Source organism: Oncorhynchus nerka, linkage group LG27 (assembly GCF_034236695.1).
Source record: "Oncorhynchus nerka isolate Pitt River linkage group LG27, Oner_Uvic_2.0, whole genome shotgun sequence".
NCBI lineage: Eukaryota > Metazoa > Chordata > Actinopteri > Salmoniformes > Salmonidae > Oncorhynchus > Oncorhynchus nerka.
The window spans coordinates 22,052,091-22,124,179 of record NC_088422.1 but is presented as its reverse complement, the minus strand read 5'-3'; the positions used below and the strand labels follow the sequence as shown (position 1 = coordinate 22,124,179).

At 43.1% G+C, this 72,089-nt stretch overlaps 2 protein-coding genes, 1 long non-coding RNA gene, 1 other non-coding gene and 1 pseudogene across 6 annotated transcripts in view; 3 read left to right on the top strand and 2 right to left on the bottom strand.

The window, feature by feature from the left end:
• Nucleotides 1–2,967, bottom strand: part of LOC115111362 (Rieske domain-containing protein-like) — an 11,351-nt gene extending 8,384 nt beyond the window's left edge. The window contains exon 1 of the mRNA XM_029637339.2: nt 2,813–2,967. The gene's annotated coding sequence lies outside the window, so the exon portion shown is untranslated. The remainder of the gene's footprint in view (nt 1–2,812) is intronic.
• A 14,491-nt stretch (nt 2,968–17,458) lies between these two features.
• LOC115111360 (ubiquitin-conjugating enzyme E2 R2-like) lies at nt 17,459–39,451 on the bottom strand. 3 transcript variants are annotated; one of them, XM_029637337.2, is made up of 9 exons: nt 39,231–39,451; nt 31,999–32,116; nt 31,777–31,894; nt 31,496–31,565; nt 29,902–31,331; nt 21,190–21,276; nt 20,782–20,879; nt 20,420–20,554; nt 17,459–20,233 (listed from the first exon to the last, which is right to left on the bottom strand). In XM_029637337.2, exons 5-9 carry the CDS (start codon nt 29,977–29,979, stop codon nt 19,984–19,986), a joined length of 648 nt encoding a protein of 215 aa, XP_029493197.1. In that variant the 5' UTR covers nt 29,980–31,331; nt 31,496–31,565; nt 31,777–31,894; nt 31,999–32,116; nt 39,231–39,451; the 3' UTR covers nt 17,459–19,983. The 3 variants fall into 3 exon arrangements, with proteins under 3 accessions (XP_029493197.1, XP_029493195.1, XP_029493193.1); XM_029637335.2 differs by lacking the exons at nt 31,496–31,565; nt 31,777–31,894; nt 31,999–32,116; nt 39,231–39,451 and having other exon boundaries at nt 29,845–29,979; XM_029637333.2 differs by lacking the exons at nt 29,902–31,331; nt 31,496–31,565; nt 31,777–31,894; nt 31,999–32,116; nt 39,231–39,451 and adding an exon at nt 24,223–25,169.
• On the top strand, nt 28,863–35,452 carry LOC135565281 (uncharacterized). The gene is made up of 2 exons (XR_010461472.1): nt 28,863–29,050; nt 29,872–35,452. It is a non-coding gene; the product is annotated as an uncharacterized LOC135565281 (long non-coding RNA).
• Nucleotides 39,452–39,633: 182 nt separating the features above from the next.
• On the top strand, nt 39,634–71,745 carry LOC115111359 (ubiquitin-associated protein 2-like; annotated as a pseudogene).
• LOC115112600 (small nucleolar RNA SNORD121A) lies at nt 48,730–48,808 on the top strand. Its single transcript, XR_003860974.1, has one exon. It is a non-coding gene; the product is annotated as a small nucleolar RNA SNORD121A (small nucleolar RNA).
• Nucleotides 71,746–72,089: the final 344 nt, after the last annotated feature.

Here is a 72,089-nt window from a genome sequence, read left to right as displayed (position 1 = left end):
ATATATAGGCCTAAGTGGTATTTAGGCAACTTTGGGAAGGATTTGTTTTATATTGGGCGGCAGGGTAGCCTAGTGGTTAGAGCGTTGGACTAGTAACCCCAAGTTCAAACCCCCGAGCTGACAAGGTACAAATCTGTCGTTCTGCCCTGAACAGGCAGCCACTGAGTTGTGCACGTTCTCATAGAGACCCATTTTAGCATAGTCAACTGGCAATGAAGAACATTTACTACTTTAATATGGCGTCTATGCCCATGCTGTCATAGACACTTTAATGACACACATACAAAGATGAGTCCTATCTCTATTGCCACGTTCATGTGCTAGTCGGAACTAGGAAACTCTGACTTGCTAACTGGTTGTTGTTATACACATGCCAGGGTTTCCATTAGCCGGTAAAATAAAAGCCTATAAATAAAATCAGCAAAAAAATATATAAAAGGCTATAAATGAAAGTGGTGCCAATTGCCCTGGAGAAGAAGGAAAAAAATCCAATAGTGAAAAAATGCTTCTTAGCCTATTCATTGATAGAAATACATTTGACTACTAGTCATGCTTATCGGTCTATAGGTTAATTTGCATAATTTTGTGTAATTAAATTGGTGCGTGTGTACAGTATATTTGTTATGTATCTGGTCACAGGTGTACAGCATACAGAGACTGACTGGAAAATCTGTCAGACCGTGCAAGAACTGCTTGTGGTGCTTTCAAGACAACTGGGAATTCAGAAAAATGGAGGTCAAATCATGACGTCAGTGATCTTCAGGTTCGAAAGTCGGACCTCTAGAAAGAGGCCTGAGTTCCCAAGTTGGAATTCCTAGTTGGATGACAGTTCAAAGCGATTTTTATCAGTCGGAGCTCGTTTTTTCCCCAGGTTCCAGTTGTCTTGAACACACTGAAGTCGGAAGTCGTAGATTTCCCATTTGTTTTGAATGCGGCATCAAACGGCAACGGAAGGCAGGCTTCATCAACTCGCCCCACACCACTTAGCAATTAGCTGGAGGCAGTATGCGTTTTGAAAACATATAGCCTACTTAATTGTTTGAAACCTGAACGTTTTAATATATATGAGTCACGGCTTACCTTGCTTCAAAGTAGCCTATTCTCGATTTCTAACTGGATATTTTCATCTCTGTCACATGAAACCACTCACATGTGCAGTGCCGTTTATGGAACGAACATTCGCGTTAGCCTACTGCTTTGTCCGCATTGTTGCGCTTATAAATAATGTGAAGAAATAATAGTTTATCAACATTTAAACATTGACGTTCTGATATGTTGCATCAGACTCATTGCTTATTTTTTATGTAGCCTACTGGTTGTATGAATTTGGGATCTATCGTCCCACAACGGTCCCAGTCTTGTTTGGAATAGGCTATTTCTTTCTCGCCAAGCTGACCAACAGAAAAGTTAGCCTAAACGTTTATACTATAGTTGATTGACATAGGCTAGTGGTTTTGCTGTTTTTTACTATAACATGTTCAAAGTGCACATCAGAATTTGGTAAGATCGTTGGCAATATTGTAATGAAACAGCAGGGAGCAGGTCTCGAACCCTCGACTTTCTAGCCCGATGTCAGGCGCGCTATCGACTGTGCAGCAAAAGCATGCTCGAGTGGCAGAGTCGATTTCCGCGCTTATAAACCCAGGTTCGTTTACACTACTTCCTCTTTTCAAAGAGCTTGCGACTCTACGTCTTACAGGAACGCGCACACCGGCCAAGCACACGCACTGTCGTGGCTGCAAGGTCCGATCACTTCTGACACCAGTGTAATGAAACAGCAGGGATCTGGCCTCAAACCCTCGACCTTCGAGCCCGAGGTCCGGAGCTATCGACTGTCCCGCAAACGCATGCTCGAGCGGCAGAGTCGATTTCCGCGCTTTTTAAGCCAGGGTCGTTACAATACATGTGATTTGTCATTCTGAACACCTTAGGTCGACGCCCTAATCAGGTTAAGCACCCAATGTCTGGGATATTTCTCAAATGTCTGGTAAATTAAATGTTCCCGGTCAAATTGTCTGGCGCCACATTTCCTATTGGAAATTCTGACACGTGCCGCGTTCAACCTGTTAGCAAGTTGGACATTTCTGAGTTTCCTAGTTCCAGCTAGCACATAAACGCGGCATTATGGCCTGTTCACGCGCGTATCTGCCCTATCATTGGCTAGAATGGTCCCACCTGATCTCGTCTCCTATCTTTGAGCGCATGTATTTCCATTGTTAGAGCGGTTACTTGAATATCTTGTCAATATAATAGACAATCTTTGTTCTGACTGAGCGCCAATGTTTGGTGTTACATTTAATAGTATCCCAATGGAAACATGTTTTATTATGTTTCATACCGCGCTGTAATTGTATAACCTGAATCAGTCACGTGTTTTTCATATTTCCAAAATGCCATCAATCTAATGGCATTACCACAAATTCCATGTTCTAGATGAGAACTGTGTTTTTTTAAAGGCTCTCATTGTATTGATAATACAACAATTAAAATATTTAAATTACGCGATTGACCACGGTTATGTCCCCTTTCTACACAGTCTCTCTCCTGTCCTCCTTTCGTCAAATCTGACCACGACTCCGGTATGGACAAAAAATTGGTCTACTTTGAAAACCTGCTGATGACAGTGAGCAGGTTGTTGCTGAGTGATTGGATGGGGGGGCGGAGGTGTGTGTGTGTTGAGAGAGCGCTACAGCTATTTGCTGAGTCACGTAAGCGAGAGAGCAGCAATGCACGCACGTCGTGACAACTTTTTTACCAGTTGTAGGCTATTTAGGCTGCGTTTCAAATAAAACACACACTCTCGTCCACTTACCCTGCCTTATGTCATTGGGGAATCTCCGCCGGCATATCTGTCTACGGTCCAAACAAGGGAAGTTTACAACGTAAGCCCCTCCGCCCTCGTTTTAATGGAGTTTGCGAGTGTACAATTATGTTCACTTCGGGGCCTGAAACGCCCCATAGTTCAATTCGCGATGATTGTACATCCGCTAAGAAAAGTCAAATCGTAAAACCTCAACGTCAATATGGAGTCAACATACATTTTTTTATGTAAAAACGAATGTAAATAAGTTAGAAATTGTGCTACTAATGAACAAACACGTATCGTAAAAGTAATGACGTTTTATTTTGCCTAATTTTTGGAAATTGTAGAAAGAAACAATGTTTCCTCCAGAAGTTCCAGCTAGGCAGGCTAACGTTAGTTAGCTAATTCATTTGCTAGCTATCATACAGTAGGTGTATAATTATGTAATGACTGAAACAGCAGGGAGCAGGTCTCGAACCCTCGACTTTCGAAGCCCGAGGTCCGGCACGCTATCGACTGTGCCGCAAAGCATGCTCGTGTGGCAGGGTCGTTACACTTATATAGTTAATATAAGTAGACATGAAATCATAATTGACTAGCGCATATAAGGCAAGGGCGGTCCATTTAAAATTCATTCCTTCCTCGCCCCTTTTTAAAATGTTTTTTATTTGTATTTTTTTATTAACAACAAATCAATACAGGAAGTACATGAGGGAGCACAAGTATATATGGATAATATACAATGGACAATTGAGCTAGCGGGTACAATATCACATTACACAAGGACCTTAAGGGACATACATACACTTATAATTCTAACAGCTTTTTTGTTAGTAGAGTATTTCATTGTCTTAAAATACAGTTCCATTTATTTTTGTAAGGTAAGAAAATGTGTTTCTTTGTTTGTAAATTTACATTTGTGAATATGAAATTTGGCCAAAAGAATAATGAAATTAATTACATAAATGTTTCAGCTTATTTCTATCGTAGGTAAAGAATCCAAGCAGTACATCACTCCACAATAGTGTAAGATCTTCATAAATGTGTTCAATTATAAATCTACTAATGTCTTGCCACAGTTTTCTTACATGAATACAATGCCAAAAAAAGATGCAACACTGTTTCTGGGTGGTCATTACAAAAGGAGCAATTTGAGTTGATGTTTTCCTTAAACTTCTTCATATAGTGGTTGGCAGGAAAATATTTATGAATAATTTTAAAGGAAACTTCCTTAATTTTGTTAACAAGTAGGCATGTGTGTGGCAACATCCAAACTTTTTCCCAACATCCTCCCTCGCCCCTTGCCCTGCAAGTGTATACTCGTCAGACGTCATGATACATCAATATAAGTGTCACTTAATTTTGAGGGCTGAGGGGATTGGGTGTGTCTTTTAAGTGTTTGGAATGCATCCTTAGATTGTTCTTATAGACATGCCTATTTCCAACACTTTTTCCATAAAACATGAATACGCTAGAACTGATGCACATCAAGAAATAATGGAGATAAATAACTGGAAAACTAGTTTGGGTGCACAAGAGCGCATTATATCAATTTGCTAGGAGGTGTTTTGAACTGCATTCTAATGTTGACTTTGCTTAATTAAGAAAACGGTATCAAGCGAAGTGTTTTATGTATGCTCTGTTCTTGGGTCTCGGGCTGCCCGAGTGGACATTTGAAATGGAAGTTATGGAACTCCCTTGCGTGGTTCTTTTTATGGGAGAAAAGTCCTCAATGAAACTGACATTAAATGTGGAGAATGGTACATTTGCCTCTGTTGGCCATCAAGTAGCCTATTGATTTATATTCCATTGTAGGCTACCATTTGATACAATACATATTGTAATGACCTGGCTAGATCATAGTGTGTGTGACTGTTTGAGGTTGTGGACAGGTGTCTTTTATACTGATAACAAGTTCAAATGGGCAGAAATGGGGAGATTTTATTAACCATCGTCATGTCCTAGACGATGGAGGTCAAATGTACCCCTTTTCCCTGAAACACCCACAACACGATCCCCCGTATTGACCATATTCCCAAGCATCTCCATGCAGTCAGACTTTTGATAATAATAATATACCCCCTCTCTGAATGTCCGAGTGTGACCCACTCCCCATGGGTTACTGCAGCTAGTGTTGCCAGCACTGCCACTGCCTGGGTGGGGGCACCCCACTGGAATCCCCACCGGCTAGGTACAGTGCCTTGCGAAAGTATGCGCCCCCTTGAACTTTGCGACCTTTTGCCACATTTCAGGCTTCAAACATAAAGATATAAAACTGTATTTTTTTGTGAAGAATCAACAACAAGTGGGACACAATCATGAAGTGGAACGACATTTATTGGATATTTCAAACTTTTTTAACAAATCAAAAACTGAAAAATTGGGGTGCAAAATTATTCAGCCCCTTTACTTTCAGTGCAGCAAACTCTCTCCAGAAGTTCAGTGAGGATCTCTGAATGATCCAATGTTGACCTAAATGACTAATGATGATAAATACAATCCACCTGTGTGTAATCAAGTCTCCGTATAAATGCACCTGCACTGTGATAGTCTCAGAGGTCCGTTAAAAGCGCAGAGAGCATCATGAAGAACAAGGAACACACCAGGCAGGTCCGAGATACTGTTGTGAAGAAGTTTAAAGCCGGATTTGGATACAAAAAGATTTCCCAAGCATTAAACATCCCAAGGAGCACTGTGCAAGCGATAATATTGAAATGGAAGGAGTATCAGACCACTGCAAATCTACCAAGACCTGGCTGTCCCTCTAAACTTTCAGCTCATACAAGGAGAAGACTGATCAGAGATGCAGCCAAGAGGCCCATGATCACTCTGGATGAACTGCAGAGATCTACAGCTGAGGTGGGAGACTCTGTCCATAGGACAACAATCAGTCGTATATTGCACAAATCTGGCCTTTATGGAAGAGTGGCAAGAAGAAAGCCATTTCTTAAAGATATCCATAGAAAAAAGCTATGTTTCCTTTTCTGGTGCATAGTCCTTGTTGAGGAAGATTCCAATGCATTCAGAAAGTATTCACACCCCTTGACTTTTTCCACATGTTATTAGGTTACAACCTTATTCGAAAATTCATTTAAAAAAAATTCTCATCGATCTACACACAATACCCCATAATGACAAAGTGAAAACAGGTTTTTATAAAGTTTAACAAATGTATTCAAAGTTAGAAAGCAGAGGTCAAGGAAGGCTCAGGTGAACAAGGAGACTGTTGTAGCTGTCTTTTTTGATGTGGAGAAGCTCGTCAAACATCTCATTCCAAAATCATGGGCATTAATATGGAGTTGGTCCCCCCTTTGCTGCTATAACAGCCTCCACTCTTCTGGGAAGGCTTTCCCCTAGATGTTGGAACATTGCTGCAGGGACTTGCTTCCATTCAGCCATGAGAGCATTAGTGATGTCGGGCACTGATGTTTGGCAATTACGCCTGGCTCGCAGTCTGCATTCCAATTCATCCCAAAGGTGTTCGATGGGGTTGAGTTCAGGGCTCTGTGCAGGCCAGTCAAGTTCTTCCACACCAATCTCGACAAACAATTTCTGTATGGACCTCGCTTTGTGCATGTTGGCATTGTCATGCTGAAACAGGAAAGGGCCTTCCCCAAACTGTTGCCAAAAAGTTTGAAGAACACGATCGTTTAGAATGTAATTGTATGCTGTGCGTTAAGATTTCCTTTCACTGGAACTATGAGGCCTAGCCAGAACCATGAAAAACAGCCCCAGACCATTATTCCTCCTCCAGCAAACTTTACAGTTGGAACTATGCATTCAGGCAGGTAGCGTTCTCCTGGCATCCGCCAAAACCAATTTGTCCGCCGGACTGCCAGATGGTGAAGCGTGATTCATCACTCCAGAGAACGTGTTTCCACTGCTCCAGAGTCCAATAGTGGCAAGCTTTACACCACTCCAGCAGACGCTTGGCATTGCGCATGGTAATCTTTGGCTTGTGTATGGCTGCTCGGCCATGGAAACCTATTTCATGAAGCTTCCGACTAACAGTTCTTGTGCTGACGTTGCTTCCAGATGCAGTTTGGAACTCAGTAGTGAGTGTTGCAACCGAGGACAGACGATTTTTATACGCTTCAGCGGTCCTGTTCTGTGAGCTTGTGGCCTACCACTTCACGGCTGAGCAGTTCCTAGATGCTCATAGGCGTTTCCACTTCATAATAACAGCACTTACAGTTGACCGGGGCAGCTCTTACACTGCAGAAATTTGACGAACAAACTTGGAAATGTGGCATCCTATGACGGTGCGACGTTGAAAGTCACTGAGCTCTTCAGTAAGGCCATTCTACTGCCAATGTTTGTCTGTGGAGATTGCATGGCTGCGTGCTTGATTTTATACACCTGTCAGCAATAGGTGTGGCTGAAATAGCTGAAGCCACTAATTTGAAGTGGTGTCTACATACTTTTGTATATGTAGGGTATATTTATCGATTTTAAAGGCTTAATGTAAACTATGTTGTCTGGTTTCTTCATATATCCACAGGTTTGTCAATACAAAATAGAGCTACTCTCTCCCCATGCGTCCAATCGGTATGCACATGCTCCTCCTCAAGGGCTTCTAACAATCGTAAATTACAAAAAGAAAGCCAGTCACGTTTCAGACACCAAGGCAGCCCTACCGCACAAGCTAAACACCTTTTTCTCACGCTTCGAGCATAAGGACAACTCTGAGTTCCCATGGAGATCCCCTGAGGACAACGAGGGCTACATACTTAAGGTCTCCACAGAGATGTATGCAAGTCATTCAACGAGGGCTACATACTTGTTAACCCTCGCAAGGCTGGCGGCCCAAATGGCATCCCTAGCCGCGACCTCAGAGCATGTGCAGACCAGCTAGCTGTTGTGTTTTTGGACATTTTTCAATCTCACCACAATGCTCACGGCCCTGGGACTGAACTCCTCCCAATGCAACTGGGTTCTGGACTTCCTGACGGGCCGTCCCCAAGTGATGGAGATAACACCACATACTCCACACTGATCCTCAACATGGGGGGAGCCCACAGGGTTTTCAGTTCCCTTCTGTACTCCCTGTATACCCACGACTACATGGCCTCACACAGTTCCAACTCCATCATCACGTTCGCTGACGACAGTAGTAGGCCTTATTGCCAACAACGACGAGAAGGCCTACAGCGGGAAGGTAGACACACTGACGGCATGGTACCAGGTATATACAGTAACTTCTACCTCAACGTCAGCAAAAGAAAGGAACTGATTGTGGACTTCAGGAGGAACCAGGCTGGGCACGCCCCCATACTCATCAATGGGGCCACCATGGAGGCGGTCAAAAGCTTGAAGTTCCTCGGCATACACATCTCCAGGGAGTTTTTTTCTGCCATCAATCTACACGCATAATGAAACAGGTTTTTAGACATTTATTTAAAAAAAACTGAAATATCACATTTACATAAGTATTCACACCCTTTACTCTGTAATTTGCTGAAGCACCTTTGGCAGTGATTACAGCCAATAGTTATAGTTGAAGTCGGAAGTTTACATACACTTAGGTTGGAGTCATTAAAACTCATTTTTCAACCACTCCACAAATTTCTTGTTAACATACTATAGTTTTGGCAAGTCGGTTAGGACATTTACTTTGTGCATGACACAAGTAATTTTTCCAACAATTGTTTACAGACAGATTATTTCACTTTATAATTCACTGTATCACAATTCCAGTGGGTCAGAAGTTTACATACACTAAGTTGACTGTGCCTTTAAACAGCTTGGAAAATTCCAGAAAATGATGTCATGGCTTTAGAATCTTCTGATAGGCTAATTGACGTCATTTAAGTCAATTGGAGGTGTAACTGTGAATGTATTTCAAGGCCTACCTTCAAACTCAGTGCCTCTTTGCTTGACATCATGGGAAAATCAAAAGAAATCAGCCAAGACCACAGATTTGTTTTTGAGACCTCCACAAGTCATCCTTGGGAGCAATTTCCAAACGCCTGAAGGTACCACGTTCTTCCATACAAACAATAGTATGCAAGTATAAACACCATGGGACCATGCAGCCATCATACCGCTCAGGAGGAGAAGTGTTCTGTATCCTAGAGATGAACGTTCTTTGGTGTGAGAAGTGCAAAATCAATCCCAGAACAACAGCAAAGGACCTTGTGAAGATGCTGGAGGAAACGGGTACAAAAAAAGATATATTTCCACAGCAAAACAAGTCCTATATCGACATAACCTGAAAGGCCGCTCAGCAAGGAAGAAGCCACTGCTCCAGAACCGCCATACAAAAGCCAGACTACGGTTCGCAACTGCACATGGGGACAAAGATCATACTTTTTGGAGAAATGTCCTCTGGTCTGATGAAACAAAAATAGAACTGTTTGGCCATAATGACCATCGTTATGTTTGGAGGAAAAAGGGGGAGGCATACAAGCCGAAGAACACCATCCCAACCGTGAAGCACAAGGGTGGCAGCATCATGTTGTGAGAGTGCTTTGCTGCAGGAGGGACTGGTGCACTTCACAAAATAGATGGCATCATGAGGCAAGAAAATTATGTAGACATATTGAAGCATCATCTCCAGACATCAGTCAGGAAATTAAAGCTTGGTCGCAAATGGGTCTTCCAAATGGTCAATGACCCCAAGTACACTTCCAAAGTTGTGGCAAAATGGCTTAAGGACAACAAAGTCAAGATATTGGGGTGGCCATCACAAGCCCTGACCTCAATCAAATAGAAAGTTTGTGGGCAGAACTGAAAAAGCTTGTGTGAGCAAGGAGGCCTACAAACCTGACTCAGTTACACCAGCTTGGTCAGGAGGAATGGGACAAAATTCACCCAACTTATTGTGGGAAGCTTGTAGAAGGCTACCTGAAGCGTTTGACCCAAGTTAAACAATTTAAAGGCAATGCTACCAAATACTAATTGAGTGTATGTAAACTTCTGACCCACTGGGAATGTGATGAAAGAAATAAAAGCTTAAATAAATCATTCTCTCTACTATTATTCTGACATTTCACATTCTTAAAATAAAGTAGTGATCCTAACTGACCTAAGACAGGGAATTTTTACTTGGATAAATGTCAGGAATTGTGAAAAACTGAGTTTAATGTATTTGGCTAAGGTGTATGTAAACTTCTGACTTCAACTGTATATTTCAGCAATAAGGCCAGAGGGGTGTGGTATATGGCCAGTATACCACGGCTAAGGGCTCTTCTTATGCACGACGCAATGTGGAGTGCCTGTATACAGCCCTTAGCCATGGTATATTGGCCATATATCACAAACCCCCAAGATGCCTTATTGCTATTATAAACTGGTTACCAATGTAATTAGAACAGTAAAAAGTAATTTTTTGCCATTCCTGTGGTATACGGTCTGATATACCACGGCTGTCAGCCAATCAGCATTCAGGGCTCAACCCACCCATTTTATAATTAATTATATTATCTAATTCCCAATCCCTATAACTAATCGTAATCCAAACTATTTAAAATCGTTATATTTACATGAACATCCACCTTGTCAAAGTATCACTGATATGCCTGCCAGTCCTTTTTGAACGCACACTTTCAATCAGTGTGCTATTTGGTTATTGTTTTGTTTTCCCATCTAATACTGTATGCAAAAAAGGGTCATTCATTATAATGTGCTTTTTATTTTATAATTTACACTCCATTTACATTAAGATGGGTGTGCATTTCATTCAGCTGTTAGGATTTCCACATTTGAATCATGGTCATATGATTTTACTTTTATTTGTTTGATTGAAAGCTGACAATTTGTTAATTTAAGAGACTATACATGGACTGCAGTTTGTAGTTTGATTTAAATCTTGCTGGTTTCATTCAAATCTTTCCAACCATCCTAAGTTAGTTCCTGTATATAATAATGATAAAATGTATTTTGCTATAGGGACAGATAGAATTAAAACATTGACACAATGAGTTATAAAGAGATACATTGCACTGAAATGCTTTCGCTTGTTCTAATTTACAGCATCAGTCACTAGATGGCTGTGAATTATAAGAAAATAAACATTGTTATCTATAGTTTGACAACTGAAAGTTTTTAGCAGTGGCAGAGCTGATCCCATTCAAATAAGCAAAACAAAGAGACATCCTCGGCTGAAACATATGCAAATCACCTGATTATCATTAAATTGATGGCATTTCTGAAGTGTGTGTGTGCGCTATTAGGCAGTATATCTGTTTAGCGAGGTTACTCCACTCACATACAGGGAACGATTTGAGACACACTTCAGGGCGGTAGACACAATCCATGTGTAAGTTTTTTTCAAATAATTCAATTCAGATGTACAGTTATTTCTAATGTTGACATACTAAACTTTGCAGTTCTATTAGGATATTGCTCATATTTTAATATTGATTCAATATGTAAATAGTAACTGCTCAACTGTATCTAATGTATTGTTTTATGATAATTAATTGTATTGTTATGACATTACGTTCTTTATTGAATGCGGCATGCAGTTTCATATTTGGCTCAGAATTGAAATGAATTGTGAACGTGCATGCCATGAAAGATGGCAGAATTCAGATATGATGTCATTGTTTTAGCACTAGCCACTGAGTTGAACTACCTACCGTGTGTGATATGGTTCAATGTGCCAATAAATCATCACAATCTCCTTTTTTTATTTTATCAATTGCCTAAAAGATCCCAAAAGATAAAATTGGGATCATGTATTCTCTGCTAATAACCACGGAGAACAATGTACAATACCGCAGACTTAATAAAATAAGATTTATATTTTTTGCATACATTTTTTTGTACGATTTTTATTTATTTTTTTCTTCTCCAAACAATATAAACATACACAGACAAAATACATCCGACAGACACACACAAACATAAACGACATCATCCCTGCCCAGACCCACGTTCCCACCACCTCCATCTCTAGCTCCTGCAAGATTCTATTCCACATGACTTTATGTCGCCCCCACCCTTTCAGTATTCAAATAATATTGCATTTGATTCTTCCACCGTCCCAACGATGGAGGATCACTTGATTTCAAATTTTTTTTTTGAATAATGGCTACCTCTGTACTTTACGCAAGATTTTCTGCGGGAGCCATCATGTGACCACTTGCTCAATGTGGTCCCTTACGGCTATTCTTCAACATAAATGCGTAAAAATACGTCACAATGCTGTAGACACCTTGGGGAATACGTAGAAGGCGTAAGCTCATTCGTAGCCCATTCACAGCCATTGAAGGAGTCATTGGCATGCAGCGCTTTCAAAATAAGGGGCACTTCCTGATTGGATTTTTATCTGGGTTTCGCCTGTAACATCAGTTCTGTTGCACTCACAGACAATATCTTTGCAGTTTTGGAACCGTTAGAGTGTTTTCTATCCAAATCTGTCAATTATATGCATAGTCGAGCATCTTGTCGTGACAAAATATCCTTTTTAAAACAGAAACGTTTTTTATCCAAAAATGAAATTACCGCCCCAGAGTTTCGACATGACTCTGCCTTTGTGTTGTAAAATTTGTGAATTTTGTCTCTTGTATAATAAATTATGTACATTAGGTTATACTGGATTAACTGTACATTTTCGTTAACTGTAATGTCGTTAGTTATGTTCCAACACTCCCTCCAGCTTGTTCTAATATTAGTTATTTTTAGGTCTCGGTTCCAAAGTTTATATTTCTTTCTAAGATATTATGTTGGATAGGCCTTCTGCAAGGCTTTGTATATCTTACCAATGATATGAGTATCCTTTTCTGACTCAAATAGAATTCCCTCAACATTGCTCTGAGTTGAGACCGCCATCTTTATGCACCTCTGCTATTGCTTCAGTAGAGAACATAAACACACACCCCCATTCACCTCCTCTCTCGTCCACAGACATCCATGGAAGCACTCTTCAAGAAGGGGTATTCCTTCACTGTCCCTCCCAACACCTCTCTCCTCCCCAACACCACCAATACCTCTCTCCCCTTCCAGCCCATCTTCGAGTGTTTAGATTCAAGAACTGCAATGGTGCTCTTTTCCGTGATCTCCCTGATCAACTTCCTCCTCATGGTGCCCCTCAACACCTGGGTCATGTGGCTCGGAACCAGGCCGGGAGTTCCCATGACAACACCAACAACAACGAAATCAATCGAGATCTTCACCTGTAACCTGGCTGCAATGGAGATAGGCCACAGCTTCATAATCACTTGCTTCTCTATTAGCTACTACCTGAATGTGGATGCATTGATAATCATCTCCATAATGAGTGATAGCCTTGTCACGTGTGGTAGACCTCTGTTCCATTGCTGTACCTGCCTGGAGCGTTACCTGGCCGTGGTCCACCCTGTGGCCTACCTGAGGCTCAGAGTCCCCCGGTACAGGTGGGCCCTGACTGGGGTTATCTGGCTCGTTTCCCTGGGCTGGGTGGGGGTGATGGTATGGTGTTTTCCATTTTATCCCACCAAACTGCTTTTTGGCTTGTTCCTACCCCCTTTAATGTTCATGTGTTTCTGTAGCCTGGCCGTTCTGAGGGTTCTGATTCGTCCAGGGCCGGGGGAAGGGGGCGGGGACAAGAAGCAGAGGGAACAATTGAAGACGAGGGCTTTCAGAACCATCATGGTCATCTTGGCGACGCTGGTGGTCAGTTTCGGGTCGTCTCTTATTGTGTCGGTGGTGAAGGATGTGATCCCCTATGACAATGGGTGCATAGCTCTCGTAGTGACCTTCCTGTTTTTTTCCCCCAGTTCTGCTGTTCAACCTCTTCTTTTCTTACACAAGGTCGGGAAACTGCATTGCCTTTAAAACCCTATGTCTAGGGTAATGTTTCCCAACTCCAGTCGAGTACCCCCAACAGCAAACATTCTTGTTGTAGCATCTGAAAAACCCACTTGATTCAACTCATTGAGGGCTCGATGATTAGTTAAATCAGGTGTTTTTGTTCGGGGCTAAAACACAAATTAGTGCTGTTGGGTGGACTGGAGTTGGGAAACACTCACCTTGGGAATGATATTCTGTGCATCGGTGGCTTAGCAACCTGTTGGCCTGGCCCTGTAAAGGTTTTGTATAGCACATGCGCAGAGCATTACATGGATATTTAGAAAACAGGCGTCCTGGGGTCAGGGCAAACAGGATGCTAAAGCCTCAGGACTTGTTTGACATTGCAGCTGACACTGTAGGCAGCTGCCCACTGACTAATGTCATGGAAAGTGCTGGTGTTCTTTATGTTTTGCACACTCGGTGTATACCAACAACCACAAAATGTAAATCCACTAAGACGGACTCTAATTGACTTCCTAATGCAGGCATGCCTCAAGGGAGGGTGCAAATTGGGAAGAGACAATAGTTTGAATTCTGTTGGAGTTGATGTCTGTCACCAATTGGTAAGAAATTGGCACCTCAGATTCCATCTGGTCCTAGTCATGTCCAACATCACAATGTATTTTTTATGGTCTGTGTGCAGTAGCGCTTTCTGCCCACATGCTTGTTGGTCGTTTTTGGAGGAATGTGATTGTCCCATATTTATTTGTCCTCTTTGTCTTTGCTGAAGCCCATTTCAAACACTTTACTTTCATAAAATAATATACAAACACCATCATTTGTCACTTGAATGATCTTCCTCTGTAAGGAATGTTTATATCCGACATGATTTTACAATAACACATGTTTAATTTTGGACTGAGCTTTCTTTTTCTTAAATGTTTTATGTACAAAAACGCAACCGGTCATCAGGTTATTTGAATATGTTTCAGTCTCAGGTGTCTGTTTTGTTTTGCTTATTTGAATGGGATCAGCTCTGCCACTGCTAAAAACGTTCAGTTGTCAAACTATATTGTAGATAACAATAGTTTATTTTCTTATCATTCACAGCCATCTAGACTGATGCCGTAAATTAGAACAAGCTAAAGCATGACAGTGCAATGTACAGTGCATTCGGAAAGTATTCAGACCCCTTGACTTTTTCCACATTTTGTTACGTTACAGCGTTATTCTAAAATTGATTAAATTAATTTTTGTTCCTCATCAATCTATACACAATAATGACAATGCGAAAACAGGTTTTTAGAAATGTTTGCTAATTTATCAAAATAAAAACAAATACCTTATTTACATAAGTATTCAGACCCTTCGCTATGATACTCGAAATTGAGCTCAGGTGAATCCTGTTTCCATTGATCATCCTTGAGCTGTTTCTACAACTTGATTGGAGTCCACCTGTGGTAAATTCAATTGATTGGACATGATTTGGAAAGGCACACACCTGTCTATATAAGGTCCCACAGATTACAGTGCATGTCAGAGCAAAAACCAAGCCATGAGGTTGAAGGAATTGTCCGTAGAGCTCCGTGACAGGATTGTGTTGAGGCACAGATCTGGGGAAGGGTACCAAAACATTTCTGCAGCATTGAAGGACCCCAAGAACACAGTGGCCTCATCATTCTTAAATGGAAGAAGTTTGGAACCACCAAGGCTCTTCATAGAGCTGGCTACCCGGCCAAAATGAGCAATCGGGGGAGAAGGGCCTTGGTCAGGGAGGTGACCAAGAACCCGATGGTCACTCTGACAGAGCTTCAGAGTTCCTCTGTAGAGATGGGAGAGTCTTCCAGAAGGACAACCGTCACTGCAGAACTCCACCAATCAGGCCTTTATGGTAGAGTGGCCAGACGGAAGCCACTCAGCAAAAGGCACATGACAGCTCGCTTGGAGTTTGCCAATAGCCACCCAGACTCTCAGACCATGAGAAACAAGATTATCTGGTCTGATGAAACCAAGATTGAACTCTTTGGCCTGAATGCCAAGCGTGACATCTGGAGGAAACCTGGCACCATCCCTACGGTGAAGTATGGTGGTGGCAGCATCATGCTGTGGGGAGGTTTTTCAGGGACTGGGAGACTAGTCAGGATCGAGGGAAAGATGAACGGAGCAAAGTAGAGAGAGATCCTTGATGAAAACCTGCTCCAGAGCACTCAGGACCCCAGACTGGGGGCGAAGGTTCACCTTCCAACAGGACAATGACCCTAAGCACACAGCCAAGACAACGCAGGATTGGCTTCGGGACAAGTATTTGCATTGTCATTATGGGGAATTGTGTATAGATTGATGAGGGGAAAAAAAACAATTTAATCAATTTTAGAATAAGGCTGTAACGTAACAAAATGTGGAAAAAGTCAAGAGGTCTGAATACTTTCCGAATGCACTGTATCTCTTTATAACTCATTGCATCAATGTTTTAATTGTGTAACAAAATATATTTTATCAGTATTATATACAGGAACTAGTCTGAGGGGTGGAACTCAAACCACACAGTCCAGTCTATAGTTTCTTAAATGAACAAATGGTCAGCTTTCATTCAAAAAGTCTGTTTTATTTAAATCGTGGGACTTTGGTTTGAAACCTGTCACATCCCTAACCTGTCAATGAACCCTAACCCGCCCAAGTAACGAGATAACAAAACGTTCAAGTTTAAGTCCCACTGTTGAAATGAAACCGGCTGTGCTTGAATGGAAGCTTTAACCATCCACACAGAGAAAATGTTGAACCTGTACCATTACCATTTCCATCTTAAAACTATTTTCTTAGAATGTACTGTATGTACATACAGTACATTCGCTCAGAGCTTTGCGGAGTTACTTGGCGAGAAGTACCTCTATGCAAATGCTTGTGACAGCTCTCGGCTATGAAAACTGTAATCTGTAACAAAACAAAGGGTACTATGGTAGATGGCATCCAAAGGTTTAAGAGTAGTAGCAGCTGCACCTTGATAAATAATATCACCATAATCCCCTACATCTTTACCAATGAGTGGGAGCTGCTGCGACTCAACACCTCCATTCGTCATCACTCAAGTATTGGGAGCGATGAATTGTGGCCACATTCAAAGTAGCTGAAAGTGTGCAAGCCTGGATGGCTGTATGGCCCATAGAAATAGAATGCCAGTCCACCCATTGTGCTACCACTGACTCGACTGGACACACCCTTTCTAATCATTCTATTTCTATGGTGTGTCCACCGATGCCGCTAACCTAGTCAAGACAGGTCATTTCCATCTACCTGAAGCTAGTCAGCAGTCATCCCATAGTGGAACATGCCACAGACATGGACGACCCACAGGGCAAGTCCAAGATCATGGATGTAGCTGCAAATTCAATCTCAAAAGCCTCCAACCAACTTCAGGTCCTTGTGGGTGATGTTTTAATCCAAAGTAGCAAGGCCATGTAGTTAATGCTATCAGCCTGAAGCCCTCTACAGACGTGTCCTCTACCAGTGATTGCTTTAGAATCGCATCTGCAGCCAAGCAGAGGGTAAAAGGAAGGGCTACTTCTCATCATTCTGAAGAAATATGCGAGGGGAAAAATAAAAAGCCTGTAAGTATAATGCTTACACCTTGTTGCCCTGTTATACAGTTGATACTGTTTATATCTTTCTTTCTATTCAGGCCCATGTGGCATTCAAGAGAGGATGTAAGGCAGAAGGTTAAGAGCCTCACCTCACCCCATAACACACAGGGATATCAGTAGTGGGAGGCTCTCAATGCTGCCGACACTTGTGATTGAGACTAGGTTGCCTCTGCACCCACCAATTTTACCATCAGTAAACTTTGAGGGGCATTTCATTTGAATGCATTTTGTTTTTCTTTGAAACCCCAATTCATATCAAACCAGTGGATTATTAATGGTCAAAAGTAACCTCGCTTTGCAATAGCTTTGACAACATTTCCAGTGCCCTCTATTTATTTGTGCAACAAACAACCCAAAGATAAAGCCTTATACTCACAAAAGAAAGCCTCTTATCTTTGGTGAACATCCATTACAAGAAAAAATTCATGATACATGTTAAGTTAGACCAAGGAAAACAAAAACAATGAGAATGTTATATTTAAACACTTCATAGCTGAAAGACACCAATGGCCGAATCAAAGCCAACCTGCTTTGGCAATGTTTACGCAATATATTTGTTTACCTAGTATGCTTAGGCCTACATGCTACTGCGTGAATACTGCCCAGTGGGTTTGGTTGAATCGAGCCCCAAGTCTCTACACTATCCTTGAAATTAATTATCTAATAAATTAGCATTAATGGTTATGTAGCACTCCACTTGTTGCCAAACTGAATGCTTTTCTATTTATTGATTACTTATCTGGGGTCAATGGGCCTGTGACTAGAACTGGGGAGAGGATCTCTTTCTCAACAAAACATCATGAATCTCATTGACTCTGGAAGCCCTTATGGACTATCCGACTCAAAATAAAAAAAATCCAAGCCTTTAAGTGACATTCAGTTAATGTTTCCCTCAAAATCTCTTGGTCATCAGACCTGTATTCAAATACTATTCGAAATCTACAATTAGTTAGCTTTTGCCAGTCTGGGATGTCCGGTAGGTGAGGTTTGCACTTTTGTGACATTTGAAATTATTTCAAATAGTATGGGAACCTAGGCCTGTTGCACATACACATGTAGAGGAGGTAGGTGACACAGACACCCCAAACTAAAGCTGTAACAAAGTGTTATGGAATGGCCAACACTTCCTATGGTGATCCAGCATTCATTGCCTGTGTATCTGGGTAAAGTGAGATGTTTTCATCAAACCTTGAATGGGAGATTATAGACTACAGCAAATACAAACAAACAGATCAAATGTTCTTGAAACAGCAGTGATCCCTGCTGTTTTCTGTGCAGAGCATTCTCATGGCTCCACCGCTCTGTGTGTGTGTGTGGGGGGGTCCGCTTGTCTCATTTATCCCTGGTGTTCAAGTCCCCCAAAGAAAGATAGGGTAGTTACAAATCAGTCTCCACGGAAACAACTCTATCACCAGTCCAGTCTCCATGGAAATTATCCAGCGCTGGTACGGTACCAATACTCGGGAGCATCTTCTGTTTGAGAGCTCAAATGACATCAGGTGTATGAGAGTTTGGAGCAGAGATTGCATCTCTGCTGTCTCTGGTTGGAGAGATACATGCTGAGATGCATCCACTCAAAGAGATGCTTGTTGGTAGTGAGTGCCCAACCCTTCCTTTCTGTTAGCGATCTTTGATTGAGTAGATTACTCAGATAAAAATGGGGAACCTACCAAAAATGGCTAAATAAGTGTCCTTTTTGTGTTCAGATCCTTGTCAGGGCAATACAGAAAATTAGTTTATTTTTATTAAAGGGTCTTCATTTTGTTGACTGTGTGAGACAGAGTAAGAGAGGGGTATGTTCATTGAGTGCATCTTACCACTCTTGTACACAGCTTAAGAACAAATTTGAGTTAATTTAAATTGGTTTTACATCTGAATACGATTTGGTTTTACACTATATAGTTTAAAAGGAATTAAATGAGTTTGTAAGAGGAATGTGTATGTGAACCCTGGGAGGGATAGAACCCTGGGAGGGATAGAGACCAGTGTTGCCAACTTGAAGTCGCTATATTTAGAGAGCTCAGACCCCCACAGCGACTTTTTTCAAAGAACCTAGCGTCAAACTACTTTTCAGGCTGCCTTTGGGGAGTTTTGATACCATTTAGCGACTTTTCCCACAAACAAGATTGGGAATAGCTGCCTATGCAACAGAAGTCACAGCATGTGCACACACAGGCAGAGAAGCACAAGGGGAAGGGGTGTGCGGCAGGAAAAGGGGCGAATTTCGGGGACCGCAGCAATGCAAATTGGAGCCGTGAAATTGTGGCGGCAACTGCAAAATGTAATCTAGCGACAAATAAAGCAGCCAATTGCAATTCTCACAAAATGTTTTTTGCAACACTGGTAGTCAGCATACATGCCAAATTCGTGTCATCAAAAGGCATGCAATTCTGTTTAATTGTTTAATAAGGACCCATCAAATAGTTGAAAGAGAAACAAACAACCATTTTGGTTTATACCACTTTGTGATATAATTGACCACAAGTAAAGTTGCATAAACTAACCCACTGATTATGCCTCATGAATGTCAATGAGGGAGATAAATTAGAAAAACAAAAAATGCCATCATAAAACAAATAAATCTGATCCCCATACAGATGTTAAAATTATGCATTTGGGCATGTTTGACAGAGATTGAAACAAATCTCAAGGTAAAGTAAGTGCCAAGGAGACGCCTTCAAGAAGGGATGGAGCCAGCAAGAGTGTGTGTGTGCGCACGTGGGAAGGAATCAGAAAGTAAGGACAGAACAGGACGAGGCTGCAGCGGAGTCCTCGGTAGGAAGGGTGTGGGAAGGAGCAAGATAAACAACGAGAGGAGAAGGAAGGTCATGACTCTTCGTTGCCCGAGTCTTCCTCGTCATTGAAGCCACCCTCTCCTGCCATCTGGCCCACTGCCTCTGCATCATCGTCATCGTCGTCCTCCTCCTCGATGTCATCATCGTAGAGGTCATCGTAGAGCAGGTCCGAGCTGCTGTCGTGGGAAGGCACTTTGGTCTGGATGCAGTACTCTGCCAGCGTAGTAGGCACCTTCACGCCGTCCTGCTCCGCCTCCACTTTAGTGGACACGACCTGCTTCCTGAGAGAGATAGACAGCGAGAGAGAAATAGAGAGGGAGAGAGCACAACAGACAGAAGAGTGAAAGGTTCCAGATATAAAAATGAAGTGAATGATTGCACCGAATTTTCACGTTTAGTTGCATGTGTATAAACGAGCATGATGTTGTTTGTCATTTTGTGTTTGAAAGAAAGTGAATTCTAAGAACCTGATGATCTCGGCATACTCTTTGTCCTTGCCCTTGCTGTCTCTCCACTTGCGGAACATAACAGAGGCATCGACATTGGCCGGGGAGAAGGTATTGGGCTCATTCAACAGAGAGATCACACTCAGTAGGATGGTCCTGAACATACAGACATATACAAATGTCCAGAGAGTTGGGGGTGTGTTCAGTTGATGAAACATTTTGCAACGTTTTAGAACAATATGTCCAGCATCACACCGCACAACTGCCCTCTGAGCCACCATCATTACAATGTTCCTCAACAGGTTGTTCAGAACAGTACCCTGTCTGTTCACTTAAATGTTTGCTAGGTTTACTTCATCCTGAACGCAGCCCAGGTGTTTTACCTGACATTCTGGGTGGGATTCCATCTCTCAGAGGGCAGCTCTCCGCTCCGGGGGTCGTCAACAGGGGGGTGAAGGATGGAGATGCACACGTCCCCATTCTGTAGACAAGCAACATGTTACACTCCACAGCAATAGCAACAACTGGCCATAAATTCATATAATCACACAAAAGCAAGACACACAAACACAGCGGGGGTCAGTGTGCTGCTAACAGCTTAGCTTCCTCCACTGTCCGACTGCCCCATACTGGGCTTGAACCAGTGATCCTCTGTTTCGCAACACACATTACCGCCCTATTTGACAATGTTCCAACGGGCTGAGCCACCCAAAAAGTACCAAGCTAGTTGTGGAATGAGCTTACGATCCATCCTTAACTCTTACACAAACATACAATGTGGTACACCTCACCTCATATATGTTGGGGTGCCACATCTTCGTGAGGAAACGGAATGTAGGTGGACAGTAAGGGTAGTCAACTGGAAACTTAATGTGTGCCTGGAAATGAGAGAAAATCAGTGATGTGTGAGGGCAGGAATACTTTGACATTTCAGAAAGTGTGTTGAAACCCACTGGTGTATTTTGGCCTGGGTGACAGATAACAACTCAGTTGTAACATAACAAACAAAGGAGTATTTTTCGATGGTCATTAAAGTGTACGCCAAGTTTGTCAAACATTACTCTCTAGGCCGGGGTATGCACTCACGCAGCTCAATAACTAAGTACTTCTTAGTCCAAGGACCTTACATGTTATGTTTAAAGGGTGAATTGGCTCTGGAAGCCAAAGCAACCAACTACTCCCATCTAAATGTGAATCGATTCTCAATTGCGGTGCGGTACGGTTCTAGAAACATAAATCACATAAACATAAAATCACACACTTACTTTACATTGTTTTAACACAGTTGCAACCGACAGTATTTTTCAGTGACAACACATTTGTGTCGTCTGTCTTCCGTTTACACCATAAATTGTGGTTTACACAAAGGTGTTCGGTGACACATATAGCTGATTAGAACAGGTAGTCCACTCTGTCTTCCGTAAACAAGCACTGTAACATGGAAATATGGCTGTGTGAGAACCATAACCCTATAAGTTGTGAATCAATTTAACCTTATGTTTTTAGAAAATTACTGAAAAAAATATAAATATAATAATGTACTTGTAAAAAAAACATTGCACTCAAGCACATCCAGTTCTGCCCTCAATTGTTGTCATTAGAAGACACTGAGTCTGAACTGTAGATGGTAAATTATTTATTGGGAAATCAAACTTGAAGCTGATCCAGCATTTATAGAAATGTTTCATGAGCTGAAATAAAAGATCCCAGAAATGTTCAATACGCACAAAAAGCTTATTTCTCTCAAATGTTGTGCACAAATTTGTTTACATCCCTGTAAGTGAGCATTTCTCATTTGCCAAGACAATCCATCCATCTGACAGGTGTGGCATATCAAGAAGCTGATTAAACAGCAAGATCATTACACAGGTGCACCTTGTGCTGGGGACAATAAAAGGCCACTCTAAAAATGTGCAGTTGTCGTCACACATCATAATGCCACAGATGGTCTCAAGTTTTGAGGGAGCATGAAATTGTCATGCTGACTGCAGGAATGTCCACCAGTGTTGTTGCCAGATAATTTAATATTGATTTCTCTACCATGAGCCACCCCCAACTTCGTTTTAGAGAATTTGGCAGAATGTCCAACCGGCCCCACCGCAAACCATGTGTTACCACGCCAGCCCAGGACCTCCATATCTGTCTTCATCACCTGCGGGATCGTCTGAGACCAGTCACCCGGACAGCTGATGACACTGTTGGTTTGCACAACCAAATCATTTCACAAACTGTCAGAAACCGTCACAGGGAATCTCATTTGCATGCTCATCGTCCTCACCAGGGTCTTAACCTGACTGCAGTTCGCGGTCGTAACTGACTTCAGTGGGCAAATGCTCCATTTTGATGGCCACCGGCACGCTGGAGAAGTGTGCTCTTCAGAGAATAATCCCAGTTTCAGATGGTTGACAGCATGTATGGCATTGTGTGGGCGAGGGGTTTCACATTGTGAACACTGGCCCATGGTGGCAGTGGGGTTATGGTATGAGCAGGCATAAGCTATGGGCAACGAACACAATTACATTTTATCAATGGCAATTTCAATGCACAGAGATACTGTGACGAGATCCTGAGGGTCCATTGTCGTGCTATTCATCCGCCGTCATCATCTCATGTTTCAGCCTGACAATCCATGGCCCCATGTTGCAAGGCTGCACACAATTCCTGGAAGCTGAAAATATCCCACTTCTTCCATGGCCTGCAAACTCACCAGACATGTCATCTCCCATTGAGCATGCATGTTCCAGTTCCCACCAATATCCAGCAACTTCGTACAGCCATTGAAGAGGAGTGGGACAACAGATGTGTTGCACTGCATTAGGCAAATGGTGGTCACACCAGATACTGACTGGTTGTCTGATCCACACCCCTAATTTTATTTCAGGTATCTGTGACCAACAGATGCATATCGATATTCCGATTCATGTGAAATCCATAGATTAAGAGGGCCTAATGAATTTATTTCCATTGAATAATTCAATAAAATCTTTAAAATTGTTGCATGTTGCATTTATATTTTTGTTCAGTGTATTTCTCGCCGATATGAAATACAAGGTCCTTATGTTTCCAAAACCGTACTGCAAGCAAGCGTCGCAGCTCTTAGCAAAACTTGCCCCTATAGAAGGAACCTTCCTTCACAGACTCTTATATGTAATGTAATGGTTTGAGTCATGATTAAGGGCTAGCACTCACGGTGGCCAGTCAAACACTGATTGTCTACATATAAATATAACAACAAAAAGTGTGTTGTGTTAGGCTATGCTAAAAGTACTGTTTGGATTCTTGTTGTTTTATGTCTATACTATAAGACTAGAGTTAGCCCGGATCAGGTGAATTGCCCATAGACAAGACAGACTAAATCAGCGATTCTCAACTGGTGGGTCGTGACCCAAATTTGGGTCGCGGGAGGTTTTGAATGGGTCATAGGTGTCTGAGTAAAAATGAACTATTAATATTTTTTTATAAATTATTTGATGTGAAAAAAATACTCGTCTGAATTGAACATAAACCAGGTAGAAGTGTGAATAAATTATAATGAATGTACATTTTTTAAATAATTTAATCTCTGAACATTTTTCTTCAATCACAGTACTTTCAATATAGAGCTATTTGCAGTGCTATTTTGGCTGATTTTGTGGTCTCAAACCAGTGAGTTTATAAACATTCATGTAATTGAAACATTTAATATCAATAAAGCATAAAAAATAGTTTTCCTGATTGTATTTTGGCAATTATTTTTCTCGATGCAAATATTGGGTCGCAACTGAGACAACCTGGTTCAATTTGGGTCCTGAGGCAAAACCAGTTGAGACTAAATTATCCCTCACCTTGAAGTATCCCCCCTCGTAAAGTGTGTTGGGGGGTCCAAATATGGCCACCTCCCAGTTGTACAAGTCTGACTCTTCTACTGGGGTGATGCGGAAACCCTCCACTGGTTCCTCTTGGAGAGACTTCAGTTCAAGCATCAGTGCCTTATGAGAGCTTGGCATCTGCTGCTGCGCCATGGTGACCCAAGAGTAATGAAGTGTCAAAACCGGACGACCCCGTTTGCTCTCGCTCTTTGGCAGTTTTCTCAATAGCCAGTCAAATAAAACAGGACCAATTCAAATTGCTCGTCCCAACAAGCAACAGCTGGTAGTCATATAAATGTATGCAAGCATTAACCTCCACGTCTTGATGGTAGGTGGCTAGCACTAGCTATCCACCTAACGGCGCAGCCTGCTCTAAACAAGTCGGGAGCATTAACTAGCGACAAAACTTCTGCTGGCAGTGTTGACAGTTCATTGGATAATGAAGAAGCTACTATTGGTAGAGACTAAAATATTTATATACAGTTTTATGACACGCCAAATGTTTTATCGCTGCATATTCCTCGATCTGTGCATCTGTTATTGTTTTATTCTGGGGGTGGTCAGGTTTACAAATGACCTTCTGTCCCCACGTTCAAAATATAGCTAGCGTCTTTGATATCCAACCATTTATAACTTGTTTCATAATGTTATGAAAAGTACAATTAGATGACAAACGGTGTTTCTGTTTTTCCTGTGTCATTCGTTCGTTCTAAGTCGATCTGTCAAGACTCGGCAGATCCTGCGGGTTGTTTTGACATTTGTTTGTTTGAGAGCTCGCTAGCTGCTCCACGAGTCTCAAACTCTACCAACGTTCATGATTCGTTTTTTTTGTTGTGTAATCATATGACCAGCAATATCTCTTTAAAATAACTACAGCGTTATAAATTAATCCACATTTGTGTAGGAACTTCCTTCTCTTAAATTCCAACCTTTGCTTCCTGGAGATTTCACTGCGCTTGCTGCCTCGCGCACTTACGTCGTAGCGTAGGCAACACCTTGCACTTACGTTTTACGTGAAAAACTACGTAAAAAAATATAGCTAGGGTATTTGGTATCCAACCATTTTAACTTGTTTCATAATGTTATAATGAAAAGTAGAATTAGATGATAAACGGTGTTTATACTGTTTTTCCTGTGTCATTCGTCCGTTCTCTGTAGATCTGTCTAGACTCTTTGCAGGTCCAACGAGTTGTTCTCAGCCTCTTGTTTGTGTTCGGGAGGATCGCTTTTCTCCGAATCCCACGACCCTTACAAAACAAAATCGCAGAGTGCAGTATAATTAAGCAATAATGCCCGAGGGGGTGTGGTATGGACGATATACCACGGCTAAATGATGTTCTTAAGCACGACGCAACGCAGGGTGGTAGTAGACCGCCTTCAACGCAGGGTGGTAGTAGACCGCCCTTAGTCTGGTATATTGTCCATATATCACAAGCCTTATTCTATTATAATGCTATCACCACCCAGAAGGCGAGGTCAGTACAGGTGCATCAAAGCTCAGACCAAGAGACTGAAAAACAGCTTCTATCTCAAGGCCATCAGACTGTTAAACAGCCATCACTAGCACAGAGAGGCCACTGCCTACATACAGACTTGAAATCATTGGCCACTTTAATAAATGGAACACTAGTCACTTTAATAATGGCACTTTAATAATATTTACATATCTTGCATCACTCATCTCATGTATATTCTGTATTCTATACTATTTATTGCATCTTAGCCTATGCGCTCTGACATTGCTCATCCATATATTTATATATTCTTATTCCATCACTTTACTTAGATTTGTGTGTATTAGGTATTTGTTGTGGAATTGTTAGATATTACTTGTTAGATATTGCTGCACTGTTGGAACTAGAAGCACAAACATTTCGCTACACTCGCAATAACATCTGCTAACCATGTGTATGTGACCAATGCATTTGATTTGAACTGATTACCAATGTAATTAGAGCAGTAAAAATAAATGTTTTGTCATACCCATGGTATACATAAGGTCTGATATACCACGGCTTTCAGCAAATCAGCATTCAGGGCTCGAACCACCAAATGTATAACTTTAGTTAGAGTGCATTATAACTGCAGTATGCTGCAAATACTGCGTCCAAAATAAAATGTTTTTACTGCAGTAATTTTGAAGTGTAACTGCATTTACAGTGCAGTATAACTGCAGTTCAACTACAGTACACTGCAGTTATTCTGCAATTACTGCGTCCAAAATACAGCAGTCGACTGCAGTTACTGCACTTTTACTACAGTTTCAAAAGTGCAATCTTTTTTTGTAAGGGGTGCTGCTAGTGCTCGCTCCGAGTCTCAAACTCTACCAATGTTTATGATTAGTTTTAAAGTTCTCCTATGACCAGCAAAATGTCTTTAAAATAATTATACTGTTATAAATTAATCCATATTTGTGTAGGAGCTTCATTTTCTCTCTTTCGTTCCTCACTTTGCTTTGCTTCAGGCAACACCTTGTACTTACAAGTTGAAAAAAATCTTTTTTTTTTAAACACTCAATTCGACCATGGCCATTTCAAGCTTATCTTTCTAGAAAATAAAAAGTTATTTCAGAATATTTAGGCATGTTAGCTGGCTAACTCAGTGATCCTGCTGTGTGGTATATCCCTCTGAAAGACTGAGGATTATCCCACTGCTGCCAACCAATATAGTGATAGAAGGGTGGGGCTTGACTGTATCATTGGATCCAGTAGTACATTTGTTTTTTCAAGAAAATCATACATGGGCTGTTCAAAATATATAGCATCACAAAGCCACCTTACATTAAATCTGTGCAGCGTTTAATGTAAACTCGTGGTTTCAGGCGGCTTTGCAGGGCTACAATACATAGGCCAGTTCTAAAACATAAGTAGATTGTGGGATGACTAGGTGCATACACACACCTTGTGTTGTGACCAATAACACAGTGACCCGATAAGCTCAATCCAAACCAATGGATGTCTTTTGATTCATATTTGTATACCTAGTGGTTACAGCAAAGTCAGTTTAGTAGGCTAGTGTTATTAATCACAGGGAGGCTAAACTTTTCCCCCTCTATCTAGACCATGTGTCAAACTAATTTCACAGAGGGAGGAGTGTCTGTGGGTTATCAAATCAAAGTTTATTTGTCACACGCTGAATACAACAGGTGGACCTTACAGTGAAATGCTTACTTTACAGGCTCTAACCAATAGTGCAAAAAAGGTATTAGGTTGTCACGCCCTGACATATCTCTGTTTTCTTTATATTTTGGTTAGGTCAGGGTGTGACTAGGGTGGGTACGCTAGTTTTTGTATTGTCTAGGGGTTTTGTAGGTCTAGGTGATTTGTTTGTCGATGGTGACCTGATATGGTTCCCAATCAGAGGCAGCTGTTTAGCGTTTTCTCTGATTGGGGATCATATTTAGGTAGCCATTTCCCTTGGGTGTTTGTGGGATCTTGTCTATGTGTAGTTGCTTGTCAGCACTTGTTCGTATAGCGGCATGCTTTGGTCATCCTTTAAATAAGAATGTACGTATACCACGCTGCGCCTTGGTCCGATCCTTATAACGAACATGACATACTTGAACAATAGGTAAGTAAAGAAATAAAAACAGTAAAATGACAGTGAAAACAGTAGTGAGGCTACATACAGACATCAGTTAGTCAGGCTGATTGAGGTAGTATGTAGATGTGGTTAAAGTGACTATGCATATATGATGAACAGAGTAGTGTAAAGAGGTGTTGGCGGGTGGTGGGACACAATGCAGATAGCCCGGTTAGCCAATGTGCGGGAGCACTGGTTGGTCAGGCCAATTGAGGTAGTATGTACATATGTATAGTTAAAGTGACTGTGCATATGATAAACAGAGTAGCGCACAATGCAAATAGTCTGGGTAGCCATTTGATTACCTGTTCAAGAGTCTTGTGGCTTGGGGGTAAAAACTGTTGAGAAGCCTTTCTGTCCTAGACTTGGCACTCTGGTATCACTTGCCATGCCGTAGTAGAGAGAACAGGCTATGGCTGGGGTCTTTGACAATTTTTAGGGCCTTCCTCTGACACCGGCTGGTGTAGAGGTCCTGGATGGCAGGCAGCTTAGCCCCAGTGATGTACTGGGCCGTAAACACTACCTTCTGGAGTGCCTTGCGGTCGGAGGCCGAGCAATTGCCGTACCAGGCAGTGATGCAACCACATGCTCTCAATGTTGTGTGTAAATTACTCCACTCTTGTAATTGATTGAGGAATTAAGATCACTAATTAGTAAGGAACACCTGTTTGTATAGGTCTTAATTGAAAGGGAAAAACTTAAAACTTGCAGACATTCGTCCCTCCGTGGAATGAGTTTGACACCCCTGATCTAGACTCTCTAGATATAGAGGATCACTTCCAACACAGGCTGGAGAAACCGTGGGGATTCTCCCACTGCTGCCACCAATGCACTAGCGATTGAAGGGAAATAGTTGTGGAGCTTGAACCTGGGATTCTGCAGTTAAAGGGCAAACACACACTGAACATTCCAACATAAAATCATTGAAATCAGTATATTGTTACATATCAAAATTATTTAACTACTTGAATGTAATGTAAAATGCCCTTTTTTTATGTCAAAATGATTGCCCGTGGATTTCACTTGCAAATTCAAGCCCATTTTTTCCCCCCTCCTGACGTTCAAGCCCTGGTAGCTCGCTTAGTCCTCTGCGTTGTGGCTGCAGCGTCCCTGGTTCGACGCCGGGGTCATGGCATTAAGATACAATGTCACAGCAAAAGAGTACTTTTTTTAACCTCGTGTCTTTGAAAACAACTTTGGCTTCCCAACAAACAAACCTGAGGTAACTGACATCTATAGCCTTTGGCACACCAGCTAACAAGCTACATATGGTAGTATTCATAATTATTGCACGAAGAACACCAGATAAAACGAAAGCTCAGCCACCAACCATGTGAGTGCGGTGCTGTGTGTACATGGAATGGTTCCGTATGGGGCTGTAACTGATCTGGATGCTGAATGTATTCTGTACATTCAGTATAGACCCCTTTCCAGTACCGAACACACTGACATAAAGCACAAATGCGCGTGACTCTTGGCTGCAGTAAGAAAGCCATTGCCATCTGCGCCCATTCAACAGCCTAGATTTAACTTTGTATTACTTCTAAACAAAATCTTTTTGGGGGGGGTTCTCATACCGTTACAATGTTTTGATTCTTGCTTGAACTGTCGCTAAGATTGTAATTGGTTGTGATCTTTGAAAAATAACTATTTTGGATGCAGCATTTGTTAGCTAGAATGCTCCTTGACATTGGCTAGCTTTTGCTACAGCCTAAGACATTTTGAAGTTGAACTGTTTTTAAACTATAAGGCAGTTGATTTGTGATGAGACAAACATTATATTAAGCAGGACATTTACACAAGCCTTAAAAGTAGTATGACATGCATTCACAAGTAATATGTAAAGAGGCTTTTTTTTGCTGGCGTTCTATTACTCGACTGTGTTCTGCCACCAACTTGTGCGCATCGCCCTCGTGCGACAATGTTTGCAAACACAGAAAGGTGTCTAAAGCATCGGGCTCAGAGTTACATCTAGCATCCAGCTCAGACTTAGTTCTACCGTAACTGCTCAAATACCTGCCATGATGTCGTCCTGTGCTTCAGACAGGGCTGGAGCTGTCGGGGTAGACTCACGTATTCAGGTCTGGACTGCTGGGTGGCCAAGGTACAACGCTGGTCTGCAGGTTCTGCCCCGGGTCGTCCTTCAGGCATTTGGCCTTCATGTACTCTTCGGTGAACTGCTCCTTAAGGATCATCTTCTTATTCTGCAGCTAGGAATTCTCTCTGGCTGAGATCTTAACCGGGGGACAGCAGGTCTGTCAGCTGCGACGGGGTTAACCTGTAGGGTTTAGGTTAGGTAACATGTAAGGAGATATTACAAAAATATATTTGGTATCAATTTGGTGTAAATGCAATGCTATCCAGACAAATAAACATATTTGTAGAAATACAGTAGGTGTTTGCCTGTTGGTAAACCAGCAGTCCCTATCAGAGGTGTAATGGGAGGGGTGTGAGCTGAGAAGGGTCTGTTGGAGTAGCTATAAAAGCTATTTACTTTTCAAGCTGATTAGTCAACTGCGCTTTCCTATCGTCCCCGTCATGTCAGGCCTAAAAAATATTATGTGAATATATATGTGTGAAAAAAACCAGGAAGGACAAATGCATTTTGAGTGGATTATGCAGCATGAAGCGTTAGCACACAGGTCAGAAGACTTCATGTAGAATAGATTAAGCAGGGGAAGGGCAGGGGAAGGGGGAACTCATGTTTCTGGGATATGTAGTGGAAAGGGGCAGGTGAGAGCAGGAGGTGATGATAAGAGTATAAAGTAACAGGGAGTAGCTATGCCGATCCAAGAGTTTGTGGGACCAGGATACAGCACACAGTAGGGTATAGGAACGTGGCAGTCATGACTGGTAGGACTAAACCAGACCGAAAGGGGTGTTTAGAGATGGGATAAAACCTTAGGTCAGAGATATAGCAACTACTTGCGCGACTCGATGTTCCTCTGCCAGAGTTTCCACGTATCTCTCCTGCCAGGTAAGGAACAACGTCCTCTTGTCTGTGAGGGTCTCTGTCGGAGAAAGCCTCCAGCTACTGAAGCCCTGATTCCAATTCATCTGATTGAATTAGTAGAAAAGGCTCCTTACATATTATGAGCAAAACGCATGGAATCTAACCTGGAATGCTGTTCAGCAGCACCTTTAACTACTCCTTTGCCTCGGTTTCCTCATTCAGGACCTTCTGCTACAGTTGTTTTGTTGGTACTATAACATATGACGGTGAACATACATTTCCTAAATTGCTTAAAATACATCAGTGTTTTTTTGTTGCTAAATGATGTCAGCACAATCCTGAACAATGGGTCGTTTCAATACTTAACTGATTTCCAGTTATACATTTATACCTTGCTTCTCCCTGACCTTGGCTGCGTAGTAGGAGGGCATCGGTGAGGGTGTCAAACACGATGAGAAGGTGTCATCTCTTTTTTGATCTTCCCAAATTTTCGAAGGTAGGACCACAACCCCTCCATTTGTTCTCCATCAGCAAGCTCACAGTCACATACCTGGTACAATCAGAAACCAGAATAAGCATTACAATGGGTGATGATTAAGGGACTAGGACAAATTACAACTAGCTGTTTCTTAATACTGTTAGGGCAACTGTCTGCAACTACAAAGAATTGGTGTTTAACAGAATAAATGATAAAGAAAAAAATGTATTCATTACCTGACTGTCAGCATCATGAGCGTAGGCCTGAAAGGCTGGCACTGCAAATGTGTAATCCATCAGATCGGGACTTAAAAAAAAATATATATATATATATAAAATTGAGTGAAGGAGCGGTTATTTTGTGTAAAATATGACTTATGGTTACAAAGTCTGTATAGAGCAATCCGTTTCAAGCCATTCATAATGGTATCAAGCGATTCATAACTCTTACTACAGCATAGTGGTTAAATATTAAATGCATTATAATAGCTAACATAGATTGATTTGATCAATTTTACCTGTAAATGAGGCTTCAGCTGGCATGCAATGTCATAGTGAAGAAACGTTGTGATGTCTGGTCCCTGTATTGCTTTCAGGTCCCCCAGCAGAAACACAGCAGTTGCAAACAGGAAATGACTGTTTAACATCAGTCATCGTAGCCAATGTTAGATATAACTAAAATACACCAGCTACACATCTGAAGTATCCACCCACCCACCCACATGCATCAATCAACATACTTCTCTTCTCTCTTCAGGTTCAGGAACTTCAGCGGATGCTCATGCTGGCACGCCATCCTAAACACACCAGTTATGTCCAGTTTCTGGGTTTTGGATCACAGCACTTCCTCGCCCACTCCTGTAAAATGCAGTGAATAAGCATGAGTGGAAAAAGTCACATTTACCAAGCAGTTCATGTTTCATTTTGTCTGTTCAATTTAAAAAATATTTGTATGGACAGAATATTCCAATGCTAGAGTCTCATCACCAAGGATAAATGGCTCCTGATTTCAATCAAACCTTTTAACTTTTTCCACATTAGCCCAGCTGTTGGTTATACACACAAACACAAGTCACACAGAAGAGTGCTAGTGAAACTAAACTGATTGTGAGATTCATCCCATTCTTCAAAATCCACTGTACCTCAGTTGGTGTGTCTGATGCACCTCCTACAAAGCAGTCAATTTTGTCTTGTTCACAAAAGAACTACCCAGCATGTTTGGGACCCTCGATGATTGTCCCAGACTATTTTTCTGGGAAGCCCAAATAGGGCATCAGCTGCAATAATTTGATGACCGTTTTCCTTTAAAACAATAATGCAAATAATGACTTTTATACAAAACTATTAGGGATACAGGGAATGGACATTTGCAAGGGTATTACTTAAACCCTTTTGATCTTTGGGAAACATAAGAAATTTACACTAGTTTCTTTGTGAATGTATTTGCAATCGGTAGTATACACTAAGCAGATGATTGGTCCACCTAGCTTTGCCAGAGCCCTGTTATCCAGCGTGTTGTGGATCCAGACAGGCCTTCATGGCAACCGTAGCGTCCACCCACAAGACTTTGCCCTGTGGCAATCCTGTACTTGACCTGTTTCCGCCTCCCATGACTTTGACGAAGGATTGGGTTTTTTGAGAGGCTTGCAATGGTATTGCCGCAAAACATTACTACTGTTTGGCAAGGCAATGATAGTCATATATATGAGGTTGGATATATTTCCTCTTATAAATTATGAACAACCCTGAATGTAAATAAGAATCCTAGCTTACTGAGACATTATAGTTGTTCCTTAATTGTTATCATTGACATGCCTGTGGACAGAGGACACTTTGTTCCGTCCGAGGTCAGTGGCACCAACTTCCTGACAGTCTCTCGGGGGGTGGTAAGGTAGAGTCTGTGGCAGATCAGGGTGACAGGTTCCAGCTCACAGCTGCAGTCAGATGTCATGAGGACATTCTGTTTCTTAAATTGCATTACTAAACATTACTTCCGATGTTTGTGAGATTCATTCCTCTTAAGAACTTTCGAAATGACTCCATTTTTATCATAACAACCGAGTGAACAGGGTTATGGTAAGCTAGAAACAATTAAATCAAAGTTATTTTTGGAGGAATACAGTATAGTGCGCACAATACAATGAAATAAGATGACTACAGTATATTAAGTACAGTAGTTGCCATAAGCAAAGCGTCAGTTCAGTTTTCATCAACAGTCTTATGGCTTGGAGGAAGAAACTGTCTCTGCTACAATTGATTCTCTGATACAATTTGCAAGATGCTAAAAGAGCCAGATGTCATAGTTTTCAATTTGGATGTAAGGCCTACCTCTAACGTCAACAACTGTCAAGACTGTTGTACTGGCTTTGACAGTCAGGGTCACCTTGTCTCTTCCACTCCCATTGTAGGCCCACTGGGACACATGGGACGAACTGCCCTGACTAAGACAGACATACACAAACTTGTTGTAGAACAGATTTGAAACTACACCATCGGGGGGATATTTCATTGCACAAGTTGTTAAACTCCAAATCAACTCTGTGATTGGCATGACAGATTTTGCCACATTTACCTTATCGCTGCAGGGAATTATAACTTTTAAAGAAACTGAACTGTATGTATTAATCCATGCTTTTGTTACTTCTAGGTTAGACTACTGCAATGCTCTACTTTCCAGCTACCTGGATAAAGCACTAAATAAATTTCAGTTAGTGCTAAATACGGCTGCTAGAATCCTGACTAGAACCAAAAGATTTGATCATATTACTCCAGTGCTAGCCTCCCTACACTGGCTTCCTGTCAAGGCAAGGGCTGATGTCAAGGTTTTACTGCAGACCTACAAAGCATTACATGGGCTTGCTCCTACCCATCTTTCCGATTTGGTCCTGCCATACATACCTACACGTATGTTAGTCAAAAGATGCAGGCCTCCTAATTGTCCCTAAAATTTCCAAGCAAACAGCTGGAGGCAGGGCTTTCTCCTATAGAGCTCCATTTTTATGGAACGGTCTGCCTACCCATGTCAGAGACGCAAACTCGGTCTCAACCTTTAAGTCTTTACTGAAGACTCATCTCTTCAGTGGGTCATATGATTGAGTGTAGTCTGGCCCAGGAGTGGGAAGGTGAACGGAAAGGCTCTGGAGCAACGAACCACCCTTGATGTCTCTGCCTGGCCGGTTTCCCTCTCTGCCTCTAACCCTATTACAGGGGCCGAGTTACTGGCTTACTGGTGCTCTTCCATCCCGTCCCTAGGAGGGGTGCGTCACTTGAGTGGGTTGGGTCATTGATGTGATCTTCCTGTCTGGGTTGGCGCCCCCCCTTGGGTTGTGCCGTGGCGGAGATCTTTGTGGGCTATACTCTGCCTTGTCTCAGGATGGTAAGTTGGTGGTTGAAGATATCCCTCTAGTGGTGTGAGGGCTGTGCTTTGGCAAAGTGGGTGAGGTTATATCCTGCCTGTTTGGCCCTGTCCGGGGGTATCATCGGATGGGGCCACAGTGTCTCCTGTCTCAGCCTCTAGTATTTATGCTGCAGTAGTTTGTGTCGGGGGGCTAGGGTCAGTCTGTTATATCTGGTGTCCTGTGTGAATTTAAGTATGCTCTCTAATTCTCTCTTTCTTTCTCGGAGGACCTGAGCCCTAGGACCATGCCTCATGACTACCTGGCATGACTCCTTGCTGTCCACCTGGCCGTGCAGCTGCTCCAGTTTCAACTGTTCTGCCTGCGGCTATGGAACCCTGACCTGTTCACCGGACATGCTACCTGTCCCAGACCTGCTGTTTTCAACTCTCTAGAGACAGCAGGAGCGGTAGAGATACTCTTAATGATCGGCTATGAAAAGCCAACTGACATTTACTCCTGAGGTGCTGACTTGTTGCACCCTCGACAACTACTGCGATTATATTATTTGACCATGCTGGTCATTTATGAACATTTGAGTATCTTGGCCATGTTCTGTTATAATCTCTACCCGGCACAGCCAGAAGAGGACTGGTCACCCCTCATAGCCTGGTTCCTCTCTAGGTTTCTTCCTAGATTTTGGCCTTTCTAGGGAGTTTTTCCTAGCCACCGTGCATCTACACCTGCATCGCCTGCTGTTTGGGGTTTTAGGCTGGGTTTCTGTACAGCACTTTGAGATATCAGCTGATGTAAGAAGGGCTTTATAAATAAATCTGATTTGATATGTACGTGATCAACATTTTGGACTGGGAAGCAATATTTTTAAGCCAGAAGTTGACCGGTTTGTTGACGTAACATAAAATGCATGTGTACAGTGTTGGGAGTGCTGTGTTTTCTCACAGCACAGGTGGCACAGGAATATTTATCTGAGCCACAATCCCCACAGTGCCATAGCTCCGCCTCCTCCAAAACTCTATACACACACACTGCAGATGGCGTTGGGTGGAGGACATTCCAGCTCCACTGCAGGCATGTTTTTTTCCCCACCTTAATTTAATTTAACCAGGTAAGCTAGTTGAGAATAAGTTCTCATTTACAACTGTGACCTGGCCAAGATAAAGCAAAGCAGTGCGACACAGTTACACATGGAATAAACAAACATGCAGTCAATAGTGTATATATACAGTGTGTGCAAGTGATGTAGGATAAGGGAGTTAAGGCAATAAATAGGCTGTAGTGGAGAAATAATTACAATTTGGCAATTAAGCACTGGAGTGATAAATGTGCAGAAGATGAGTGTGCAAGTTGGAGTACTGGGATGCAAAATAAGTTAAATAACGGTATGGGGGATGAGGTAGTTGGATGGGCTATTTACAGGTGCAGTGATCTGAGCTTCTCTGACAGCTGGTGCTTAAAGTTAGTGAGGGAGATATGAGTTTCCAGCTTCAGTGATTTAAAAAATTGTGTGTGTTTGTGATTCGTTCCAGTCATTGGCAGCAGAGAACTGGCAAGAAAGGCGGCCAAAGGAGGAATTGGCTTTGGGGTTGACCAATGAAATATACCTGCTGGAGCGCGTGCTACGGGTGGGTGCTGCTATGGTTACCAGTGAGCTATACCTAGCAAAGACTTATAGATGACCTGGAGCCAGTGGGTTTGGCAACGAATAAGAAGTGAGGTCCAGCCAACGGGAGCATACAGGTCGCAGTGGTGGGTAGTATATGGGGCTTTGGTGACCAAACGGATGGCACTGTGATAGACTGGATCCAATTTTCTGAATAGAGTGTTGGAGGCTATTTTGTAAATGACATCGCTGAGGTCAAGGATTGGTAGGATAGTCAGTTTTATGAGGGTATGTTTGGCAGCATGAGTGAAGGATGCTTTGTTGCGAAATAAGCCGATTCTAGATTTAATTTTGGATTGGAGATTCTTAATGTGAGTCTGGAAGGAGAGTTTACAGTCTAACCAGACACCTAGGTATTTGTAGTTGTCCACATATTCTAAGTCAACTGTCCAGAGTGGTGATGCGGGTAGGTGTGGGCAGCGATCGGTTGAAGAGCATGCATTTATTTTTACTTGCATTTAAGAGCAGTTGGAGGCCACGGAAGGAAAGTTGTATGGCATTGAAGCTCGTTTGGAGGTTAGTTAACCAAAGAAGGGCTAGAAGTATACAAAATGGTGTCATCTGCGTAGAGGTGGATCATAGAATCACCAGCAGCAAGAGCGACATCATTGATGTATACAGAGAAAAGAGTCGGCCCGAGAATTGAGCCCTGTGGCACCCCCATAGAGACCGCCAGAGGTCCGGATAGCAGACCCTCCAATTTGACACACTGAACTCTATCAGAGAAGTAGTTGGTGAACCAGGCGAGGCAGTCATTTGAGAAACCATAGTTGTTGAGTCTGCCGATAAGAATGTGGTGATTGACAGTCGAAATCCTTGGCCAGGTTGATGAATACAACTGCACAGTATTGTCTCTTATCGATGGCGGTTATGATAACGTTCAGGACCTTGAGCGTGGCTGAGGTGCAGCCATGACCAGCTCGGAAACCAGATTGCATAGCGGAGAAGGTATGGTGGGATTTGAAATGGTCGATGATCTGTTTGTTAACTTGGCTTTCGAAGACCTTTAGAAAGGCAGGGTTTGATAAATATAGGTCTGTAGCAGTTTGAGTCTAGAGTGTCTCTCCCTTTGAAGAGGGGGATGACCGCGGCAGGTTTCTAATCTTTGGGGATCTCAGACGATAAGAGAGGTTGAACAGGCTAGTAATAGGGGTTGCAACAATTTTGGCAGATCATTTTAAAAAGAGAGGGTCCAGATTGTCTAGCCGATTTGTAGTGTGGAGTAGCTCCCTCAACCCCTTCCAGGCCCCAACATCCTCTGCCTTTCTTTTTTTATGCTGGTGGAGGAGGTGCATCACTGCAGCTGGGCACAATTTCTGCTGCAGAGGGAACCGGTTCTGTTCTCCAAGTACTCCCTAGACCTAGAGACGAGTGACAATTGTTACTGAGTGAATTATCCTGGTTAAATTAAGTTGAACAGAGCAACTTTCTCACCGATCCAAGTTGATGGCAGGGGTGTGCTGTCACGCCTCGAGTCAGGTCTCTATAAACCAGCATTCCTTTTTTCTTCATGCCTCGAGTCAGGTCTCTGTAAACCAGCATGGCTTTTTTCTTCATGCCTCGAGTCAGGTCTCTGTAAACCAGCATTCCTTTTTTCTTCATGCCTCGAGTCAGGTCTCTGTAAACCAGCATGGCTTTTTTCTTCATGCCTCGAGTCAGGTCTCTGTAAACCAGCATGGCTTTTTTCTTCATGCCTCGAGTCAGGTCTCTGTAAACCAGCATTCCTTTTTTCTTCATGCCTCGAGTCAGGTCTCTGTAAACCAGCATTCCTTTTTTCTTCATGCCTCGAGTCAGGTTTCTGTAAACCAGCATGGCTTTTTTGCTTCGAAAAGAAAAACAAGACAATAACAACTAAGTTTGATTTATCCTAAAAAAAATATATATTTTTTATTTTACCAGGCAAGTCAGTTAAGAACAAATTCTTATTTTCAATGACTGCCTAGGAACCGTGGCTTAACTGCCTTATTCAGGGGCAGAACGATAGATTTGTACCTTGTCAGCTGGGGGGTTTGAACTTGCAACCTTCTGGTTACTAGTCCAACGCTCTAACCACTAGGCTAAATGAAGATATAATATTAATTACATACATCAATACATAATTACATTTAAATTATATGATACATAGGACATAATTATCTACTGTATCATAATGCATGACTAGTGGAGTTACTTTGCTTACATTCAATTATTTTCTTATAGGGAATCTATAGACTGTTATGGGTAGGAAGTTGTGCTTCGAATGGACATTAAGTAGTCTGAAATGCCTCCTGAGACAGGTGATGACACATGCTTCAACAAGCACGAGACAGGAATATTTTGGGCATCTTGGCTAATGGATGATTATTGCTGGAATTGTTATCATGTACCATCTGATACTTGCCAAGTCCAGTGGTTCTCAACCTTTTTTGATCATTGAAGGCCCAATCACATCGTGCTCTGCCCATAGTGCCCAAAAAGTACCCCCTCATATACATTTGAAACGTAGGCATATCCTATGACATTAGTCTTTCTAAGTACCCACTTTGGATATGTAAGCATTGGCTTGAGAGAGTTTAAATCCATGTGAGAAAGTGTACTAGTGCACATTTAGGGAGATTAAAGACAGAGACAGGAGATGCAGCCTAGCACCGAAACAGGAAATGACACCATGCCATGGTTCCAGGGAAATTTAAGCCGAATGAACTGCTAATGCAAAATTGTAAATCCTTTTAAATGTTTTATATATTCAGATCGAATTGCACTCAAGAACTGTTCTTCGCTACTATGGGTCATATTTAGCGGGCTATCCCGGGTTAAAAACACCTTTTAAAATCCATTACATTGGCTTTGTAAATCAGTTTAAAAAATAATGCGATTATGTACCTTTGACGAAGGGAAAGGATGTCAGAAGATTTTCTAGTTTTAGTTACAGTACAATAAAAATGTTTACCGCCACCAACGTAAGCGTAATACTTACATTTCAGTCAGTCAAGAACAAATTATTATTTATAATGAGGTGCCGCCCTATGGGACTCCCAATCACGGTCGGTTGTGATACAGCCTGTAATCGAACCAGGGTGTCTGCTGTGACGTCTCAAGCACTGAGATACAGTGCCTTAGACAGCTGTGCCACTCAGGAGCAAAATTACGATATGAAACTGACTGATTTGAACCTTCTGACAAACTAGTGGGTCAGGCGGCACCCCACTCACTGTCTGATTCATATCGCGTGATTTCTGATGATTGTTCTCGATTATATCGACTGATTCTGTATGGGGTTATTTCTATCTGACTGCGCGTTCCCGGGGGAGAGGGAGCAAGCACGTACACAAGAGCAGAGTGCGTAAAACCATCTGTTCTGCTAGGCCTGTTGTGAGTGGCTGGTTCAGTTATTTAGGGTTGAACAACTGTACAGTGGGTCACGTGACGGCATCTGCTGCTGGCTGAGCGAAGCGTGTTAGCAGGTAAAGAAATAAAAAGGTTTGTTATGATAACATAAACGAAAAATACAGTTCGTGCATTTGTTGTATGGGTTTGATTGACTTCAGTAATACTATTCGCGAAGAGACAGACCGGGCCATCATTTGACGTTACCAGTTAGCCACTTAAGCGACGACGAGGTGCGGATGGAGCTAGGAGATTCTAGCCCTGCCATAGCAATTGCATTGTGCGAACGTTTTCAAATGCTAGAAAGATTTGCTAGCATGCTATCAGCTAACCCACGGGTCAAGTAGCTAACTACTGACTAGCTAGCCATGTTCACACGCTTCTTGCTAGCAAATCGTTTCGCGTACGCCATAGTACTTTACAAGTTGTACATAGTAAACGTTACATTTTATTAGCTAATTTAACATAAGAGGACCTGTGTTGGGTCACTAATGTTTCTGCTCCAATGGGAGCGACCAGTAGCTTAGCTAGCTACTTAGTAGCTAGCCGGTTACACAAAGAGTTTCGTCCAACATTGTTTATTTTTGTCGAAAGTGATCTGCTATAACGTCGTAAGCATGCTTATCTATGTGGCGTTATGGGGTTAATACCTAAAACATCTGGATATTTAACGTTGAGGAAATTAGTACATTTGGGCTTTGTCCAGGCTCAATTTGTATATTTGAACAAATACTGTTACTTTTTCTTGGCAATATTTTAGCTAACTAATGTTAGCAAGTCAACGTTGGTCATCCTCTTGACATGTGAATCATCGAATTAAACAAACTCTGAAGCTATACTTTTGGGACGCACTGATTGTTGGAAATAGTTAACGTAACGTTAATCCTGCTCATAAATATTTTAGTAAGATTCATTTTCGTTCAATAACGAGGACTCTCGTCTAAATTGGCTAACTAACTACCTTAGCCTTATTTACTAGCTAATTTAACAGTAGTTACTATAATCAACTAGTTTGTTCGTGTTCCCACCCGGATTAGAGAACGCAGCTGTCACAATAACTAATAATGGCATCTGTTTAATGTTAGCGAGACGAGTGCTAACAAGCCAGCTACGCACTATCATTATTACTTTAATCAGTTGGTTTTTCAGCTAACTACCTAGGTAATCTACTATAGCCACTTGCCAGTCCGGTAGTGAGGCCTAATTTAGCTAACTAACGTTCATGTTTGTATTAACTTCACGGGCACATGAATCCCTGGCACGGCGCAAATTCGTTTTTTGCAACCCCAAATGGCTGCCCATAATTTGGATTTGGCGCTGTGGTTTGCACAAGGCCCTCGCTAGAACTTTCAAAAATAGTTGACTAAGCTACGTTAGCTAGCTTAGCGTCATTCACAGCCATACCAAACTACTTGGCCATGTCAATACAGAGCAACAATAATTGTCCTGTTTTATAAGTAGTCAATACTCAAAGGTACCATTTAATAAACTTGAGGTTATGATGTTCTAGTCAGATGTATGTGTGACGCTTGTTTGACCTGTACATCGAGCTATGTTTGTGAAACTGTTTTTGACTGTGCATGAGCGATGTAAGCTGACACCAGAACAGCCTCCCCCTGGTTTTGATGTCTAAATTTAAACACGAGGGGTAATGGATGGGGTTAGTCAAACATGGAAAAGTTAACAAAAGCAAGACTCCGTACTGTATACACTACAGAGATCCAAGGCTTGCCTAGCAGGTTGAAATGATTGATGTCCCTTTCACTGATTGATGTCGCCCCTCATCTGTTTCAGATTTTTCTATTTTGTACATACATTGTTTTGTATATACTGTATATGATGACTTCAGTGGTCAGCAATCCAGCTCGAGGAACTCGGGACAGAGCGCTGCCCACTACTACACACCCACAGAAACAGATACAAGTGAGTTTCCTACACACTTTCAGATTAGCAGCACTATGTACACGGTGAACCTTTGGTTCTCATGTTATTCCTGCCATTACACAAACTAACAATAGAGTTGACGTGTGTGTAACTGCCCTCTTTGAATGCAGGCCACAGCAGAACAGATTCGGCTTGCCCAGATGATCTATGACAAAAATGATGCTGACTTTGAGGATAAGGTCAAACAGGTGAGTACAGTGTGAAACAAGTTGTGAAAATGTGGAGAATTTATGTAGCCTAATATGTGTGATTAAGTTCAGTACCAATGCACACTAGCCCCAAGTGCTTGTGTCAATAAAGCTGAGTTGTTGTGCACACGTGCTGATTGTGTTCCCACAGCTGATTGAGGTGACTGGGAAGACCCAAGATGAGTGCATGGTGGCCCTCCATGACTGCAATGAGGATGTCAACAGAGCCATCAATTTCCTGCTGGAAAGCACCTCTGACACAGTGAGGGTCCCCGAACGATGCTCACCTTCACCCTTGCTCTGACTCATCCCGTGTCACTAACTCTCATTAAAGGCGTAATCTGTAGTTCCAACAAGAACAAAGCGGTTTCCCAGCTACTGTTTTGGTAAACATCTGAGTGATGAGGCTGAAGAAATGTAGCCACTATCAAATTCATAGTCTGACTTATGGATTGACCACCCATGAAATAAAAATTATCGTTTTTTAACCATGTTTTGTGGCAAAAGTGTTTGTTTACATTTTTACACAAAGGTGTAAAACACGGTTGTATTTTGGCTTCTGGCGGGATGCAAGCTAATGTGGCATTTTAAGTTATATTCTTCAAGAATCCATGAATATTCAACAATTTAAAGAAAAAATAATTGATAATTGATAGCCCCTTCAACCACTTGACTATTCAGTACCAAGTTTGCATCAATATATTCTCATAACCAAATCTAGTACCCATTTTCCAAGTTTGCTTATTTAGTGTTGAGTGTCTTCGTGTTTGCAATAAGGTATCTTTGTCTGTCAGACCACCTGGGAGACAGTTGGGAAAAAGGTGCGAGGGAAGGAGGGGGGTCCCTCGGAGATGAAGGACAACCGAGAGAAGAGAGGAGATCGCGAGGCAAGCCGGAGCCGCGGAGTCCCCAACAGGAGGGGCCGTGGAGCCAACCGCAGCAGAGAGGGTGAGGGGGAACACACCCAAGGGGGAGATATGAAAGGAAGTGTGTTACATAAATCATATCTTTGTTTTTGCTAGTGTGTTGATTTATACGTAATTGTTTCTCCCTTTGCCTCTCCTTTTCAGTTCGGCCAGAAGAGAATGGGTTTGAAATGTGTTCTGGGGATAAAGTTGCCGACCGTGGTCGCAGGGGGAGGGGCGTTGCTGGCAGAGGTAAATGCTACTATGAAAATTATGTACACTACATAGCCAAAAGTAGGTGGACACCTGCTCGTCAAACATCTCATTCCAAAATCTTAGCCATTAATATGGAGTTGGTCCCTCTTTGCTGCTATAACAGCCTCTACTCTTCTGGGGAGGCTTTCCACTAGATGTTGGAACATTCCTGCGGGGACTTGCTTCTATTCAGCCATGAGAGCTTTAGTGAGCTCGTACACTGATGTTGGGCGATTAGGCCTGGCTCTCAGTCGGAGTTCCAATTCATCCCAAAGGTGTTTGATGGGGTTGAGGTCAGGGCTCTGTGCAGGCCAGTCAAGTTCTTCCACACTGATCTCAAACCATTTCTGTATACACCTTTCTTTGTGCATGGGGGCATTGTCATGCTGAAACAGGAAATGGCATTCCCTGAACTGTTGCCACAAAGTTGAAGCCCAGAATCATCTAGAATGTCATTGTATGCTATGCATTAAGATTTCCCTTCACTGGAACTAGGGGGCCTTGCCCAAACCATTATTCCTCCTCCACCAAACTTTACAGTTGGCCCTATGCGTTGGGACAGGTAGCTTTCACCTGGCATCCACCAAACCCAAATTTGTTCGTTGTACTGTGCGATGGTGAAGCGTGTTTCATCACTCCACAGGATGCTTTTCCACTACAGAGTCCAATGGTGACAAGCTTTATACCAATCCAGCCAAATGCTGCGCTTGGTGTTCGTGAGGTTCTGTACAGCTGCTTGGCCATAGAAACCTATTTCATGAAGCTCCCGACGAACGGTCCTTGTGCTGACGTTGCTTCGAGGCAGTTTGGAACTCAGTAGTGAGTGTTGCAACCAAGGACGCAATGTTTACGTGCTTCAGCACTCGGCGGTCCTGTTCCTTTGAGCTTGTGGGACATATTATTTTCCAGATGAGCTGTTTCTCCTAGATATTTCCACTTTGCAATAACAGCACTTACAGTTGACCGGGGCAGCTCTAGCAGGGCAGAAATTTAACAACCCGACTTGGAAAGGTGGCATCCTATGACGGTCCCAGGCCATTCTACTGCTGTTGTGTCTGTGGAGATGGCATGGCTGTGTGCTTCGACTTTACACACCTGTCTGCAACTTGTATGGCTGAAATAGCCGAATCCACTCATTTGAAGGGTGTGTACACATACTTTTGGCCATGTCGTGTATCTGAATTCTATAGTGCTGATATTATTAAGTGCTGATTATTTGATAAATCCATTGCATCGGGAGTGCTACAGTTTGCAGATACATATTTTTTTTCTAAGTGCTCTGTTCTGTCTACCTGCACCTTGTCAAATCTGTTGTTTTTTGCCCATTTATACTACGTTACTGGTACTGGCCAACCTGAACTAATGTCCCACTGAGCCTTGTTGTACCTTGCCACACCCTGTCCCACAAGATTCCACTTTGCCATGCTATACAACAGCCTTTACATTACGTTAATCCTCCCCAAAATGGCATATAAAGTGGGTATCTAGTTGATGGGGGGGGGGGGTTTAGTTGGCGATGTGTCCATTTGTGTCGCCCAGAAATTCTTGTAAGTGCCATTGTATATTTCACACGCAATCTTCAAAGTATTCCTACCCTTTGACTTATTTCACATTCTGTTACAGCCTGAATTTAAAATGATATCTAATTTCTCACCCATCTACACATAATACCCCGTAATAACAGTGAAAACATGTTTCTAGAGATGTTAGATATTTATGCATTTCATTTTCAATAAATTTCCTAATTTACTGAAGTATTCACACTCCTGAGTCAATACTTTATATAAGCACTGTGGGTGGTGATAACAGCATTGAGTTGTGCAGGGCTGATATACATACCAAAGACATCCGGCTTTGGGGATTTTCTCTCATTCTTGCTTTCAGATTTTCTCAAGCGCTGTTAAGTTAGATGGGGAGTGGTGGTGAAAAGCAATCTGCAAGTCTTTCCACAGACTGGCTGGGTCACTCAAGGACTTTCACATTCTTGTTCCGAAGCCATTCCAGCATGGCTTTATGCTTAGGGTCATTTTCCTTTTGGAATGTAAATCTTAGCCTCAGTCTCTCATTTGCCCTCTGAAGCAGGTTCTCAAGGTTTTGACTGTATTTGGCTCCATTCATTGTTCACTTTATGCTTATCAGTCTTCCAGTCCCTGCTGCTGAAAAGCATCCCCATGCATCATGATGCTGCCACCACCATGCTTCACGGTAGGGATGGTGTTAGACGGAGGATGAGCTGTGCCTGGTTTTCTCCAAACATAGCACTTTGCGTTCAAGCCAAAGAGTTCAATTTTGGTTTCATCTGACCACAAACTTTACCTGTATGTCTTTCACATGCCTTTTTGCAAACTTCAGGCACGCTGTAATGTAACTTTCTCTGGAGTGACTTCCATCTGGCCACTATAGACTATTGTCCTTCTGGCAGATTCTTCCTTCTCAGCCAAGGAACTCTCTAGTTCTGTCAGTGCTTCTTGCTCAGTTTGGTTGGACGGCCAGCTCTAGGCTGAGTCTGGGTAGCTCCGTATTTTTTCAATTTCTCAAGGATGGAGACTACTTCGCTCTAGGAAATTTCCAACACTATAGAAATTGTTTTATACCCTTCCCCAGATATTTGCCTCATCGCAATTCTATCTCGGGGATCTAGTGACGGTTCCTTGGACTTCATGGTATAGTTTCTGCTCTGGCATGCGCTGTCAACTGTGGGACCATTATATAGACGTGCGTTTCTTTCCAAATCATGTCCAAACAATTGATTTGGCCACAGATGGACTCCATGTTGTAGTGACATTGGAAATAAGTTAGATGCACCTGAGCTCAATTTGGGATGTCATAGCAAAGGGGTTTGAATTATTATGTAAATTATAATTTTATTTTCAATGCATTTACAACATGAACAGGTTTTCACTTGGTCTTTATGTGGTGTTGTGTGTAGATGGGTGAGAAATTTATATTAAATCCATTTTGTATTCGGGCTGTAACACAATGTGGAATAAGTAATGCGGTATGAATACTTTCTGAATGCACTACTGTCCTGCAGCTGCTATAGAACAGGGAGGGGGGGGTGGACAAGCCAGGGAGGTTGTTTTGGTTGGGGTAAAGTCATGCAGAGGAAGTGGAGTCAGGAGTGCCAGTGATGGCAGTTGCTGTCTGTAAATGTATTTATCATATGTCCTAAGCTGTCTAGGCTAAGCCAATCCTCGTATACTGATCCAAGACCTGTCAAATGCTGTCAGCCTGAAATCCAAACCCTGATTTCTGATAAGCAAGTAGTGTCAGGTGTTCAGTCTGTTCAAAATTCTCTACCAGTCTACATGTGTAACTGACTCATAGCAGCATGCCCAACATACTGTACCATGCCCCCTTCTAACCTGTTTTGAAGCAACACATATCAGACATTTGTGCTGAAAACATGTCTGTTTTAAAACACAGGCATTAGGTGTAATTTAATGCACTGGTTTGTGTCTTGCAGCAGAGGTCAGACGTAGTGTTTCTGTGTGTCTTTAGGGTTGGGGGGTCGCGGAAGGGGAAGAGCAGCTGGTGGTAACAGGTTCTCCTCTCAGGGGATGGGGTGAGTTGACGATCCACACTGGAGATCTCCTGCTGTTTGTTTATTCAGCTGTGTGTATCTAATTTATTTGTCACATACACATGGTTAGCAGATGTTAATGCGAGTGTAGTGAAATGCTTGTGCTTCTAGTTCTGACAGTGCAGTAATATCTAACAAGTGTGTGTAGATGTGGCTGTTTCACAGTATCATAGCGTTGCTTAATAATGATTACAAGCACATAGATGAACCCCTAACCCTCTCCCCACCTAAGGATCTTCAACCCCGCCGATTACAACGCTAACTCTAGCGGGTCTCGCCAGGAAACTTGGGAAGCAGAGGGGAACGAAGGTGGAGATGGTATAGGTGAGTAGGGTTGGCCAGTATCTGGATTTTCATACCGTTTCTGTACAACTCTGGGGTATACGGTATTACTGAATGTCTACACGGGGTGCTATTTAAAAATAAGAAACTCTCAAAACATTTTAGGCAAAAGGGATCTTGATCCTGGAGGGGATTAAATGTCTCCGCTGTAACCAATAAGCTTGATCTTGACATTCTATACAGTCAAATTGGTTTGCCTGAGTTCTGAAATGTAGCCCACTCCTTTTCGAGGTGTAGGTTTTAGAGCTTTAAAGCATGGTTGTAGTAGGATAGTCCTGGACACAGTTGGAGCAGTGCGGTTTGGCCTCAACCAGGACCGTGTTCCATTAGGCACCGAAAAGGAAGAAACCCGATTTTAAAACTGGAATGGACAACCTGGGTTTGTCCAATAAGAAATTATTTTGTTTTCCTTTGTGATACATTATAGTGTTTACTCTGTGTGCCCCTAATGAACACAACTCTGATTGTGCTGCTGACTGAGCTCTGTCGGACAGAGGGGTACCCCCCCCCCAGGCATGAGGACTAACTCACGTACCCCTACTGTCCCCTACCATCATAGGAGGAACATGGAGAGGCAACTTGGAAGACTGGGCTGCAGAAGACTGGAATGAGGATGTGAGTGATGGTTGCCACATTCAACTTTATATTACAGTGGCTACACAAGCACACACGCATAACAACAGTTCTCTTCCTGATATTCTGTTTTTATCAACAGCTGTCTGAAACCAAAGTGTTCACTGCCTCTGCTCCTGCGAACCACATCACATCTGGACACAAGTATGGGCTCCAATCTAATGCTTACAGGAACGCACACTTAACCCCATGAAATACTCTCATATCTCTGTCTTTCCCCGAGTCTTACAGCACGAATTCTCACAAATAACAGTAAAATGGCTTTGGGTTGGAATGCGAAGGTTTCATAGTAATGATATGAGTTGTGGGTATATGTAATCATTTCTCTGTATCTGCTTGTAAAATAATGGCGATGATGGTTACGAGCACATAGCTGAACCCGTTGTGTGCAATACCTCAATCTCTGAATCTCCTTTCGTCCAGTGACTTCATTATTTTTTCCATTGCATTCACTCTGCTCAACTTCTCATGGAGAGAGCAATATATAAATGCGAGGTATTATACATAAATAGAAGTGATATTTCATTTAGGCAAAGAAGCAGTATCAGGGTACAACACTAAACTATCCATTCAGTGTCCCATTGTAAATGTACTGGTCGTCCTCTTTCCTCTCCAGTGTGGACATGGGCTCGCTGCTGCCCAAGACGGGCGGTGTGGAGGCGGATCTGGGTGGCATGGAGCCCCCTGCCCCTGTGTGCGTGGGGGGCCAGAGCCTGGTGTTCACCAACTCTCACCACAACTGCGCTCGCCCCGCCACACACAGCTATGCCAGTGCTGCCTCTGGCACTAGCTACACCCACGGTGCCCTGGTGAGGCAGCCAGCCACACACACACTTCCTTTTCATGGTTATACATATCTGTACAGGCTTTCACACAGGTACACTATCAACTGCTCTGTCCGTTAGTCCTCAGTCCTTGGCTCTGGATTTGGGGCGCTGAGTGGGCCCAAGCCGAACCTGGGTGAGGTTAGGATACCAGAGCAGCTCAACGGGCCCCAGCTCACCCCGCGGACCCATCAGCAGCTGGTCACCGCGGGCAACAGCAGTGTCGCCAAAGAATCCGGTCCACCTGCAGTTCAAGGCTCCGCCCCCATTTCTGCCAGCGAAACCAAGGCCCCGAGAGTGGAGAAGGGCCCTGTTCTAACCTCTCACTGTAAGACACATACGGGTGCTATCATATGGAAAAGGTTCAAGTGAGGTGTGGGTACATGTCATTGTTTGTCTGTATCGACTTGTCGAATAGGAGGAGATAATGATGGTTACAAGCACATAGCTGAATCTTCATGTGTGGACTACCTCAATGACTGAATCTCCTTCCATCCTCAAATTGCATTCTTTCCCCAATACATTATCACTGTTCAACCTCTCATTCTACCCCCCCCCCCCAAAAGTAAAATCTATGGTGACAGTGGGGGGGAGACTCATGGTACATGTAGATTTGAGGAGTCAGATCTGTATTTACTGGACTGCTAATGCCACCATTAACTCTTCTCTCGGTCTTCTCCAGTGGATCTAAAGATGCAGCCGGAGCCTTCCTCTGTCCTCAGCCAGCTGGCCCGGCGGCAGCAGCAGGCCCAGCATAGCTCCCTTCCCCAGGCAGAGCCTCTGTCTCTTCCCCCCCAGGTACCTACTCCCCCAGGCCACTACGATGCCGGGCCCCCGCCTCCCAGAGACGGACACTCCCTGGACCATCAGGCTCCCATGGCTGAACCCCCACAGAGGCAGATCAAGACCCAGAGACGCAGAGTACCTCCTCCCTCAAAGGTTAGGAAACGTGTGGAAGTAGAGGTTGCCTGCTCACTCAGAGGGTACATAACAATAAGTGTTTGTTTTTCAACCATTTGTAAACATATCTAAAAGTACTGTAGGTAAGTGCAACTTTGCACACATTTGGTCTGAAATGTCTTCGAGCCTGTGACTGAGTGTAATTTATGCATTAAACTTTGAATAGTTTGTCCCTCTCATCCTCTTTCTTAATCCCTCTTGCTTGGTCTCCTCAGATCCCCTCATCTGCGGTGGAGATGCCAGGCTCAGCAGATGTGTCTGGTCTTAACGTGCAGTTTGGGGCCCTGGACTTTGACTCGGAGCCCAGTGTGATTGATATGGGCCACCAGGCTGAGCCTGCCAGGGAGCTGGCCCCCACAGCTGTACCCCAGCCCCAAAGCAGCTTGTTTTCCAAACCTGGACCAGTCAGGTGTTTATTTACTGCATTTTCTTAGTATCACTGTGTTGTATATACGTGTAGAGGCCACGGTGAACTTGCTTTACACGAACTCGTCCCTTTACGTTGTTGTTGCAGTGAGCCCCTTGGCAGCTTGTCATCCATGCCGCCGTCGATATCAGACCCCAGTTTCCCGTCTCTGGGTTTGCCCAGTGCCACACCATCCCCCTCCCTGGGTCTCCCCAGCGCCGCCCCGCCCTCCACCTCAGCTAGCAGAGTGGACAACGGCCCCGTGCAGCGGATGCCCCCCCACCTTGGCTACCCCCAGAGCAAAGACACCCCGCCGCCCCTCTCACTGTGAGTCACCAACACTGGATTTGTCAGGTGTGGTCAGACACTCTCTCGATTAAGACTACTCCTCCTGTCTCTCATAAATATGGAGATGATGGTTACAAGCACATATCTGACTCTTACTATGTTGAATACCTCAATGACTGAATCTCCTATGGTCAATGGACACTTAAGACCCTCAGGCATTAAAGATTACTGGAGCTCTACTTTATCAGCACTGTATAGTGAAATCAAAATAGCCGACTGAGAATGTCAATGTCTTTCACAGAATGGCTATGGTGGCGTGAGGACACAGGGCCCTGAGGACTGTAAGTACTCAGGACAATTTGTGATTGCCGAAAGTGTTATTTCATGGTGAAGTCCAGCACGCTTGCTTATCTGTTTCTTCTCTTTCAGCGATGTCGTTGGCTTCTCGAACCCCTAAGCCCCAATCCCCTCCCATGAGCAGTGACAGTGGCCCCGTCCACCATGTTCCCTCCCCAGCCCCCACACCTTCCTACTCTGCCCCTCTGCCATCTGTCAGCAGGTAAGCCCATCACTCCCCTCCCCCAGTAATTCTCATAATGGAGATGATGATGGTTACAAGCACATAGATGAATCTTAATATGTGGACTACCTCAATGACTGAATCTCCCATCTACTGTATTGACTGACAAAATAATAAAGTCCTTGTTGTAATGAGTTGGTTTAAACTTTAAGACTCATCGGATGATTTGGTAACGTTACCTGTTTTCTCTGCCACGGTTTCCCCAGTCATGTGACCAGTACATACTCGTCAGGATCTGCCCTCTCCACTAGCTCCTCCCTTACGGTCAGCACAGTGTCTTCTTTTGGGGTTAATGTAAATCACGTCCAAAACTGATCTAAAATAAGCGCTGAAAATGTGAAGAGTAAAAATGCTACCAAAAAACTAAACTGCTGTCTGTCCAACTCTCCCTCCTGCCGCCCCACAGATGACCAGTGAGGAGAGCAGTAGTCTCCACGCCTTCTCTTCCTCATCTGGCCCTTCCATCAATGCTGCCGTTAGCAGCTCCAATGGCATGATGCATGTCCCCGGAGCACCTGGTCTATCCGCCAATGGCAACACCACCCTCTCAGCTGCCGGACGCACTGCCCAACCCCTGCTGAACACCACATCTGGTGAGCTCAGGAGAACCATGCTGTCACACACAGGTTTTTTTTGGTCACTTAACGGTCCTACTCTCTGCTGTCTATTATTTGACTGTAGACCTGTGGAATTTTGACTCGCCGCTCTCTCATTCTTGTTCCACAGGCAAAGCCCCCCCTAACTTGGCCCAAGGACTGCCCCCTCTGCTGGCTAATCAGTACATTATGGGCCCTGGAGGCCTGCTCCCTGCATACCCGGTAATGACGCTAAACCTCTTTTTCTCTTGCATGCTCTCGTTCTTTGTTTCCATGAATTCCCATCCATTTCTCTTTACCAGTCTTGTTTTCCCCAAGTCTTTCTCTCACTGGCCTGCCATCGCACCCTTTCTCTCGCTCTCTTCCCTTTCATACCTTTCGGTTCTTGGTTGAATATGTGGATTATTTCGGTTGACCTGTTTCATTTGGTCATTGTACCTCTCTAAAGCAGATCTATGGATATGAGGACCTACAGATGCTGCAGTCTCGTCTGCCTATGGTGAGTAACTTTTCACACATGTACTACGCCGATGAAGCGCAATGCAGCACACATTTGTTTGCCCAGATGGACTCTTGCACGGTCTCTGGTTTAGATGACCCAAACAAAAATAAATGTTCATGATTAATATTGCATATCTGTGTCCCTGTCATAACATCGAGATGGTTACAAGCACATGGCTGAATCCTAATATGTGGACTACCTCAATGACTGTTGAATCTGTTTGGCTTCTCCTGGTGTCTATTCCTCTGTAGGACTACTATGGAGTTGCATTCCCTGGTACAACCGCAACCATGCCTGGCAGAGATGGGCTAGCCAACAATCCATACTCAGGTAATGCTTGTTCCACATTCATTTACAGATGCACTATAGTCGGTGGCCTGAACCAGATCTTGGGTGCACACCATAATATGGAGATGATGATGGTTACAAGCACATAGCTGAAACTTTATTTGTGGACTACCTCAATGACTGAATCTCCATCTCCTCTGACTAACAACAGTATAATTAAAGCTTGATTTACTTCTGGGGGGGGGGGGGGCGGCGGCGGTGGCTGAATTGAAAGGGACTAGCTAATTCAGCTCCTCCCAACTCTCACACAGTGCCTTCAGAAAGTGTTCATACACTTTGGCTTATTCCACATTTTGTTACAGCCTGAATACAAAATGGAATAAGTTTATTGATAATCCATCTACACGCAACACCACGTGATGACAGTGAAAACACGTTTTGCTAATTTATTGAAAATGAAATGCAGAAATATCTTATTGACATAAGTATTCACACCCCTGAGTTAATAGTTTGTCGAATCACCTTGGACGGCATTTACAGCTTGTCTTGGGTTTGTCGATGAGCCTTGCACACCTGGATTTTTTTATTTTTTCCCCCCATTCTTTCTTGCAGATTTTGTCAGGGTCTGTTAAGTTAGATGGGAAGTGGCGGTGAAGAGCAATCAAGTCTTTCCACAGATTTTCAATGCGATTCAAGTCTGCGCTTTGGCTGGGTCACTCAAGGACTTTCATATTTTTGTTCTGAAGCCATTCCAGCATTTCTTTTGGTCATTGGCCTGTTGGAATGCAAATCTTCGCCCCAGTCTTAAGGTTGTTTGCACTCTAAAGCGGGTTCTTATCCAAGATTTGCTCGTATTTGGCTCTATTCATTTTTCCCTCTATCTTTATCAGTCTCCCAGTCCCTGCTACTGAAAAGCATCCCCATAGCATGATGCTGCCGCCACCATGCTTCACGGTAGGGGTGATAAGCTGAGCCTGGTTTTCTCTAGACATAACTCTTTGGCCTGAATGCAAAGTTGGTCATGTGCTTTTTCTCAGGAGTGGTGTCCGTCTGGCCATTCGCCCATAAAGACTTACGGTTGTTTCTCATCTCAACCAAGGAACTTTGTAGTTCTGACAGTGGTCATTGGATTCTTGGTCACCTCCCTGACCAAGGTCCTTTTTGCCCCCCGGGTGCTCAGTTTGGTCGGACGACCAGCTCCAGGCAGTGTGAGTACTTCAATATTTTTTCCAATTTCCCAATGTTGGAGATCACTGGGCAATTGGAAACTTTCAACACTAGAAATGGTTTTATACCCTTCCCCAGGTATATGCCTACATTTGGAGTGTCATAGCAAAGGGGTGTGAGTACTTATGGAAGTTGCATTTCTATAGTTAATTTTCAATATATTTGCTAACATTTCTAAACATGTTTTCACTGTCATTATGGGGTGTGTGGGGGGGGATACTTTTGATTTGTTTTGAGTTCAGGTTGGAACACAAAATGTTGAGTAAGTCAAGGGGTATAAATACTCTCTCATTCCCTCTCATGCATTTGCCTGTTCTCAGAGGGGGAATTCTGACCGAGGGGTTAACCTCTCAGGGATATTCGGGACGGTAGCGCCCCGCCAGTGAAAGTGCAGGGCGCCAAATTCAAAACAACAAAAATCTCATAATTAAAATTCCTCAAGCATTTTAAAGATAAAATTGCTCGTCAATCCAGCCACAGTGTCTGATTTCAAAAAGGCTTTACAGCAAAAGCACCACAAACGATTGTTAGGTCACCAAGTCACAGAAAAACACAGCCATTTTTCCAGCCAAAGAGAGGAGTCACACAAAGTAGAAATATAGATCAAATTAATCACTAACCTTTGATCTTCATCAGATGACACTCATAGGACTTCATGTTACACAATACATGTATGTTTTGTTTGATAAAGTGCATATTTATATCCAGAAATCTCATTTTACATTGGCGTGCTATGTTCAGTAGTTCCAAAACATGCAGTGATTTTGCAGAGAGCCACATCAATTTACAGAAATACTCATAATAAACATTGATAAAAGATACAAGTGTTATGCATGGAACTTTAGATATACTTCTCCTTGATGCAACTGCTGTGTCAGATTTCAAATAAACTCTACGGATAAAGCACACAATGCTATAATCTGAGTATGGCGCTCCGAGACCAAAACAGCCAAAGAGATATCCGCCATGTTGTGGAGTCAACATTAGTCAGAAATAGCATTATAAAAATATTCACTTACCTTTGATGATCTTCATCAGAATGCACTCCCAGGAATCCCAGTTCCACAATAAATGTTTGATTTGTTCGATAAAGTTCATAATTTCTGTCAATACCTCCCTTTTGTTAGGGCGTTTGGTAAACAAATCCAAACATGTCAAACGAAGTATAGAATCAATCTTTAGGTTTTTATCATAAATCTTCAATAATGTTCCAACCGGAGAATTCCTATGTCTGTAGAAAAGCAATGGAACCCAAGCTTACTTTCACATGACCGTGCGTCACGAGCTCATGGCAATCTGCCAGACACCTGGCTCAATCCCCTCTCATTCGGCCCCACTTCACAGTAGAAGCATCAAACAAAGTTCTAAAGACTGACATCTAGTGGAAGCCGTAGGAAGTGCAAGATGACCAATATCCCACTATCTTCGATAGGCTGAGTTGAAAACCTACAAACCTCAGATTTCCCACTTCCTGGTTGGATTTTATTGAGGTTTTCGCCTACCATATGAGTTCTGTTATACTCGCAGACATCATTCAAACAGTTTTAGAAAACACTCAAACTTCAATCTATGCATATTCTAGCTTTTATGGCTGAGTTCTCCATGCACTGTAATTTACAAATTGATAAAAGCTAGGTAAATGAGTAATCTGTTTGGATAAGGGGATTGTTAATATTAATGACAGTTTTAGATCTATTTGATCATATGATCACCGGAGATTAGAGGTCGACCGATTATGATTTTCCAATAACGATACCGATTATTGGAGGACCAAACAAAGCCGATACCGACTAATTGGCCAATTTATATTTATTTGTAATAATGACAATTACAACAATAATGAATGAACACTTACCTTAATATAATACATCAATAAAATCAATTTAGCCTCAAATAAATAATGAAACATGTTCAATTTGATTTAAATAATGCAAAACAAAGTGTTGGAGAAGAAAGGAAAAGTACAATATGTGCCATGTAAAAAAAAAAGTTAACGTTTGAGTTCCTTGCTCAGAACATGAGAACATATGAAAGCTGGTCGTTCCTTTTAACATGAGTCTTCAATATTCCCAGGTAAGAAGTTTTAGGTTGTAGTTGTTATAGGAATTATAGGACTATTTCTCTCTATACCATTTGTATTTCATTAACTTTGACTAATGGATGTTCTTATAGGCACTATACTATTGCCAGTGTAACAGTATAGCTTCCGTTCCTCTCCTCGCTCCTACCTGGGCTCGAACCAGGGTTACATCGAAAACGGCCAACCTCAAAGCATCGTTATCCATTGCTCCACAAATGCCGCGGCCCTTGCAGAGCAAGGGGAACAACTACTTCAAGGTCTGAGCGAGTGACTTTGAAACGCTAACTAGCTAGCCATTTCACATCGGTTACACCAGCCTAATCTCGGGAGTTGATAGGCTTGAAGTCATAAAGAAGTCAATGCTTGAAGCACAACGAAGAGCTGCTGGCAAACGCACGAAAGTGCTGTTTGAATGAATGCTTATGAGCATGCTGCTACCTACCACCGCTCAGTCAGACTGCTCTATCAAATATCAAATCATAGACTTAATTATAACACAGAAATATGAGCCCTGGGTCATTAAAATGGTCAAATCCGGAAACAAAATGTTTATTCTTTCAGTGAAATACAGAACCCTTCCTTATTTTATCCCCAACTCTAAATATTGCTGTTACATTGCACAACCTTCAATGTTATGTCATAATTATGTACAATTCTGGCAAATTAATTAGTCCTTTGTTAGGAAGAAATGGTCTTCACACAGTTCGCAACGAGCCAGGTGGCCCAAACTGCTGCATATACCCTGATTCTGCTTGCACAGAATGCAAGAGAAGGGACACAATTTCCCTTGTTAAAAGAAATTCATGTTAGCAGGCAATATTAACTAAATATTCAGGTTTAAAAATATATTCTTGTGTATTGATTTAAAGGCATTGATGTTTATGGTTAGGTACACATTGGTGAAACGACAGTGCTTTTTTCGTGAATGCGCTTGTTAAATCACCCGTTTGGAGAAGTAGGCTGTGATTCGATGATAAATTAACAGGCACCGCATAGATGAACTTCTATGTAATCCGTCTGGATTACTGCAACTCGCTGTTGGCTGGGCTCCCTGCCTGTGCCATTAAACCCCTACAACTCATCCAGAACGCCGCAGCCCGTCTGGTGTTCAACCTTCCCAAGTTCTCTCACGTCACCCCGCTCCTCCGCTCTCTCCACTGGCTTCCAGTTGAAGCTCGCATCCGCTACAAGACCATGGTGCTTGCCTACGGAGCTGTGAGGGGAACGGCACCTCAGTACCTCCAGGCCCTACACCCAAACAAGGGCACTACGTTCATCCACCTCTGGCCTGCTCGCCTCCCTACCACTGAGGAAGTACAGTTCCCGCTCAGCCCAGTCAAAACTGTTCGCTGCTCTGGCCCCCCAATGGTGGAACAAACTCCCTCCCGACGCCAGGACAGCGGAGTCAATCACCACCTTCCGGAGACACCTGAAACCCCACCTCTTTCAGGAATACCTAGGATAGGATAAAGTAATCCTTCTCACCCCCCCATTAAAAGATTTAGATGCACTATTGTAAAGTGGCTGTTCCACTGGATGTCATAAGGTGAAAGCACCAATTTGTAAGTCGCTCTGGATAAGAGCGTCTGCTAAATGACTTAAATGTAAATGTAATGAACTATTAATATCACCAACCATGTGTAGTTAACTAGTGATTATGTTTTGATTTATTGTTTTTTATAAGAGAAGTTTCATGCTAGCTAGCAACTTACCTTGGCTTCTTGCTGCACTCGCATAACAGGTAGTCAGCCTGCCACGCAGGCTCCTTGTGGAGTGCAATGTAAGGCAGGTGGTTAGAGCGTTGGACTACTAACCGGAAGGTTGCAAGATCGAATCCCCGAGCTGACAAGGTAAAAATCTGTCGTTCTGCCCCTGAACAAGGCAGTTAACCCACCGTTCCTAGGCAGTCATTGAAAATAAGAATGTTTTCTTAACTGACTTGCCCAGTTCAAAAAACTGTCCTGTTTCAGCTGAAGCATATTTAATGTTGAACTTTTAGACTTCCTCGTAAACATCTGTGATGCCGAGCGTTGTTTCGTCCAGCTTTTTTACGAGTTGGTCAAAAACACACCCACTTTGTGGAAAAGGCACAGATAAACCTCACCAGCTTCCGTTTTTTTTCTTCATACTCAAAAATACTATTCAGTGCCACAGGACAGGTCTCCCTAGCTCACTAAGGGACCTGAAGTATGATGTAAGAGCTGGGCAGCTTTGCTGGAGACGATCAACGCTGGATGAAGAGAGCCATCATGTGCAAACATGTCCCAGAATTTCACGCCACTCAGTGTCAACAAAGGCAAAAAAAATGTGCGCAGTTCCTTTCTTCGGGAAGCAGATACTGATAAGTGGCTGTAGATCTGTAAAACAATTCTCAATATCCACTGACCGCTGATCGCAGGCGTGCTTGCAGGCATTATGAGCTATGTGAGCTGAGCAATTAGCTTTCAGAATGCGATTGTTGACACTGCTCAATAACTGGTACACGGAGGGGTGTTTTCCAATTATGTCAGTGTCCGCAGTAGACGTCACGAAGAATGCCCTGATATTGCTAGCACCTTTAGCTAGTGTGGCCTTGTGCATTTCTGTGGATGCATGCCGAGTTAGGTCATTCTCCCCTTCATAGGCAATTGAGAATTCCCGATGCATAAAGTACAGAAAGCTTTCGTTGAGTCACCACTGACGGGCTTAACCCACGTCTTTTTTGCTTTACATTGTTTGTTGTAGCTGCAGTCTTTTTTTTGCATGTTTATCCATATTTCCTTGATATGCCAAACCGACCGAACAATAACAAATTACTTTGCAGGAATTGGCGCTTTTACACTATACTGTGATTGGATGAATATACGGGACAAGGGAGGTCTTGTATAGGACAATATATAATATAGGGACATCCCGGCTAATACGGGACAGTTGGCAACCCTAGTTGTCCAGTAGGTTATGCCTGCCCATAGCATAACCCCACCGCCACATGGCATCAACAAACTGCTCGCCGACACAACGCCATCTGCCCGGTACAGTTGAAACCGGGATTCATCCGTGAAGCTCGCACTTTTCCAGCGTGCCAGTTGCCATCGAAGGTGAGCATTTGACCACAAGTCAGTTATGTCAAATCAAACGTGCCAATTCTATCTGTCCGCAGCTATGAGATCAGAGTTAAACGTACGCAGAAATGAATAAGGCCTGATTTAAAAAAAAATGTTTTTATTACATTTTAATAAAACATGAATCCACTGAGTAAATCTAACATCCCTTTTCTCGAGCTGCAACATGCATACATGTTTGTGTCAACGGACATGAAGTCATTATTCAACGTAGCTACCCGGTGTCTGCTCCTCCTGTTTGTTGTGATGAGTTTGTCGACTGTCCGCTGTACTTAAACACATGTACAAATCCCTTTTCAACTCCGTGTGTTGTGGAAAGGCAAACACTAGTCGTTTCACACTAACGTTAGTGAACCAAATATGGGAATTCAGTGGCCTTTAGTGCCAGTAGTTCACTCCCATTTGCTAGTGAAAGAAATTAAATGCAAATACGAAAAATAACTGGTCGCATTTGTGTGAGTGTGATATACATTTAATTATGCATCCCATTTAGTTGTATTTTCCACCTAACATTACGAGCATTTCGCAACCCGGTAGACTAACTGTAATTATGATTCATGTCACAAAGTATAATCAAAAATAAATATCAATGTAGCAATATTGATGTTACTCTGTTACACAGGGAACAGAAACCAGTTGTTACTTTATTAACCTCTTGCTTCTACTTGGGACGCTTGCGTCCCAACTAGAGCTCTGGAAATGCAAATGCGCTACGCTAAATGCTAATAGTATTAGTTAAAACTCAAAAGTTCATTAAAATACACATGCAGGGTATCAAATTAAAGCTACGCTCGTTGTGAATCCAGGCAACAAGTCAGATTTTTAAAATGCTTTTCGGCGACAGCATGAGAAGCTATTATCTGATAGCATGCACCAATACACTACAACACAAAAACACAGCAGGGGACATAAACAAAATAATTAGCATTTCGGCGTTACACAAACCGCACAATAAAATAGAAAACAGTCATTACCTTTCACCATCTTCTTTGTTGGCACTCCTAGATGTCCCATAAACACTATTGGGTCTTTATTTCGATTAAATCGGGCCATATAAAGCCAAGATATCGTTATATGTAGACTGTGTGATAAACGAAAAAAACAGCGATTTCACAACGTAACGTCATTTTTTTTAATTCAAAAAGTAGACTATAAACTTTCACAAAACACTTCAAAATACGTTTGTAATGCTACTTTAGGTATTAGTAAACGTTAATAAGCGATAAAAATCATCCTTAGGCGATGTAAAAATCATTAGCTGTCGTCTTGGAAAAAATTTCACGAGAGAGCTCTTCCGGAATGATCTGGGCGGAGACCGGAGGTAAGTGGTGCCCCTGTTTCGGTTCAACCAAGAATCAAAGATGATTAAATTCACAAGACTCTAGACAACATGGGGATGCTGTGGGAGTTGAATGCTCGGTCTTATCTAATTCGGCTCACTGTTAACATTTGCTGGAAGTGGCGCAAGGATATTTATTTCCATTTTCTGTGATCAGGTTTTCCTGCGCTTTCCGATGTAACGCACGTTATGTTATAGCCACAGTCGTGATTTAACCAGTTTTAAAAACGTCCGAGGGTTTCATATCCACACATTCTAACCATATGAACGTACTATATTCCTGGCATGAGTAGCAGGGCGCTGAAATGTTGCGCGATTTTTAACAAAATGTTCAAAAAAGTAGAGGGTCGACTTAAGAGGTTAATGTGCTGGTTGACAACATGCCTAGTAAAGTGTGCTTTACTATACATCTTTGTCTTGTTGTGACTACAACACAAAGCATATTGAAACATGGTGGCAGCGGTACTCAAAAGAACCTGGATCTCATCGATGAAAATGAAGAATACATCCCAGGCGGCAGTTTGAAAAAGTGCCGCGTTTACAGCCTAGTCATCGCGCCGAACATCTACGTTAGCTGGCTATCGTGAGTGATTCCATGCTAAATGCTAACTGGCTATTGGATACAAGCAGTTTCGTTAGTAGCTAACGTTCCATTCTACAACTAAATCGCCATGGAAAATGCACTGAAACCTCCGGGGAAAAATAGACTTTGATTGTAATTTAGCACTGACCTGGGAAAGAGAAATTCAATGAGAGAAGAACCTGATGACTACAAAGTGAAGCTACTGTATCTCATTGGGGAAAAGGGCAGATAGGGTCTCACAAATCTATGTGTGGGAAGTACAAAAGAAAATCTCTCTGAAGTAATTGCAGCATTGGATGCATTTTGTGATCCAAAGAAAAATGAATTAATTGAGAGGTTTTTTTTCATGCGAAGTCACAGCCAAGATGAGAGTTTAGACAAATATCTCACTGAATTGAGGACTCTAGTGGCCACCTGCAACTTTGGCGTAATCAAACTCTCTTATCAGGGACAGGATTGTGTGTGACATGTGACCCACACTTTGGAGAGCACTTACTCGGAGACTGATCTCAGTTTAGAGAAATGCATACAGATTGGAAGAGCTGCAGAACTGTCCAGACAGAGTTAAAGTCATACAAGTGTAGGGCCCTGTAGCAGTGCATGCAGTAACACAAAGAGAGGGAGAGACCCTACAGAGGGACAGAGCATGATACTGTGGACAGACACATGAGAGAAAAAAGGTAAAATGCCCTGCATATGGACAAAAATGTAAATCATGTGGGAAAAACAATCGCTGCTCTACAGTTTGCGAAAGTGCAGGGACCAGCAAGAGAAACAGTCCTGGCAATGGAAAATGCGTCAGCTGACTCGGTGGTGAGGATGTTCTGTGCATCACACTAGGGGCAAAGTCAGAGTGCATCAACGTGGTGCAGGAGAACCACAGACCCCAATGCAGCTCTCTTTGCAACCATGCTGGTCAACAAAAAGTCAGTCAGATTTCAGCTAGATTGTGGTGCTAGTTGTAATGTTATCCCTGCAAACCTCAAAAGCCAGTCACCTATATAACAAGAGTACTCTGAAACCACTGGGGAAGTGCACACTTAAAATGATCAATCCACACATTAAGAAAACCTACCGAGTTGACTACGATGAACTCAACGAGAATGTGCACAGGCCCATTCTCGGCAGTAAGGCTATCCAGGCAATTGAGTTAATTACTGCGCAGCATCACATCCTGGCCATCAAGAAAACAGGATCCTGGACTAAAGAGCAAATTAAAGAGGAGTACTCTGATGTATTACAGGGAGATGGATGTTTACCTGGCAAACTGAAGCTGGAAGTGGATGAGTGCGTATAGCCCGTCCAGCTGCCAGTAGCAATATATAAACACTCAGAGGAGCTCAGTGTTCTAGAGAAAAGGATGATAAAAGCAGTTGAAAAAAGCACAGATATGATTAGCAGCCTGATCGTAGTGAAGAAACCTTCTGGAAAACTAAGTGTGCATTGATCCGAAACCTCTCAAGGCGTTCGAGGAGCCATTACCCAGACGTGCGGCCAGATCTGAATAGAGCGTGTTCTCCGTTTGTGATGTAAAAAATGGATTTTGGCATGTGGAACTGGAAGCCGGATTCCTCCATCTCACCACGTTCTCTACACCCATGGGACGCTACAGGTGGCTGCGCATGCCAATGGGAATCAGTCCAGCCCCAGAGATCTTTCAGAGGAAGTTGAACCAGGCAATGGAAGGACTTCCAGGAGTCAAAATCATTGCAGATGACATCTTGATTGTGGGAGTAGGAGACAATGATGAAGCGGTGACTCTGGACCATGACCAAAACCTTAAAATGCGCATGGACAGATGCAGGAAGCTCAATATGAAGCTGCAGCTCCGGCTGAAGGAAGTGCCCTACATTGGCCGCCCTGCTAACATCAGAGGGGTTGAAAGTGGACCCAGGAGAAGTGACAGCCATCAAACAGATGCCTAGGCCTACAAATGTGCAGGGGGTGCAGCGCTTCCTGGGCATGGTAAACTACCTAGCCAAGTTCTGCAGCCAAGCAGCTCTGCGAGCCACTGCGATAGCTAACACACAAGGACTCACTGTGGGAGTGGTCAGAGACATGAGCAGGCTTTCAATAAAATCAGGGATCCCATTTACACAGACCCCTGTGCTGAAATACTACAACCCAACAGAGCAGCCTGTACTACAGTGTGATGCTTCAGAGTGTGTTAGGAGCAGCCTTGATGCAGGGAGGACAACCAATAGCATACGCCAGCAGAGCCCTGACAGACTGAAAAAGGGTATGCACAGATGGAGAAGGAGCTGCTTTCAATGGTGTTTGGCATGGAGAGGTTCCACCAATTCACATATGGATGAACTGTGGAAGTGCAGTCAGATCACAAGCCTTGAGCATCATGACAAAGCCTCTCCTCAGCGCACCAAAAAGACTACAAAGTATGCTCATGAGACTCCAAAACTACGAGGTCAGTCTCCGATACGTTCCGGGAAAATATGTGGTGCTGGCCGACACCCTGAGCAGGGCATACCTCACAGAACAAGACAACAGAGCCCCTGTGGAGATCAGTGGAATCAATCAATATCATACACTACCTCCCTGTGTCAAGCGAGAGACTAAAGCACATCCAGAGAGCTACTGAGCTAGACTGGGAGCTCCAGACACTGAAAAATGTGATCCTGCAGCGGTGGCCTGAAGTGAAAGGACATGTACCCTTGGAAGTAGCAATGTATTTTCACAACGGAGGTGAGCTGAGTGTGCAAAATGTAATTGTCTTCAGAGGATAGCAAGTCATTGTGCCTACTGCCCTCAGGTCAGAGAATGCAGAGAATCCATTCCTCAAACATAGGAACAGAGGGATGTCTGAAAAGAGCTTGTGAGTGTGTCTACTGGCCAGGCATGAATGCACAGCTGAGAACATACATGGCACAATATAGGTATGAAGCAGCAGAAAGAAACGGTGAGGCCACACGAAGCACCAAAGCGTCCCTGGGAAAATATAGGGACTGACTTGTTCCAGCTCAACGACAGACTACATGGTCACAGTTGATTCTCTCCATTTGGAGAACACACAGTTGAAAACGGTCATTTGAAAACTGAAGACACTTTGCACGCTATGGCATACCTGACATCCTTTACTCAGACAATGGTCCCCAGTACTCTTCAGACGAGTTCCGAAGTTTCAGCAAGGCTTGGGACTTTACACACAACATCGTCTCCAGAATACCTGCAAAGTAATGGGAAAGTGGAATCGGCAGTGAAAACAGCCAAAAGACTGATGACAAAAGCAAAGAGAGCAGGTGCTGACCCATACCTGGCCATGCTGGATCACAGAAATACCCTTCACAAGGAACAGACAACAGCTCTGCAATGGTGCTCATGGGAAGACGTACAAAGACACTACTTATAATGAGTGAAAATCTTCTGAGACCGGGGATGGCGAACTGTCAGCTGGAGAAGTTCAATGAGACAACAAACAGGCAACGTACTAAGACACCTCTGCTAAGGATCTCACAGAGCTGCAACGAGATGACAGGGTGGGAGTTTAGCCACTCACAGGACAGAAACAGTGGTGGCAGAAGGCCACAGTAGTCAGACCTGTGGAGCAAAGTTCCTACGAGGTGAAGACGGAACGGGGACAAGTCTAAAGGAGGAACAGGCGACGCCTGAGGAAGAGCAGAGAAATTGAGGATTTCACCACTGAGGAGACTTGCACAGAGCCAGTAAACAGAGCACCAGTTGATGCCCAGCAGGGTGCAGAACACAACCTAGAGGTGAACGATGCACCTCAACACGAAGATCCAAACATCTCAGGTTAAGCACCTCCTGATGTAATCAACACTCTCCACACAAGGTCTGGTAGGGCCATCTGAAGACCTATACACCTGAAAGAATTTGTGGGAAGGTAAAAAATAATAATTAATGCACAGTCAGACAGTAAACAAACATTTAGTTCACATTCCATTTTTTTGCAGACATGGATTTACAAGCCAAAGTTAGGTGGAGTCTGCCTTTTTTGTTGTAAAAAAAGGACATGTAGCAATATTGATGTTACACAGGAAACGGAAACCAGTTGTTACTTACTTTTATTAATGTGCTGGTTGACAACATGCCTAGTAAAGTTTGCTTTACTATATATCTTTGTCTGTCCTGATACAACACAAACATCTTGGGATTAAATGGAGTCAGGAGTTTAGAAGCCTGCGCAATGAAGAATGAATGGGTGTCCGGTGTTATCTATAGAGGCTATGCTTCTAAAATTCCTTTCGCACTAGATTTGAGATTCTATCAATTTAGAGAATCTGAAATGATGTATGCGCTGCAAAGAAATACAATAGGAACCTTTACATAGGCTTTATACACTTGACTCTTTTAGCGAACAGCTGTCATTCTCTTTGCGTTAGCCTACTTAAGCTTTGTGTAGCCAATTCTCCAATTTGCTGTGCGCTTCTGGTAATCTTAAAAAGTTGGACAGGGTTGTCAGGTCTGCAAACTGCAGTCAGGTCAAGACCCTGGTGAGGACGCAGATGAGCTTCCCCCAACTTGAGAAGTCTGTGGCATTATGTTGTGACAATTGCACATTTTAGTGGCCTTTTCTTGTCTCCAGCACAAAGTGCACCAGTGTAATGATCATACTGTTTAATCAACTTCTTGATATGCCACACTTGTCAAATGGATGTATTATCTTGGCAACAGAGAAACGCTCACGAACAGGGATGTCAATAAATTGGTCACAAAATTTTAGAGATGCTTTTTGTGCGTCTTTTATTTCCGCTCATGAAACCAACATGTTGCATTTGTTTTTGTTCAGTATACATGCCCAGACTTCTCACTTTTTAACATTTGTATTGTGTTAAATATTCGCCACTTGGTAGCCACCGTCAGTTATACCCACATTTAACTGTTACTGACGTTAGTGTTAGTTTACCTTTCTTTCCTCTGTCACGTTCGTGTGGTTGTTCCTGAGGATCGCTAGTAATAGTAGATCATATTAGACAAACGTATTACTAGTTATGCAATAATTTGGGACGTGTAGCCTATTTGAATCATTATGGACCGCAGACTATATGTAGCAATTTAAACATGGCACATGACTACTGGACCGTTGTCATCAGTTCCCTTAATTATTTGTGAAGCTTTTTAGGACTATTGTTCAATGTCTTTGTACGCTCCTCCCCTTCCCGACATTTCATGGTTTGAACAATTGACTATGGCAACTTTCAGGATGAATTAAACCACTATTTTTGATTTACCAATGTATTTAGTGCATAAAGGCTCTCCAAACCTGTTTATTATTCATAAATACTTTCCTAGCCCTAAATAATACACAATATCCGTTTTTTTATCGACCAATTGGTGCAGAAAGAAACATGGGTGTATGTACATGACCTTCTGTTATTGATACTTAATATTTTGACCCTAATATTCTGAGCTCTCCATATATTCTATTGAGTGAATTCTAATTAAAGGCACACCAAATTTAAAGGGATGGATTTAGATAAATGTACAAACCCTACTGAGTGAACTCGACAAGAGGTCCTATTAGCCAGCAAGTGGGAGTTTTCAGCAATTGAATTATGTATTAAGCAGTGCAGGGGAGCTACACCTGCAAAGCCCGTTACGCACCTTCATAAGGCAAGTCTGAATACCAACTACTGAGAAGTTGGTCGGAAAAGCATTAAAGTATGAATCGGACCCATATTGATCACCATCTCCCCTCTCTTTTAGGTGAAGCGACCAAGTTTGGCAGAGGGGACTCGTCTTCCCCAGCTCCCCCCAACAGCCTGTCTCAAGGCCCCTCTGCTCAGCCCCAGCAGCCCCCCCAGGCTCAGAGCCAAGGTCTGGGACAGAGCCAGGCCCAGCAGAACCAGGCCTTCCTCAATCCTCCTCTGCCCCCAGGCTACGGCTACACCGGCCTTCCTTACTACGCCGGCATGCCCGGGGTGCCCAACGCCTTCCAGTACGGCCCCACCGTTTTTGTGCCTCCGGTCTCGGCCAAGCAGCCCAACATGGGCTTGGGGAACCCCTCCAGCCAGTACCACCAACAGCATCAGCCTAGCTACGGCCAGCACGCGTATGGAACAGGTGTGTGTGTCAGTGAGTGAGCGAGAGAGTGAACTGAAATCACAGACAGTGTGTGGCTGAGAGGGAGAGTTCTTGCTTAGCGAGCATGGCCCCACCCCCCTGGCGGATATAGTCGCTGTTCACATGCTATTCTAGCCAGTTGCCTTATTGCTTCTCTCTCGGTTCTTCTTCTCCCCCTTACCCCTTCCTCTCCTGTCCTTTTTACTCTCCCCATCCACTTTACTCGTTCCTCCTGGTCCTCTTCCATTCCTCCTCTCTCAGCTTTTGACGACCTGTCTCAGGGCCACGCGGGGGAGTACAGTAAGGGAGGGTACGGAGGCTCTGCCCAGTCACAGGCCAAATCAGCTGGCAGCGGCCCAGGGAAAGGTACACTCACTGAACTCAGCTGCCCCAGGACGCACCCCCTCCCCCTTCCCCGCCCCTTTCTCCTCCCCGCCCCCTTCACTTGTTATCAGCCGTGAGATATATATATATATATATATATATATATTACACACACAGTGGGGCAAAAAAAGTATTTAGTCAGCCACCAATTGTGCAAGTTCTCCCACTTAAAAAGAGAGGCCTGTAATTTTCATCATAGGTACACTTCAACTATGACACAAAATGAGAAACAAATCCAGAAAATCAGATTGTAGGCTTTTTAATGAATTTATTTGCAAATAATGGTGGAAAATAAGTATTTGGTCACCTACAAACAAGCAAGATTTCTGGCTCTCACAGACCTGTAACTTCCTCTTTAAGAGGCTCCTCTGTCCTCCACTTGTTACCTGTATTAATGGCACCTGTTTGAACTTGTTATCGGTATAAAAGACACCTGTCCACAACTTCAAACAGTCACACTCCAAACTCCACTATGGCCAAGACCAAAGAGCTGTCAAAGGACACCAGAAACAAAATTGTAGACCTGCACCAGGCTAGGAAGAATTTGCAATAGGTAAGCAGCTTGGTTTGAAGAAATCAACTGTGGGAGCAATTATTAGGAAATGGAAGACATACAAGACCACTGATCATCTCCCTCGATCTGGGCTCCACGCAAGATCTCACCCCGTGGGGTCAAAATGATCACAAGAACGGTGAGCGCAAATCCCAGAACCACACGGGGGACCTAGTGAATGACCTGCAGAGAGCTGGGACCAAAGTAACAAAGCCTACCATCAGTAACACACTACGCCGGACTGGGACTCAAATCCTGCAGTGCCAGACGTGTCCCCCTGCTTAAGCCAGTACATGTCCAGGCCCGTCTGAAATTTGCTAGAGAGCATTTGGATGATCCAGAAGAAGATTGGGAGAATGTCATATGTTCAGATGAAACCAAAATATAACTTTTTGGTAAAAACTCAACTCGTCGTGTTTGGAGGACAAAGAATGCTGAGTTTCATCCAAAGAACACCATACCTACTGCGAAGCATGGGGGTGGAAACATCATGCTTTGGGGCTGTTTTTCTGCAAAGGGACCAGGACGACTGATCCGTGTAAAGGAAAGAACGAATGGGGCCATGTATCGTGAAATTTTGCATGAAAACCTCCTTCCATCAGCAAGGGCATTGAAGATGAAACGTGGCTGGGTCTTTCAGCATGACAATGATCCCAAACACACCGCCCGGGCAACGGAGTGGCTTTGTAAGAAGCATTTCAAGGTCCTGGAGTGGCCTAGCCAGTCTCCAGATCTCAACCCCATAGAAAATCTTTGGAGGGAGTTGAAAGTCCGTGTTGCCCATCAACAGCCCCAAAACATCACTGCTCTAGAGGAGATCTGCATGGAGGAATGGGCCAAAATACCAGCAACAGTGTGTGAAAACCTTGTGAAGACTTACAGAAAACGTTTGACCTCTGTCATTGCCAACAAAGGGTATATAACAAAGTATTGAGAAACTTTTGTTATTGACCAAATACTTATTTTTTTCACCATCATTTGCAAATTCACTAAATCCTACAATGTGATTTTCAGGAATTTTTTTCTCATTTTGTCTGTCATAGTTGAAGTGTACCTATGATGAAAATTACAGGCCTCTCTTTTTAAGTGGGAGAACTTGCACAATTGGTGGCTGACTAAATACTTTTTTGCCCCACTGTGTGTATGTATGTATGTATGTATGTATGTATGTATATATATATATATATATATATATATATACCTGAGCCAGTTGTATGTGTGTATATGTATATATATATACTGCTCAAAAAAATAAAGGGAACACTAAAATAACACATCCTATATCTGAATGAAATATTCTTATTAAATACTTTTTTCTTTACATAGTTGAATATGCTCACAACAAAATCACACATTATCAATGGAAATCAAATTTATCAACCCATGGAGGTCTGGATTTGGAGTCGCGCTCAATTAAAGTGGAAAACGACACTACAGGCTGATTAAACTTTGATGTAATGTCCTTAAAACAAGTCAAAATGAGGCTCAGTAGTGTGTGTGGCCTCCACGTGCCTGTATGACCTCCCTACAACGCCTGGGCATGCTCCTGATGAGGTGGCGGATGGTCTCCTGAGGGATCTCCTCCCAGACCTGGACTAAAGCATCCGCCAACTCCTGGACAGTCTGTGGTGCAACGTGGCGTTGGTGGATGGAGCGAGACATGATGTCCCAGATGTGCTCAATTTGATTCAGGTCAGGGGAACGGGCGGGCCAGTCCATAGCATCAATGCCGTCCACATGCACATTTGTGGCCTGCTGGAGGTCATTTTGCAAGGCTCTGGCAGTGCTCCTCCTGCTCCTCCTTGCACAAAGGCGGAGGTAGCGGTCCTGCTGCTGGGTTGTTGTCCTCCTACGGCCTCCTCCACGTCTCCTGATGTACTGGCCTGTCTCCTGGTAGCGCCTCCATGCTCTGGACACTACGCTGACAGACACCGCAAACATTCTTGCCACATCTCGCATTGATGTGCCATCCTGGAAGCTGCACTACCTGAGCCACTTGTGTGGGTTGTAGACTCCGTCTCATGCTACCACTAGAGTGAAAGCACAGCCAGCATTCAAAAGTGACCAAAACATCAGCCAGGAAGCATAGGAACTGAGAAGTGGTCTGTGGTCCCCACCTGCAGAACCAGTCCTTTATTGGGGGTGTCTTGCTAAATGCCTATAAAATCCACCTGTTGACTTCCATTTGAACAACAGCATGTGAAATTTAGTGTCAAACAATGTGGCTTCCTAAGTGGATAGTTTGATTTCACAGAAGTGTGATTGACTTGGAGTTCATTTGTGTTGTTTAAGTGTTCCCTTTATTTTTTTTGAGCAGTGTATATACTACTGTTCTGAAACACCCCCCTCACTACTAACTAAGAAATACTCCCTCAGTCACTACTAACTCTTGAAATGGTCAACTTCCTCAGTAGAAATGTTGAACATTGCCAACCCACACCGTGCCGCCTCGCGGGGGCAAACTGACATGTTTGTTTCCTCTCGCTCACAGCTCCAGGTTTGTCTAGCTCAGGCAGCAGTGGAGGGGTGCCCGATATTGGTGCTTCAATGTACAGCAAGACACAGGTGAGCTCATTAACATACTGTGTCCTATGCTGAAGTCAGTCAACACCTGGTTTATAGTTGTTGCTGTTAGTGTTGTCGCGATACCAAGAAGCAAGGGAAACAAAACATGAAGCAGATTTCATTTCTTGGGGGAAAACGATCCAAATTTTGGGGGGAAAACAGCCTTATGTTGTCACGTGTTTCATTTCCAAGCTATAGCTCACAGTATTTTACAAAAGTAGGTTTTAAAAGCTCATAGTTTAGTCTATTTCATGTTTTCTTTTTTGCCACAGAAAATGGTGTCTGTGTATCGTGACATCACTAGTTGCTGTATAGTTTTAGTTTCAGCCAATGATGTGTATACAAATCATTGGTTTCAGTCATGTCTGAGAATAAGCGGCTTTAATTGATACGGCTGGTTGGATTTATTGATGTTAAGGAGCCAGACCACCTCAGTTCCACAGGATTGAAATATGAATGAGGATAAATTCAGGATCATACCTCTTATGCTCAGATATTACACAATATAATGGTCCTCTCCACACTCTGTTCACTGTCCCCAACCCCAGTCTTTTGATAAGCAGGGCTTCCACGCGGGAACGCCCCCTCCCTTCAGCCTGCCATCTGCGCTGGGGGGCACGGGCCCTCTGAACCCCGGGGGTGCCCCCGGTTACGCCCCGCCACCCTTCCTCCACATTCTGCCTGCCCACCAGCAGCCACACTCTCAGTTGCTACACCACCACCTCACCCAAGACGGACAGGTAACAGCCCTTCAACCTCTTGTTGATAAACACCATACACTTAACATTCTCCTTCTGTTGTTGATAAACACCATACACTTAACATTCTCCTCCTGTTGTTGATAAACACCATACACTTAACATTCTCCTCCTGTTGTTGATAAACACCATACACTTAACATTCTCCTCCTGTTGTTGATAAACACCATACACTTAACATTCTCCTCCTGTTGTTGATAAACACCATAGACATACATGGACTTAGTGTCGGAGCTGAACTGCAGTGGTGAATGACTTCCGCCGGATTGCAAAGGTTTTAATGGTCTGTCAAGATAGGGCTGAGTATATAAATAAAAAGTGGAGATGGGGTTCTGGGATGGGTTCCAATGAGTTTTGACTAGGAAGCGCCGTTTCTGTATATTCCCATTTTGCTCAAACAACTTTTCTACCCTCTAGTAAATACCCCTCTCCCTAGTTTGACCCAATAGCCATTAATTGACTGTAGGGTGTGTGCATTGTCTCCCCCTGTAGGGTGTTCCGGGTCAGCGCAATCAGTCCAGCAGCATGCAGCAGAAGAGCCAGGGCAGTAAGTCCAGTTATGGAAGCCCTTACTGGGCCAACTGAAGGGTACCCCTGGGGAGTCTGTCCTGGCCCCCCATACTAAAGGCTGTGTGTGTGTGTCCCTTCTCCAACTCCCCCATTTCTTTCTCTTTTCCTTTTTCAAAATTGGTTGTCCATGTAAGATATTTATGTATGTATTTATATATATATACTGTATATGTAATAGTAGAACATGAAATGTGGTTGCTGCATTTTATTTTTGAAAGACGTTTTTGTTTACTTTTTCAAAGCTGCAGGAAGACATTACAAAAATACATCTGAGAACTCCTATAGAGTAAAATGGAAAAGGAGAGAGCTTTAGCACTGAGCGAAATGAGGACCTCAGATGGGGGGTTTCCACATTAACAAATTACATTTGTCTCCTTTTTTTTTTTATACACAACTTTTGAGTTATCCAGCTTATCTCCTTCATTTTCACCTTTTTAAAACTTCAGCCGTAGGTCCTCCCTCCTTTTGTTTCTGATTGGGTGGCTCTGGCAAGGGGGGGGCTGCCTCTGTGCCTTCCGCTCCATCGATACGCCTCAAAGACCTGCCCATTAAAATTGTATATTTTAATTTCATTTTAACCGTTTCCATCTGAATAAAAGTTCTGAGCAGTAATCATCTTGCCCAAGTTCATTCTTGTCATTTAGTTTGTGAGGTACTGATTGTGAGGGCAGACTGGACTTAGATGTTGTGATTGAATGTGTGATTTGTTGTTGACCCTGAACTGACCAGGGCTACCGCACACCACCTTCGTACTTGAGCGCCATCCATACCGCTGACCCAGAAAAGCAGAGATGCTTTTCGGCCACTTGTTTAGGTGAGGTTCTGGCTAGCGGAGTAGAACACTTGAAAAATAAAAGGATATCCTCACACTCTAGGAGCTCAGATGCAATTTAATAAACGCTTCGACAGATTAAGACCGCATTTCTCTAATCGTTGGTTATTAAATTATTCCATCT

What these genes read in the sequence shown, in the direction of transcription:
- LOC115111360 (XM_029637333.2), bottom strand. Translation starts at nt 24,399, where the DNA reads ATGGCGCAGCAGCAGATGCCAAGCTCTCATAAGGCACTGATGCTTGAA. An exon ending in GGCACCCCAACATATATGAG is followed by an intron (nt 20,880 to 21,189) that starts GTGAGGTGTACC and finishes GCTTGTCTACAG; the next exon opens with AATGGGGACGTGTGCATCTC. An exon ending in AATCCCACCCAGAATGTCAG is followed by an intron (nt 20,555 to 20,781) that starts GTAAAACACCTG and finishes CTGTATGTTCAG; the next exon opens with GACCATCCTACTGAGTGTGA.